The sequence below is a fragment of the Jatropha curcas genome, chromosome 8 (assembly GCF_041381405.1).
Source record: "Jatropha curcas cultivar XTBG-Jc1 chromosome 8, XTBG_Jcur_1.0, whole genome shotgun sequence".
Lineage (NCBI taxonomy): Eukaryota > Viridiplantae > Streptophyta > Magnoliopsida > Malpighiales > Euphorbiaceae > Jatropha > Jatropha curcas.
The window spans coordinates 26,319,474-26,380,421 of record NC_143158.1 but is presented as its reverse complement, the minus strand read 5'-3'; the positions used below and the strand labels follow the sequence as shown (position 1 = coordinate 26,380,421).

The 60,948-nt window shown below is 30.7% G+C and overlaps 3 protein-coding genes across 4 annotated transcripts; all 3 read right to left on the bottom strand.

The window, feature by feature from the left end:
• Positions 1–10,387: 10,387 nt before the first annotated feature.
• On the bottom strand, positions 10,388–13,742 carry LOC105628480 (putative 1-deoxy-D-xylulose-5-phosphate synthase 2, chloroplastic). The gene is made up of 9 exons (XM_012209892.4): positions 13,503–13,742; positions 13,209–13,391; positions 12,949–13,113; positions 12,433–12,855; positions 12,056–12,329; positions 11,650–11,957; positions 11,269–11,550; positions 10,906–11,190; positions 10,388–10,816 (listed from the first exon to the last, which is right to left on the bottom strand). Exons 1-9 carry the CDS (start codon positions 13,587–13,589, stop codon positions 10,664–10,666), a joined length of 2,160 nt encoding a protein of 719 aa, XP_012065282.1. The 5' UTR covers positions 13,590–13,742; the 3' UTR covers positions 10,388–10,663.
• Positions 13,743–45,127: 31,385 nt separating this feature from the next.
• Positions 45,128–52,905, bottom strand: LOC105628481 (ADP-ribosylation factor 1). 2 transcript variants are annotated; one of them, XM_012209893.4, is made up of 9 exons: positions 52,694–52,905; positions 52,329–52,548; positions 52,182–52,220; positions 51,852–51,914; positions 49,431–49,449; positions 48,693–48,804; positions 47,445–47,492; positions 47,066–47,196; positions 45,128–45,358 (listed from the first exon to the last, which is right to left on the bottom strand). In XM_012209893.4, exons 2-9 carry the CDS (start codon positions 52,429–52,431, stop codon positions 45,325–45,327), a joined length of 549 nt encoding a protein of 182 aa, XP_012065283.1. In that variant the 5' UTR covers positions 52,432–52,548; positions 52,694–52,905; the 3' UTR covers positions 45,128–45,324. The 2 variants fall into 2 exon arrangements, with proteins under 2 accessions (XP_012065283.1, XP_012065284.1); XM_012209894.4 differs by having other exon boundaries at positions 52,329–52,544; positions 52,694–52,834.
• A 1,524-nt stretch (positions 52,906–54,429) lies between these two features.
• On the bottom strand, positions 54,430–60,392 carry LOC105628483 (xylose isomerase family protein). Its single transcript, XM_012209897.3, has 21 exons — positions 60,218–60,392; positions 59,537–59,621; positions 59,277–59,384; positions 58,966–59,040; positions 58,763–58,892; positions 58,574–58,665; positions 58,359–58,409; positions 57,742–57,818; positions 57,601–57,655; positions 57,415–57,516; positions 57,210–57,261; positions 56,890–56,935; positions 56,756–56,811; positions 56,124–56,175; positions 55,945–56,024; positions 55,757–55,827; positions 55,616–55,656; positions 55,411–55,510; positions 55,239–55,310; positions 55,073–55,150; positions 54,430–54,661 (listed from the first exon to the last, which is right to left on the bottom strand). The coding sequence occupies exons 1-21, from the start codon at positions 60,337–60,339 to the stop codon at positions 54,626–54,628; spliced, it is 1,581 nt and encodes a 526-aa protein (XP_012065287.1). The 5' UTR covers positions 60,340–60,392; the 3' UTR covers positions 54,430–54,625.
• Between the last annotated feature and the right edge of the window lie 556 nt (positions 60,393–60,948).

Genomic DNA, 60,948 nt, shown 5'->3' with positions numbered 1-60,948 from the left:
TTCGTTGAATACTAACATTTTTTGTACTATATTTAAGAAAAAAAAAAAGAAAGAACTATTTTTTTTTTTTGAAAAAAAACTTATGTTATTTATTTTTTTGGCTATCAAAGAAAAATAAAATTAATTTCTCTATTAATTTATTTTTATAGTTTATCCAAATTCTTTTCCTTTATATTGCTTTCTTCTTTCCAAATAAAATAATTTTTACTTATTAATATTAGTTTAATTTTTTTTTTCCTCGTGACATTATCTGAAAATATAAAACAACTTATCTTTTTACAGTTACTGTTATTACAACTTATTTTCTTACAGTTATACTAAATAAATGCTCTCTTTACACTTGGTAATTCTGAGAGTCATTTAAAATAGACTTCTTTACTTTTATATGTTATATAAATATGAAATAAATGACACTTAGGGTAAAATTGAAAAAAAAAAAATTAGTATGCACTTAATTATTGAAATAAGGTGAAATGTCCGCTTGTTGAGAGTAATTATTGTCACTTCTGCCGTTATATACTTTGGGCTTTATAATTCGATTTATAACTGCTTGATAATGAAATGTTATTTTAAAAAAGTTTTGTTTGTCTTTTTTTGATTGAATGTTTCAGGATATTAATTGCATTAATTAATTGCCACACCAAAACCAGGAATAAAATAAAAAAACCAAAAAAAAAAAAAAATCAAAGGATAATAGTCGGTGGCCGGTGGTTTTCGCCTTGGGGAATCCAACTGAACAAAGCGAAGGATATTTTATCGTGTTTTCGTATATAATTTAAAGAAATTAAAAAAAAAGTAATATTTTAGTCTGTGGATTTATTAATTTATATAAAAAATAAAAATTTAAAATTTGCAATTGAAATAAGATATTTTAAGAGCTGAACCATGTTAATTAGTACTACGATATTCTTTACTGACTTTTTGCAGAAGTCTTGCGATGAATTTTTTTTTTTTTTTTTTTTAGTATCGGAAGGGAAATAAAATTTGAATTTATTATCAAGTTATAAATATATTTAACATTACGATATATCTTGGTGTATGGAATTGTTTTATTAATAGAATAATATTTTAGAAATATATTACTAGTAATTTTGGCAAAAAAAAAAAAAGAAAGGAACTTTTTGAAAAATATATTTCGCACTTTTTAGTGTTTGACACATTCGGAAAAATAAGTTAAAAAATTATTTTTTAATTAAAAGAAAAATAAGCTGTTAAATAAAATGACTTCTTTTTTTTTTTATAAAGAGAAAATTATTTGTCACATTATTTTTATTAAATACTAGAAAAGGAAATTTATATTTAGATCTATAATCAAGTCGTACATGCACTTATAAATATGCTATGTCTTCGTGTGCTATTTTTCACGATCTTAGTAAACTCATTATAATGGAGAAATTATTACTGTCATCATTGTTACTAGGGTTGTAAATAAACTAAACGACTCATAAATTGCCTGAGATTTAATAAAAAATTTGTTAGATAAATTTAATAAATTGATTTTAAGCATACTCATACAGAGAAGTCATTTAATAAATAGTTCAAACTCATACTAAATAACCTTATAAATAAATTAATTAATTACAATATTTTCTTTTTATTTTCTGGAAGCTTAGCTCATTTAATTTTGCCTCTTAATGTTGTCCACTATAAATTATAATTAATTACTCTCTCTGTCCCAAAATATAAGTCATGTAAAATTTTCGCACAATAATTAAGGAAACAATTGATTCTCCTAGATTAAAATAAACTCAAGGGTAGTTTGGCCAAATTATCCTTTATTTAAAGCAAATAGTTTCTTGTAAAGTATTTATTGTATTCAGTGTAAATAAATGTAATATTAAAAAAACATCATTTATTACTTTTTGAAATACACAAAACGATTTATATTTTGAGACAAAATAACAAACAAAAAATGACTTATATTTTGGGATAAAGGGAGTACTAACAACCTCTCCATCTACTCATGTCGTCCAAATTATATTTTTTTGTGTTATTATTCTCATATTTAGCAATAAATTAAATAAAATATTAGGTTATTATAAGTTAAATATTTTCACATTCTATATGATAAAATTTTTTAACATTTTTAACAAATTTTTTTAATATTTCCATTGAACAAAAAAAAGGTTACACTAGAAAATATATTTCAGAGATAGGTTAATTTCCTAAAAATAAAAATAAAAAAATACTATTATTATCAAATGAAGGTTCTAACTACCTTTTTTGAGTTTAAAAAATAATTTGTAATTACTTTTTAAAAAATTTTAATTACTACATATAATTAATTGTATGCAAAAAAAAAAGAGATTATTTTGGAATTGATATATTTTTGACATTTTTATTGTACACAATGAATGGAAAATCTAATTGAAGGTTGGAGATTTAATTAATTAGCTCCAAGTTTATTATGCAACAAATTACATGACAAGAAAGATTTGATTTTCAATGATTAATCTTTTTGCAATCATGGATAAGACACGTTTCAAACAAGACATATGCACCTTCAAAATAAAATAAAATAAAATAAAAATAAATAGTCGTAATCCAAAATTTAGCATTATTAATTTAATAATTTCAAGGGATAAACCCGAGTGAGAAAGCCATGGGCCCATCACCCGAATTATCCGAAAACAAAAGTTCAAGTTTACGAATAGTCGAAAAGGGCCCAGTTGATGGCATTGGCGTCACGGCATCTGGAAGGGCAATTTCATCTTTTGAAATTTTTTTGTGTTTTTAGTATTTGATGGGGCTAAATATTTTTGGATTCCTAAATTATGACCAAATTAACACTTAGGTCCCTTAATATTTAAGTGATTATTTTAAAGGACCTAAATTAAGCTGTTTTTATATTATGAGGCCTTCCATCCAAAGCGCTGCCTTTTTTCCGTTTATATGGGTTAAAAAGCCAATTTTAACCTTGACTAAAAGTTAGGGGTTCAGGGATTCAATGGAGGGAAAACGAAAAATTTTTTGAGTTGGGTTGCAACGCTTTTCCTTTAAAAGCCTTTGTTCTGAATGTCGACTTCTCCTCTACAAACGCATCTTTGATCCTTCTTCTATTTGGTTATCAATCGCAAAATTTAAGGAAAGGTGCACTACTACTTATACTATTGTAGTACTCTCACTCACATGAAGAAGAAGGTAAGTTTTTCCTTATATGAAGCAAGCTTGAAATATATTACCTTTGACATTTGATACAGTGTTAATGGTATGAAAAAGTTAGAAATAGACTTCGTTTCATTTTTTTCAGTTCGAAAGTGCTTAAAGTAACAAAATTTTGGATTTTTCTCATAAAATCAGGTTCGAAAATGGGATTCATTGTTTTAAATGAAATTTCTTTTCATTACAGGATGACTTGTCCACTATATTACAAACTACGATTGAAGTATGGCGAGGAGGAGCGTAGCATTGACAATGTTGATCCAGTTAAGTTTTCTCACATGCGTCTGTTGCAGGATGTGTATGTTTGTGGAAATTATTGCTACGTTAATATAACAATTAAGAAGGATGATGATATTTTATCCATGTTTGATATGTTTAAGGATAGTGGAATTGTACCGATATGTGTGAATGCTATTAATGCAGCTATATAAAGCCTGCCTCTTGAGAATGTTGAGGATGAAATAGTGAATGAGCCAGTTATTGTGAATGAAACAGTAGATAGAAGTGTTAATATGAATGAAACAAGGATTGAGGGTAGTGTTAATGTGAATGAAACAATAGCTAAGGGTGGTGTTAATGTCAGTGAAACAATAGCTAAGGGTGGTGTCAATGTGAGTGAAACACTAGCTAGGGAGGCTGTGAATTTGAATGAAATTGGTACTTGAGGGCGTAAATGAGGCTGCACACGGCAGAGGCAATAGAAGGCAGTCCTTCATTTATGGGTCAAGAATCTGGAATGAATATTTAGGTGAAAATGAGGGAAGGGGCAGAGGTATATTTGGCTTAAATGCAAGGAGAGGGAGACCATGTAGTTAGGGAAGGAATGCATTCAGTGTTCGTATGAGGGGAAGGGGAATTAGTTTTGGGCCAAGTAACAAAGGTGGAATTAGGCCTAATTGTGATAAGCCTAGTAAAAATGGTGATGATATTGATCCAAACACAATAAGGCAGTCTTTATAATACTAGCCCAAGGATAGATTTAGAGAAAATTTAGGCAATTTGCAATATAGGTACATCCTCAGGCGCATAACTCCAAACAAAGAAGCTGCAAATGTTTTCGTTTTTTATTCATAAGGTATGTTGATTTCAGGCTTTAATCTGTTGTTTATTATTGAAAATATGTCTATCAATTTTTTATGCAATCAATAACTATTGTAGAGATAAGGTAAGACTCTCGATTCTATTTGGATTGATATGATACAATATATATATATATACATTATATTTACTTAGTTTGATCAAATGTGTTAATTGATATACATACATCTATTATGTATTTAATTTATTTTACACTATTTACTGATATAGTATATATATATGTAATCAATTTTACAGTATTTACTGATACAGTAGGTATAAATACATATATACACACACGTATTTACTAATATAATATATATTATATATATATACACCATATATACTATGTATATTGTATTTACCGTTATTGTTGTTGCAATCGTCGATCATCATTAACGTGGTTAAATTGCATAAGCTGTGTAGGGATTTGCTTTACAAATTTTGTGTTTCATTGTGTTTCCTTTTTCTTGTTTTTTTTCTGTATTTCTTTTTTTTTTTTTCCGTTGTTTTCTTTTTTCACTGTTTCCTTTTTCCACTGTTTCCAACGTTTCCTTTTTTTTTACTGTTTCCTATTTCTCTTGCAAGGTTAGTTTTGATATTATTGATTTTTTTAAACCAAATTTGTTATTATCTTAATAAGTTTTTTTTTTTTTTTTATAACATTTAGTTAAAAGTGGAACCATGAATATGACGTTTGCTTAAAAGCGTCAAAAATCTTTTATGGATCGGATAATTGATTGAACTATAGTATATTTCTAGCCTTTGGTCCGGCCCATTAGACTTGCACATGATATCCCTAAGCTCAGTTTGATTTAAGGATAACTCTAGTCTATGGGTTCTAACTTTTTAACTACAATTTTGAGGCCCAAATCCTTTTCCATAGCTGGATTTGAGCTACTTTGACTCATGTCCATTTCCGACATCCATGTTGTCCTCAAACAATCTCGTGTGCTCTTTAAACATGAGACTAATCTAGATTTTTTGGTTGGAAAAAACCTTGTCTAGACTAAGTCTATGATTATCTCTTTTTATGAGTATTTTTTTTTACGGATAAAACAATTTCATTCTCTTCAATTTTCTCTCTCAGCTTCCATGCATCTTTATATTATTTTTCATATCCTTCCCTTGTGATTCTTCCTTTACCAATGCATATCCTAATTGATAGGAATTAATAAATGTACCAATTAATTAAATAGATCAAGCATTATTCAAACCAGTAACACTCAGTCAAAGAGTTGTTAAGAATCATTTAACTATGTATTTAATGTCCAATATTCTCGCTCAGCACTTATAACTGAGATTCTTCCTAGATATTTATGCTTTCAGTTACAATTGGAAACGCACTATAAATGTTTGTATTATATCCTGTTAATGGATACATTACATTCAATAGCACTTTTTGATTATTAATATCTGGCTTCTATTAATAATCAATGTTTTTTTTTATGGATTCATATCGGGATTCGTGATCGTCTCTTTCTGTAATCACAATCAGTAATTTAGTATTATTTTGTGTAAATTACAAAAGAATTTTTAGACATATATATTTTATTAAAAAATATTTAGAATGTGAAAACAAGTTAAGTTTTGTTCCTCCTCCTATTGCTGCATAAATTGCTATCTTATCATCTTTCTCTGCTTCTGCATTCAAAGACTATGGAAAGTACTGAATGTAGGATTCAGTATTTGATGCGACGTCAGTTGCTTTTCAAGAGGTTTCAATTCTCCATTCCCTCATTCAGTAGCCATTATACATTTTATACATTTAGTAGAGACCTTGATGAGCAAATTTTATACATTTAATGGGTTTTGCCATTGGTTTTAGATGACTTATTCCTCCTTGTTTGGAAAGAACTTTGTGTTAGACAGATTTTAGTTTATTAGAGTGTAGGATATCATCAAAATCTCTTATTTTCTTCCTAGTATCCCTTTTACTTAGATTATTTTGGCATTTCATTTCATACTTTCTTTTGGTATTTGAGTATCCCGAACAAAGGACTCTTCTTTATCATAAAAAAATATGTATATTTTTCGCTGGAAGAAGAAGGTATATCATGGAAAAATCACCCTTACGTAGAGCTTAAAAATTTTTTACTTTTTCGATTAGTGCATTTCTTAAGGATTAAATTTATATTTTCACTTTTATAAGAATAAAATTGAAATTGTCAAGATGGATCGTAACACAAAAGCACGGTTCGCTTAATATATAAATTAAGCGAGTTAAAGTTAAGTTTAAGAGATTTATATCATATATGGGTGATCCATATATGATACGAGTTTAAATGGATCATATTACACGATAACTCACTTGTCAAACTTGTTCAATTAAGGATAAAAAATTAATTTCCTATATAATATATATACCAAATAGGTTATATGTATTCAGTGGCAAAGCTAAAAATCGAAGTTAGTGGGGTCAAATTCATTTTTTTTAAAAAATGCATACATAACTTGTAAAAAAATTATAATTACTTTCGATAAATTTTCATAATTTGAAAGCGTTAAATAATTGCATTATTATGCATATTATCAAAGCTATGCTCTAAAAATATAAAATGAAAAGTAATTATTGATTGAGCAAGAAATCCTTTTTCTTTTTTTATTTGAAATAAAAAATTTCCTCTTCTGTGACAGAGTACTTCTTCCTCCTCGGGGTTCCCTTTCTCTTTTTTTTTTCTATTTTTTTAGCATTATATCTTCTTTAAAATTCGATAAGAAATCCAAAGAACCAAAATAATAATATCAGCTAAATAATAGGATTAGCCCTCTCTTTCGTTCACATGTGCTTTTAAGATTTTTTTTGAGAAATGACATGAAAATTAAGAAACAAAAATAATTTAATGAGTCAAATTGTTAAATTTAGCTGGGCCAAAATTGTCGATGCCTATATATAAAAGAAAAAAAAAAAAAAAAAATTCAGTGGGTCATTTTACCCATAGCTTCTAAGCGCCGCCGCCACTGTTATCGTGTTATATATGTAAGGTTTTTTACCCGTATATGGTTATAGCCATTTAAATAAACCTGTTCGAAATTCTTTTATTCTTATATGATTTATTTAATTAAATGAAAGTGTTATATTTAATTTTTATATATCGATTCTGTATTTAAATATTTAATACGATTATTAAATGTGTTATATTCATATTGAGTGTATCCATTTTAAGATTCGGATAAAACCACTTATCATCATAATCAAAATTCATTATTAAATTCATAATAAACATATAAATTTATAAAAAAGGTTTTTAATTGAAATTAAATTAAATAATTATGATTGTACAAAATATAGGCAAGAACAAGGGATATATTTCTACTATGTGGGGTGGAGAATTCGAATTTGAAGATCCCTTTACGAGCAAGAAGTGACAATCTGTCCTGTCTTTGATGTATGCCTGAGTACGATGTATTTTGATTTTAGGTTGACAATTTACAAAAACAAAAACAATAACTGTAAGGATTTAATGTGTCACATTTCCATAATCACGTTTTGCACGTTCTAACAGAGACGAATAAGGCCACAAACGTTAGACATGAAAAGGACTATGACTTGATGAATTTATTATTTCAATAAAACCGAAAATGAAACCAAATAAATGATTTCAAAATCAAAATTCAATTCTCAAAAATTAATTTGAAATTTTTAGACACTTTAATTGCAAATAATTGAAAAAATGTGGCTTTAATAAATTCAAATAAAAAATTTAGGGGATAAAAATAGATTTTATTAAAAATATATGCATTATATACAAGAGCTCACACTTTTGTGCTATAATACTAGTGATAAATATTTAAAAAATGAATATATATGTGTTAGAAAATTAAATTAAGCTGCAAAATGTGATACGGATAGTTGAATGCAAATAAAAAAAAAAACGTTGAATTTTAAACAATCCGACATCATTTATTGCTTTCATATTCATTGTCCATTTACAAGTACTAACAAAAGTTGTTTGGGAAGAGAGATGTTAGTTAGACTTTTCTTTGATGGCATTCGTGGCAACATAGTCACCTTAATCATATTTGCCTTGATCACTTAATCGGAGTATCGGATCACATCAAGTTAAATGTTACTCCCTTCAATTATTTTATATGGACAAAATATCTATTTTGAATCTCGCATTTAAATAGATAAAGTTATTTAATTTAGATTATAATCAAAGTGCAATATTTAAATTATCTTTTATTTGCTTTGTTAATAGTGGAAAAAAACTAAGAAAGTAGCGAACAAAATTCAAATGTTGCATTAAATATGATTTAGTTACTAATATATAACTGTATTATTTTTCTCTCTCAATTTTCAGTCAAATTGCATTTAGATTTAAATTTTGTAATTTATTTATTATTGCACCATCTGTATTTAAATCTTTTAATTATGACACACTTTTTTTATATGGCCACATATTTCTCATGATCATATCATCGTGTTTAATTAAAATAAAAAAATGTGTACAATTGTAATATACATCTATTAATTAAGAATGGAAAAATGTTTTTTTTTTTTGTTGATATTATAACAGTATATTTTATGACTCTCTTAACATGTTTATTATGTGATGTTCTTGTTTTTTTTTGCTCCCTTATTTGAAAAAGCAATCATGCCAGAAGAACATTATGTGTAGTCAAGCTCTTCGTCATGATTCAGTGATCGTGTGTTTTCTTCTGTATATAAATCGATCAAGTCCAAAGGATTAGTAGTCAAAATAAGTTCATTTTCTAAAGTTGTGGGCGAATCAAGAGATTGTAGTTCAAATTAAAGGGTTGTGACTTGGTTGTAGGAAGTGAACTTTTGATTTCTTTTTGCTATAGTTCATGTGCAAATTCTTAGATATGAAATTATTTTATTTATATATGGCTATTTGAAAAGAATTTTGAGCAGACAATTGATGCTATCAAAAATTTTAGGTCTGAAATTAAATTTTCGCTTACTTTCATTATGAAATGTTCATATTTTTAAAATAAAAATTAAACTTTTCAATTGATTGAATGTATTTTTGAGGTTAGACGTGAAGTCCTTTGTGTGCAGGATTGGAGGACTCTTTTCATGTTGCTGATTAGGAGTTCTGATAGTTAACGCTTAATTAGTATTTAACTCTCTGACTTAGTCGATATTGGCTGTTTTAATAAGACTTGCCCTGTTGCTTGGGCAAATGCTAAGCTGTGATTGCGTAAAGGTTCTGACTTAGGCTCGGGCAAAGCCTCTTTGTCTTATTTTGGGCTTGCCATGTTGATATGGCTAAATCTATAACCGTTTCGCAATAATTTATACTATATATAAAAAAGTGAAAATAAAGAGAAATAATGATAATTTTTATATTATTTTTATAAAATTTAAGATATTCTAAAATAGCTTTAGTTATAATCAATTAAAAATTTTTAACATATATATATAATTTTATTGGATATTTTTTAAATTTATTTTTAATAGATAAATACATATAGATAATTAAGTATTTGAAAACTTAAAATTTTATTATTATTATTTTGTTATGTCTAATTATATTTTATTTCATTATATTATTATACAAATTATTAACAATAATTTATTATTATTATTTATTATTTTTATTTACCATTATTGTAATTCTTCAACATTATATGAAACCGTAAAATAAAACATAGATGATGATTTTTATAAGTCAATTTGATACTTAAACAAAAAATAAAAGCAATTAATATGTAATAAAAACTATATGAATCAGTATGTTGAAAATAATATAAATGATATATTTCATATTTAAAGTGCAGTTTTGAAGAGGAAAAAAATATATTAATTATTTTTCAATAAGATATTACAGTGCAAGATATATAATTAAAAAAAATATTTACGGTGTATATAAAAACCACTCTAAATAAAAATTTATATTTTAATTATATAAGTAAAAAAGTAAAATGAATAGAAAAAAATATATAACGAGTACATGCAACGTGCATCGAACGTCGTAAAAAAGAACTAATCTTTAATAAAAGATTATAATTATAATTATATCTTTTATGTATTTTTTTATATTTTTTAACAAAAAGAAATAAGATAAGATGAGATCTTGAAAAAGAAAAAGAAGTACAAAAGGACGAAAAAGGCCTAAAAACATAAGGGCAATAAGGAAAAAACAAGAAATGACTGATTAAGCAATATAAGATGTGACAATTAATTAAATGAAATTGTTTAAAATTAAAAAATGGAATTCGCCAATACAAATACAAGGAAATTTTTTATACTGCTTTTCTTTTTGTTTTTCAATACTGTCGACATGCGGAGTACAACAATGTTGACTTATTTTTGCTTAGAAGACAGTTCTTACTCTTAATTCAAGATATACAAAATGATTGAAGGGGACTCATTTTGCAAATACAATTAGTCGTCACTGTAGATGGTTCAGTTTTTACACTCCAAACAAAGTGTTCTCCTCGTAACTCCATTGATTTATAGGTTAAGAAGGTGAAGACTGTCCTTTTGTCCTCCAATTAGTGACACTACTGTCCCTGCAATATGCTTTGAACTGAGCCCGGCCTCTTCAATTTGGTCTGTTTGAGATCCATGGTCTATATATCTGTCAGGAAGCATCATTGGTCTCCACTGCAAAATTTCAAAATATTTTAACATGGTATTCTTTTAAATAATTAGCAGAACAAATAAAAATTTGGATTGTTCAAGTGCTTAATTACCTTGAGATGTCCATCTAATAATCCATTTAAGGACAAGAAATTGGAGACATGAGAGCCAAATCCTCCAATGGATCCTTCTTCAACTGTAATAAGAATTTCATGTTCTTGAGCTAATTGTCTGATCAAGTTTCCGTCGAGTGGCTTGCAGAATCTGGCATCAGCAACCGTGGCTGAGATACCCATTTTTTGAAGAAGATCAGCTGCTGCTAAGCAATTTTGGACTACTGTTCCATACCCCAATATTGCCACTCTGCTTCCCTCTCTCAATATTCTTCCTTTTCCAATCTGTTCGGAAATCAATCTGTTAGAAAATTATATCTAAAAGGCCATTGATTTAATTTGTTTTTATGTGGTAAAATGTACCTCAAGTGGTGTCCCTTTGTTGTTTGGTGGGAGAACGGTGCCAATACCATTTCCTCTAGGGTACCTAAAGCAACTAGGACGGTCATCAATGGCTGCAGCGGTGGCTATCATGTGCATAAGTTCAGTCTCATCAGAAGGAGCCATAACCACCATGTTTGGTAAACAAGCCATGTAAGTAACATCAAAAGCACCACAATGGGTTGGACCATCTGCACCCACAAGACCGGCTCTATCTATTGCAAATCTAACTGGAAGCTTTTGGAGGTCTACATCATGAACCACCTGCATATCATCATCAAAGCACATTTAATAATATGTTCTAATAAAAAAGGAGGGCTAAATCAGCTGAATAACTAGGGAAAATTTTATAATTAAATTTACCTGATCATATCCTCTTTGTAAGAAAGAAGAGTAGATAGCACAGAAAGGCTTGAGGCCTTCAGTAGCTAAACCAGCAGCAAATGTAACAGCATGTTGTTCTGCAATCCCAACATCGAAACATCGATCTGGGAATTGTTTCTGAAACAAGTTAAGTCCTGTTCCCCCTCCCATTGCAGCATGAATTGCTACTACTTTATCGTCGTTCTTTGCTTCTGCAATCAAAGACTCTGCAAAGTACTGGGTGTAGGATTTAGTATTCGATTTCGACTTCAGTTGCTTTCCAGAGACAGGATCAAATTTCACAACACCTAAACAAAAAAAAGAAACAAAGAAAACATTAGCCTCAATTACTAAATGGAGTCTGTAGATGAAAAAAATTGAGCAAATTTTTAGTAAAATATCATACCATGCATTTTATCAGCAGCAATTTCAGCTGGAGAATAACCTTTCCCTTTCTCTGTAATACAATGGATAAGAACAGGTCCTGGTGCTGGTAATGACTTAACTTTCTGTAATATTGTCACAAGATCCTCTATACTGTGCCCATCAACTGGACCAATATAGTAAAGACCTAATTCTTCAAACAAACAAGCATTAGTAGCACCTCCTAATCCTCTCACATATGAATCAACTTTAGCTGCAAGTTCATGTGTTTGTCCTCCAATTTGCTTTGTGATTCCCTGAAAATGAATCAAAAGCATTAATTAATTAGTTAATCGAGCCAAATTGAGTTCGTAAAAGATTGAACTTTTATGGCTAGAAAAGGGAAACGTCAAGACCAACCTTTGCAGCTTCACGCAATTGGCGAACCTTTCTGCTAGAGTGAAGCTTTGTTAAGGCTTTACTCAGAGCACCGACGGGTGGTGCAGGACCGTCTACGGTGGCAGTAGGCAAAGAAACTTGTTTGTTGTCGTTTAATATAATAATAAGATTTGAATCAAGATATCCTGCATTATTCATTGCTTCATATGCTTGTCCAGCAGTCATAGCACCATCTCCAATAACTGCGATTACGTGATTGTTCTTTCCCACTAAATCTCTACCAACTGCCATACCTAAACCAGCTGATATGCTTGTCGAACTGTGTCCAGCTCCAAAAGCATCATGTTCACTTTCATCCCTCTTTGGGAAACCAGCAAGACCAAATGTTTGTCGAATTGTATGCATTCTTGATCTTCTTCCAGTTAAAATCTTGTGTGGGTAAGCCTGCAAATATTCAATAATAGATAAATGAGTTCAAGAAAACATTATTCTTTTTGTATTTGATACAAATGATTAAATCTTTAGTTATGTATTTACCTGATGACCAACGTCCCAAATGATTTTATCTTCAGGAGTGTTGAATACATGATGAAGTGCGACAGTTAGGTCTGCAACACCTAGACTCGAACTCAAATGCCCTCCAGTCTTGGAGACTGTATAGACTATTTCTTCTCTTATTTCATCTGCCAATGTCTCCAGCTCCTGTAAAATTTTCACAACCAGGCTGATTCAAAGATACCAAAAAAGGTTTATATATATATATATATATATATTGTGGTTGATGTATATTTATATACCTGAACGGAAAGATTGTTCATGTGAATTGGATAGTTAATGGTATCAAGAATTGGAGTAGAAGGTTTAGTTCCCGAGAAATTAAGTGATCTTCTCTGCTGTGTTTGATCCTCTCTCATAACCATAGCATTCTTATTATCATCACTTGCATTATTATCCAAAGCAGCAACAACTACTCCATTGAACTGAAGAAATTAAACATTAAAACTTTAGTATTTCTTTTCAAAAATAAAAATATTTGAAATGTAAAAAGATTTCTTTTTTTTTTTAAAAAAAAAAAGAAGAAAACTATTGACCTTTCTTTTGTTGTTGGAGACATTGGAAGTGATGGTGGGTTTGTGAGAAGGAAGAAAGCTTGATCTGAGAACTGAAGAAGCAGCCATTTTCTTGTTCTCTGGATATTGAAAAGCAAAAGCTTGTTGAAGAAGATGATAGTTAAAAGCAGTTGATGTGAGAAAAGTGGAAGTGGGTACTGTTGCAACTATAGAGATTAGAGTTGCAGGAGAAGGTTTGGATTGGAAGCTTGAGAGCAAAGGAGAAAGATGTCGTGAGGTTTTATAGGAAAAGTTTTGGAGTTTGAAAAGTCAATAAGAAACAACTTTTTCACGATTGCTAAAAAAAAATTTCACATGACGTAATAAATTATTGATTTCTTAGCCTCCACAGTCTGACTATTACTTGTAGTTTAGTGCTTTTTGTAAGGTTCTTTCCTCTTGCCTCTTTTTGTCTTCTATCTAATTTTATTTATTTAATGATTTATTTTTGAAATTCCCTCGTTTATTTCATTACATTTATTTAAGGTTTAACATCACATAGCCCACTAAAAGACTACTATTGGTAGGTATGTCCTAGTTTTTTTTATTTCTTATCTTTTTAAGGAAATATTATGATTTTATATCTGTATTTTAGCATAATATGTAAAATTGCTTCTGCATCTTTAGAAATATATTTTTCTACCAACCTTTAGCTTCTGTTACACCATTATATCCTCTGTCTATTTTTTTAATTTTTCCGTCCATAGATTACTATTTTTTTTCTATATTTTGTCAAAACTATTTTATTTTTGTGATTTGCCAAAAATTAACTGATATTTTCTTATTTTAACGAAAGAAGCGTACAAAATTAATAGAATAATATAACAATGTAAAGGAAGCAAAATATAAAAGTAAAAATATTTATTTCTAAAAAATACATGGATGAAGTCATGTATTTTGATAAATACAAAATTAAAATAATAATTTTTCATTTTATGATATTTTGACTTGTTGATATATATGAATATGCTAGCATATTTCTTGGAGCGAAAGTTAATTGAATCTAAAACCTAATAGGCCGTAAGCATCAACCTTTACCACTAGACTACCCATCATTTACATTTACAAGAAGTTATCTCCCAACTAATTTCTATCATTACGTGAAACAATAACGTAGATTGATAATAAGTCATTGAAAAATATTCTCGAATCTTAAAATTGTTTGACGCTATAAATGGACTAACACTAAATATCTTGAAATATGTAGATGCCATGTAATTTCAGGAGTGCAAATGTCAAAACGAAATTCAAATTCCAAATTATAGATTGGAATTGCTTAATATTGACCAACTTGTGGGACTGTTTTAGCAATATTAATATTATTATTATTATTGCGCAGGCATGGAGGGAGACTAGTTCTTTTCTCTGTCGTCTTTCAGTATTTTTTTTTTCCGGTCACGTTAGTAGAAATTGAAGAATAATTAGTTCACATTCCAAAAATACTGCATTCAAAGGCTTTAAAGTAGCAAGTAGACCAAAGACCGTAAGACCTTAAACCATTATTTCTGCCGCCAAAATTAACTACTTCAATGACTTATAATATATATGCCAAGCCACTTCTTTTTCCACAGTATGGGTTATGATAAGAAAATTTTAATTAAATAATAATAATAATAATAAGCATATATATGTTGACTGAAATCTTGAGAGTGAATCAGCAAGATTAGCAGTTTGCTTTTGTTTTGCTTTGTTTAGTGTTTTTTTTTTATAAATTGAGATTAGCAAATTTTGGTTTCTTTTACAAAAAAAAAAAAAAGTTAACTTATTCAACTTGTTTTATTTAAATTTAGTTTGTAAAATAGTCAAATTATTGAGGCTTATTTAAATTCTGCTAAGTTTAACGATTACTTAATATCATCGTCTTAAGCAAATATAACCGATTTATAAACAATATTCGGAAATGATGGTAAATATTTACTTATGACGAAATTAAAATTTGATGAATTTCGAAAATTTCATTAACTTAAATTCCAATGCAAAAAAATAAAAATTTGATGAAATTAAGGGGTTGGGATTTCTAATGGAATTCAAATTAATATCTAAAAAGAAATGAAAGAACAAAATCTAAGATCGAATATTCTTGCATATATGTAGTCTAATAACATCAGCTTTAGTTTAATTAGAGCTTCCACGATTGTTGCATGTTGATGCCAAATCCCATGTGTTGCGCAATTCATAACACATGGGGATTATTAAAAGCAAGACACACAAATTAGCCCCTGAACTTATAAGATTTTACCCTTTACGCCATTTATTTATGATCTTAAAACTCTTCGATTTTAATTTTCGTAAAAAGTTTGCATTTTCTTAACTTAGGGTCTATTCAGTAAAATTAATTATTTTAATGCAGTTAATTATTTTAATATTATTTACCTGTTAGCTATTTGAGTTGCTTTTTACAAAACACTAAAAGCTAAATACTAAATAAATTAACTTTTCATGAACAGTTACTTTAACTTTTAAAAATTAATTTAAACGTTATATTGCCCAATACTATAAAAAGCAGTGTTTAGCATTTTGACTAAACGCTACTTAAAAAGCTGTTACCGATCGGACATAGTCTAAGAGTTAATGGCTTTAACAGAAGTGAAAATCTTAATACTAAAGCATTCCCAATTTTTTTCTTTTTTTAAAAAAAACAAAGGTATTTGGAATATTTATCCAAAAAAAAAGCTGATTGAGTTAAAAATAATTGAAATAATTGTCATATTAAATTAAATATTTCAAATCAATTTTTCAATAATTTATTTGAAATGTTTGTGTTGTTTGTTTTTTGTGTTATTTATTTGAAATATTTAATTTAATGTGGCAATCATTCCAATTATTTTTAGACATAATTAGCTATATATAATTTTTTATTCAGCTATTTTATTTTATTAATTTTTCTTTATCAGCCAGACAGACAATTATTTTATAATTATTAAATATTCCAATTATTTTAAAAATCGAGAATGTTGGAGTTTAAAAAACTTATCAATTAAAATTTTGCAATATGTTCCTGCATTTGTATTTATTTGTTTCTTTTTCTTTTTGCTTTTATTATTCTACATGTCATAATTGAGTCTATATATTTTCGTTTGTGTCATTAGGTCTTAGTTAAAAATGCATAACTTTTGACCAAAAGTAAAATTTAAGTATTTACCTACGAGTTATGGCCACGTGGAAAGAGCTCTCGTGTTGATCCCCACTACACACACATGTAAAAAGGGATGAAGAGCATTAACTGTAATTAAACCCTGAACCGATTAAGTAAGTTAGGTTCATGAGACCAAAACATTTTTAATATTTCCTCAAGATTTAAGTAAGTTAGGCCATGATGACCAAATTTTATAAAAATTTCTTAATATTTTTCAAATCTTTAACTAAGTTAGGCTCGTCTGGACCAAAAAAGTAAATTTCTTATGTTAATGATCATTGAAGTTATTGATTTACCCTTGTTGCAATCAGTTACTAATCACCGATCAGTACCGATTACTCGTTACCACCTACCACCAGTACTAGTTATTAACAATTATCACAATTCTCTTCGTAATTTGTTTTCTCATATTAAACAATAAATTTTGAAAATATATAATTTTTATAGCTTTATAAATTAAAACTTTTGATATCATTTAACTAATTTTTAATATTGCAATCAAACAATAGAATAGTTTAGAATTTTCTAAAAATAAATTATTTTTTCAAAAAAAAAGTATATATTTATAATTTAAAACAAAATGACGTAATAGAATAGTTTAGAATTTTCTAAAAATAAATTATTTTTTCAAAAAACAAGTATATATTTATAATTTAAAACAAAATGACGTAAGTCATTTGTACCGGATTTTCTTCTTATTACAAATCATTTACTTGTATTTAATAATATCGGATTTATTCACATGTTTATGTATCTAACAGATAGTAACATGCAATTTTTTCAACGTTAAGAAGCATATCAGATTATAATTTTCCTTTTTTGGCAATTTGAAAAAAGATTACAATTTTTATTAAAATATACTCGAGATAACCTTCAAATCGAGAGAACTGATAGCCACCACAGTTGAATTTAATATTTTATCCCCATTTTTAAACTTTAAAGTGCCTTTTTTTTATTTATTTGAATCTTATAACATTTAACGTGGCAAATATATCCAATTAAGAATTAATAACTCTTTGACATCAAATTTTAATTTAATTTAATAATTTTTTTTATTCATTGTAGGGTGAATATATTGAAATAAGATTACAGTTGTGTCGTATAAGATAACTCTTCCTTTCAAATACCACTCACCTACATGATATAAATTTTAATACTAAAGAGGACTTTAGTCCGAGATCTAGACTACTCTCCAAGTCTCAATATCTACTCTTTGTACATTTAAGATGGAAAATATTAAATATTAAATTTATTTTTTAAAATAAAAACAACTGATCAATGTAAATGAATTATATGTTCAAGGCAACTTTACGTTATTAAAGTTTGAGGGCTAAAAAATATTTCAAGTGATATGGGGTGAAAATCGAAAAATTTACTATTTTAAGGGGTAAAAATAAAAAATTTTAATATTTTATAGGTATGTTTTTTTAAAAAAATTTTGTTGGGAGGTGGAGGCCGCTCTGATCCCTAGCTCTGTGTAAATAAAAAAACAAAATGAGACGGAGAGAATAATATATATATATATATATATATATATATATATATAAAAAATATATAATATACAATATTATTGATTTGGAATAGTAAAAAAGTAACATGGTGTTGGCGATGCGATTGGTGGAGCCAGCTGATAATTTATTTATTTTGTAAATTATGCAAGTCAAATCCAAGACAGCATTTGGTTGGAGTGGTGGAAGTAAAGATAGGCAGCTACGTACTAATTTTTAATTATCTCTCTCTCTTTATGATTAAGAGAAAATAACTTAAAATGGCTGCTAATATCAGAAAAAAAAGGTTAAGAAAACAAACGTCAGAGGCTGCTCTTTTGTATTATAGACGGTTTGCACGGAGATTAAGCATTCCATAGTTGACAAGATTATTATTGGTTTATTTTATTGAAGAATTAATAATTATTTACCTCCAATTTGATCTAAATTAAAGAAGCCAATTATTTAAATCTTTAATCATTTAAACCCATAAATCATTATATCTATCTATATATATAAAGGAGAATCATGTAATTTTTTTTAGTAGATAACCTGACAATATTTTCAAAGAGTGAGAGTATGTGCGATTTTAATGTTTGCTTTTAATTTGATTAAGAAAATTCTTAAATTTTCAAGAAAAAAGGTCGAAGGTTGGTTATTCCCTTCTAAAATGATGAATTTTATTAGTTTTATGAGTTATAAAACTTTAATCTTTCTTTCTCTCTTTCAATCTAATAAACTTTTCTTCTCTCTTTCATCTCTCTATCTCCGGTTTGTCTTCCAAATCTCAATTTTACTATACAGTAAAGAAAATAGTATGAGAATTTCTTGCAATGCGATGGTAAAGTTTTCATCTCTTAGCGGATCAATGGTCAAGGTTGGTCTCATACAGCTTCCAAGCAAAAACATCAGATGGTTAATAATGTTTGTTTTTTTATTTTTTCATAAGATGATCACATATTTCTATGCTTCAATTATTACTCCAAATAGATATTCTTACTAATTTTTATTCTCTGTATTTGATGTTGCATGTAGTGGTATATATGCTTCCACTATTTTAATCCGCCACACAAATACTATTAATAGTATTCTTTTTCCTTTCAAGGTTATTGTTTGAATAATTACTCATTAATTTTATATAATATATTTAAATCATACTATCATTGTGTCGTATGCACTTTAATTTTTAACAATTTACTCATACACATATCTTATACTTTAAAAAAAAATCAAATACTACATACGAAAAAGTGCAGGAGACCATCTAATTATGTCCATAAATCCTAAAAGAATATTTTTATATAGATTTCAAATAATATTATTATTACTATCCATAGATTAATTGAAACTACCGGTTTTGAACTGAAATCAATCAAAGAACTAGAATCAAAACCATTGGACTAAAATTAACCTAATTTTTTTATTCAGTTTTTTTCTTTAACTTTTTCCATATTATATATATTCTTTTTTCAATTTAAAATTGAAGAATCCTTCCTAGACGAAACCTATAAGGAAGTTGAATTAAAAAATTTATAAAAGATAAAAATCGAAGCCTTGTTACCAAGAGTTGAAGCTGGTTTGATTTACTTGTTGGTGATAATTTGTATGTAATGACTTTACTTTTTTTTTTTCGAAAAAAAAAAAAAAGAAGAAGAAAACTTCATTAACCATAAAGATAAAAGACAACAAGCACTCGATCCATACAATTAGACTAGCGTAATGGTAGGATATTCAAGCTAAATATAAGGAATTATATTTGCTTGTCTATGAATCCAATGAATTAAAATATCAGTTTGTATATCCAAGAACTGTTTTATAATCATCGATAGTTATATGAAAAGCATAATTATTTAAATGAGAATAATAGGTCAAATGTATAATTTTTAGCTAAAAGAATTTGTTGTCTTTATAATTTGCGAATGACTATATTGTGATCTTATACTTTTTTTATTTTGTATATATTGCATCCTTCACCATGCTACTATTAAATGAGTGAGTTGTATTCCCCATGAGCTGGCAAAAAGCTCTGAAACATTAGTAATTGCCATAAACACAACCGTTCTAATATTTTTTTACCCCAATAAAATAGCTTATTTGATATAGAATAATAAAAAAATTACAAATTACATAATTCAAAATAAAGAGCCCAGAGAATAAATATAACCGGTATAACTCATTTTCTACCTTCTTCTTCCTCGAATAACAACATCAAGAAACAAAAATGGCATCTAAAGAACCATTTCTATAATTCTTTCCTTCTTTACCTGGCATAGAAATTCACATATACAGACTCAAACACTCACCAGTGCAGAAACACACCCCTAAGACATTAAAAGGCTAAAAATACAAGACAGATCTAGATACTTTTTTTTAGTAATTTTGTATATTAACGCCAAATAAGACTAAAAAGAAAGACAAAATAAAAATAAAAATAAGACTCAAGTATAGAAACCCAAAATCCACGTTTTTCTCTATTGTTGCTGTTGCTCCTACTCCTTGAATTAGGTAGACTCTATCCTTCATCAGATTGATAGTGTATAGGATTTGTGTCTCTCTCTTTCTCTCCAACAATTACCATATACCTCAAAAGTCCAAGTGTCAAGATCTATTTTTATATCTTAGACATCAATTTCAAAAAAGAGAAAGAGAACTCAAAATCCAAAATATTAAAGAGAAAAACAAAACAAAAATCACAATCTCAAAAGAGAGAAAGAGAACTCAAAACCCAAAAATTAAAAGAGAAAATCAAAACAATAATGAGAACCCACAAAAAGAACAAGGTGTTCTTAGAGAGAGAGAGAGTTATTGTGTGTTAAAGAATAACGAACACAGAATAATGAAAATGAAAAGTTATTTGGATTATTATTGAAAGTTAAAATCTTTTTTCCTTTTTTTTTATGGGTTTTCTTCTCTAAATCCAAAAGCAACAAAATTTAATTAAAATTAACAAAAAGAAAAGAAAAAGGTAGAAGAATAGAAAAGTAAGCACTCACTCTCTTCTACAGTATTTTCACTTGCCAAATTCAACGTGGCAAGTGTCAAGATCATAATGGGTTATTCGCATAATATAGGGAGCCACAAGGTTTTTTAACTAAAGTACATGGAGCAAATTATGCATTCCACCGAGAATAATATAATTCATTAACCAATACCTGAGAGTCCATAAAAAATACATCCAATACCAAGCATGTTATTGCAGATAATGGGTAGCGAATAACCATAACTAAAGCTATTTAATATAGCGGGTAGTGGGTAACGGGTAGCGGACACCAAAGACCTATACTTATACAGTTCATGCATCCGTTTTGAATAATAATTCCACTATTCATACACATCTCAAATCCATTTATAACTATTTATACTTTTATTAAACGAGATACTCTTAAATACACATCCCACTTGCATAGCTACTCCTGACCATAAGTTTTAAACACAAATAATAATAATAATAAGATTTCACAATAAATGCACCTTTTTTTGTCTAACCCTCAGATAAGCTTATCTTCTCTAACATGCACACTCAAAAGTATATTCAGAATAGCTCAAACATCCTTCTATCAATTCGTTTTATATTAAACGATAAAATTGTTATGATTTAATGAAATTGTGCAAATTATTCTCAAAAAAAAAAAAAAAAAAAAAAAAATCATCAATCCAATATTTTTTGTAAGACCATATGATCCTAAATGATGTGTTTGTGTGTCTATATATATATATTATCTATAAAACTAGTAGCAATCGATACACGTGAATGCGTGTCTTAATTCTTACCCTCTGCAGTTTGAATGTTGACCAAAGTGCATCAATTTGATATCAAACTCAATTATTTCCACAGAGAAATTTATTGCGTTGAAATTTATGTGTATCACTGTGGTAGTGCATAAGTTTTTCATAGTCAATTCAAATATTTGAAATAGAATTAAGAGTAAACATCAAGAACACATATATCATGGGATGAAACTAAGATTTATAATGCAGGAGACAAACTACTGTAAAAATTTATTAAAAAGATATTATGAAGAAACGAAAGGACCCAAATGATTCACAGTGTTCGAAACAAATTAGCCAAGGTTCAAATGTCGCTGTTGTTAAGGATTTTTTTTTTTTTTTTTTTGTAAAAAGGGAGCAATTGCCTCTCTATCTAACACGTAGCCTCGAAACTGCATATATTCATATTTAGCATATTAGTGTACCTTTCACTTTGAATTTGAACATTTTCTTTCTAATACTAATAAAAACAAGCACTCACTTCAAATTAAGAAGAAGTAGTGCATAAAAAATTAATGAGGATTTTAAGAATAACTTTATTTACAAATATAATATCGACTTATAATCATCGGGGCTAGGGGTGGCTCCTGCACCCAACAATTTTTTTTTAAAATTGAAAATTTTTTTATTTTTACCCTTTAAAATAATAAATCTTTTCGATTTCACTCTCTCTAAATTCTTGAAATAATTTTTAGTCCCTCTAACTTTAATTCTTGACTCCATTATTGCTTATAATCACAATTTGAAACACGACAAAAAAAAATTTATAGGTTTATTTATTTTATGAAAGCTAAGTTAGGTTATAAAAAAGAAATAGAAATTAGTGTCAGAGACATCTATCAACGTAATTGATCAAAACTAGAGTTTTTATTATTTAATTATATTTATTTTTTGTAATAATTTATTTGTTATGTCATGATTACAAAGTTGAACTAATTAATGAATTATCTTTAAGATCATGATTTTATATATTATGAGAATGATACATTTTGGTTATTAATTATATAAAGAATGAACATAATTGGTAAATCTTATACACCAAATTGAAACGTGAACCACTCATCCATAATAAAATATCAATATACAGCGAATATTTTATTTAAATAATAAAAATAATAATAAAATAACACACTTCGCTCAATGTGCAGGCATGCAACTAATTTGTTATTAAAATTGGGAGCATGCAATAGCAACAAAGAAATAATAAGTTCAAAAATGAGAATGAGAGGTGAGTGTACTTTTAACTGGAGGAAGTGGGACACGTAAGTTACGAGGCTTAAGAGTTGATTAATTAATTAATTTGTTAATTGTGTTATGCCAGCGTGGCCACTTTTAATAATCTGAGCGTGTTTCACGTGCGCCAGATTTGCCAACTATGTGGGATGGGAACAGTATAGACTAGGACAGGTAGGATTCGCCATGTTCTGCCAACGAAACGTTGGGGTTGCATGCACGGAGGACGAGTCTTCATTGTACTAAGAAATCGCTGAACACGTTTTTCACGAAAAATTTTATTTTAATTTATTAAACATTTTAATTTATAAAATTATACCTAATTATTTAATTGAGTTTAATTGCATAAAGAATGATAATACTAATTGCATCATTTTTTTTAATATTGTTTAAAAAATTCGCAGAATTTTAGTAAGACAAGAAAAAAATTTTAAGAGTATAACAAATAAGAAGAAAAATCACAAGATATGTTAAATCATTTTTAAACTAATATTATAATATATTCGAGTTTGGATTATATTTATTGTTTCAATTTAATATGTTATATGTAAATTGTTTAAAAATTGTACTTAGAGTGCGTTTGATTCAGCTGATTCATGCAGCTGATAGCTTATTTATACCCAACAACTAAGTTGTAGGTGTTTGGTAAATTTTTTAATTAGCAAATGATAGCTGATAGAAGTCTCAATCAACTGTAATTTCTTAAATTATGTTAATCATATGTTGTTTTTATAAGCTATGTTTATGAGCTTTTTCGTATCAGCTGATAGTTTTCCGTATCAGCTGATAGTTAATTCGCATTTATATTATTTTGGACTTCCTTAACCTCATAAAAAATAATTATTAATATTTTTTAAAATTAATATTTTTTATGATAATTTTGTTTATAAATATTTAAAAATTTTTCTTAAACATTATTAAAAATTTTTATTTATGTAGTACATTAAAATAAAAAATAATATATTCACCTTAAATTAAAAAATATATACATATATATATACATCGTACATTATAATATATAAAAATAATTATGCCCTTAATACTCATTTTATATTTTAACAGCAATGACTATTAAAATTTTACCAAACACGGACATTTGTCAGCTAACTATTATCAGCCATCAGCTACCAACTATTAGTTATTAATTGGTATGAACCGTTAAATCAAACAGGCCCTTAATCATTTTATTTTCATTATGTTCAATTTGATTTTTAACTCAAAACAATTTCAATTTGGAAAATTCATAAACGATAATTATCAGTTTAATCTGAAAATTCTTTGAAAATCATCTTAAATGGTACCATGTACACCCATGGAAATATAAAACCAAGTACCATATAATATCAGTCTTACAATGGGAGGTCATTTATAAGTTAGGTAGAACTCCTAGGCCAATGAAGTTTTGGTCAAATGGCCAAAATGGGGTACCTAAAATTAAATGATTCAAATGGGTCAAAAATTTTATCAAATTGGTTTATTTATGATTTTAAAAGTCAAAACTGTCAAATTGTACTAAACCAAGATGAAATTAAATGTTTTAGTGATTAATAAAATTAAATGTATTTAACATTATACTTTAATTTCATAATTTATTTACACTTCTTTGTATAAAAAATTGGTTAATGAGCAATTTTAATAAAATTCAATTGCAAGAAATTTTGGATGATGTTGGAAAATTTGAAGAAATTGCACAAGATAATTAAATGTAATTATTTATTTTAATTGTTATTTTATATTTGATGTAAAAATTAATTAAATTTAATTTCTCCCCTTTATTTTTTGTTTGTATTAGTAAAAATTAGGGGATTAATTCAAGTACTGAGGAGAGAATTTAGAGAATTTTCAAACTCTTATCATTTATAGTATATTTAAATAATATAATATTTTATATTTAAAAATATTTAAAACATATCCAATTAAATCATAGAAAAATTGAATAAAATTCTATAAATTTAAAAAATAAAAGAATAAAATATTGAATTAAAAATAGAGCTCTTGAATTTTCTATTTATTTCATTTTTAATATAGAAGAATTAAAAATAAAATGATAGTAAATTCAAAAATTTATAGCCTATTTTTTCAAAAAAATTTCATTAAACTAAAAAAGAAAACTCTCTTTTTTGATATTAGTCAAATACTATAACTTCATACTTCTATTGTTTTTGTTAAATTTAAAAAATTTAAAAATACAATAATATGTAAATGATTCAAATAAGTGCACACCATCCTCCCCAAAAACATTAAAGAGAAATAATATATTTCAAAATTTTTATTTTAATTTCATTATAATTAATTAATATATTCTAAATAATAAAGTGTTTAATCATATGTTAAAAACTTTAGAACATAATAAATTATTAGAGTTTAAGTTTCATTTTCAATAGTTGAATTAAGATTTTCGATTTACCTCATAAAGCAATATAACATGAGAACATATAATTAAGAACATAAAAAACTATTATTTATAAAAATCATTGGACAATAATATTACAAGATCAAATAGATAATATATCTACATATACATATTTTCTCAAATTAAAATGCATAAAAAAAAAATCTAACTAAAAGATATTCAAAGTACAAATGAAATCTATTTTTTTCAATTAAAAGGTATTAAAAATAGAACTAAAAAGAATAAACTTATTTTCTCCGATTAAAATGTATAAAAAATTAATTAAAATTAACTAAGGCTACTTTGGTAAATTCCATAATTCCCTCATCTATTCCCACATGTATGTAGATTATAGATTATAGATTTATTTTATTATCTATTAAGTTAAACAAAGCAAAATATGTATATAATAAATGCATGAAGTATTTAATATGTATTTAGCTCTAACATTTAATTTAAATCTTAAATTGAATAAAATTAAAAATAAATATAGTAAACAAAAGAATTTTTAATTTTCATGTATAGCTTTATTATATAACATTAAAATAATTAAAAATAAAATATATTTATTAATATATAGTTAATCATAATTATCTATTAAGCATAATATTTGAAATAAAAATTAATTGATATGTAGTTAACGTTAATTATCTATTAAGCATAATATTTAAAATAAATTTAATTTGTCATCAATAAAGTTATTTTAGAACATTTTAAATTTCATTGAGGGCATTATCGGAAATTTCATTATTCTCTATCATTTCCACTTTTATATATAGTATAGAAATTACATTTCTAACAGCTGCAAATAAAATTTTGTCATAGTAGTTAATACTTAATAAAAATGTCTTAATCTTCTAAAAATGTTAAATAATTTTGAAATAAAAAAAAAACTTTTTGAAAGTGACATATATAAGTAAATGGGGTAACATTAACCAATTCCATAATACTATTCCTTTTTAATACCATTATTTTTTAATATTAAAATTTTGTACATAATTGTGCTGTTTGTATAGACATTAATTAATTTTTTTCTGAAAAAAAGACAAATTGGTCTGTAAATTTTAGTTAAGTTAATATATCATTGAACACTTTTACTTTTAAAAATTAACTTAATTCCTAATTTATGATTTCGCTAACTTTGATCCTTTCATAAAAAATAAGCTTCTTTTTAAATTTTATTCAATATAAAAATGTACAATTAATATTTATAATTAGAGGGGCACAATTAATTAATAGCCTACCATTCTGAAATACTCCGAATTTTTATTTTCAAAGCTTTTGAATTTTTATTAAATCAAAAATTTCGATTTTTGACTATATGGGCTTTAAACACCAAACAATCTTAAATTTGGGTCCAAAGTGTTGTGAGTTGGGCCTAAGCCCAAATATATTGTCAGAATTTTCAATTTGAGAATAGTTAAAAATTTTTGAGAAATAATGTGAAACTCCAACAATTTAATCTGTTATGAATATATATAAATTAATTATCCTAAAAATCAAATATCATAATTGTTCATATTTTATTTATATTGAGTAAATGGAGAAAATATTATGGAACCAAACTAAATAATTAAAATAAATCGAACCGGGCCTTAAAAACCAAATTGATCTTTCGAAAACCACACAAATAGCTTGAAAACCAAGTGAAAAAAAAAACATGCAAACTGAGCAAAAATCAAGGCGAATCATTAAATTAGACCAAACCGGTTCGAATTGAACCGGAATGGTCTAGAAGCCCCAAGATTTTTTTTCTTTTCCTTTTTTTCTTTTTCTCTTTTTCCCTTCTTCTTCCTTGCGCCAGCGCCATGCGCGCGACACCCCCCTCCCCCTCTCCTTTTTGGTTTTTCTTTCCCCGACCACCTGAGACCATCGCCAACCTCGTTGTCACCTCCTCACTGCAGCAGCCCTCGCCTCCCTTCCTCTCTCTCTCCTTTCGTTTCTGGCGTACACTCACAGGAGACTTGCGGGTTTGTGATTGGGAAATCGCGTCGCCTCTTTAGCTCAACTCTCCGGCGATTGATCGACTCCAGCCTCATCCCCGTCAACGGCGTAGCTCCGCTCTCTCCTTCTCCATCGTCGTTCACCTACTGGTGCAGCAAATCGCAAGCAGTTGCGATATCGTTCTTCAGCAGGGACAGTGGCATTTCTTTTCTTTCTTGCACTTTTCCGACGAGGCCCCCACCAGCCGGCGGAACCAGGTCCTCCCCCGCTGTCATCTCTATACCGCACGTCACTGTTCTTTCCTCCGGCCAAATTAGCGACGGCAGAATTAGACCTTGATCATTGGAGCTGTTTCCGGTCACTTTTGTAAAAAAATATTCAGTTTTCCCACATTTTTGCAACTGGGTAAGCAATTTCCAACCTTTCTCTTAGTAATGTAAGTTGTCTTTCGAATTTGATAGAAGGATTCAGCATAAATCAAAGTTTATGAGGGGATTTTGATTTCTAGCTTCTATTCATGCTATTTTATTAGAGAAATTTGATTCCTCATACTAAATTTAGGCTATAACTAATTTAATGAGCAATTTAGTACGATTAGGATTAATTTCTCAAGTAATGTGAATCATGGTATTGGAGGAAAATCTAGGTGTAACATCCCTTCCCGGTCCACCCGTAAACCCGAATAAACCGAGTCGAGACGTTACAAACTGGTTGACTTTATGGCCTGACATGCTGAAATCATAATGTATGTTGAATATAATAGCATGCTGATGTTGTATACAAAAATAATGTAATTTATATTTACAAAACATGATACTAGTGTCAAAATGAAATGGGCCCAACTGTGTGCCATGTACATGCCATAAAAAGGGTAGACAAAGATACATATTAAAATGAGTAGCTACCCTGAAGACTGAGTCTTCTACAGATGAACTGCAGCAGTTGTAAGCCGACTCTCTATGGTCCAATCTCAAAACCTGCGAGTTAAACAGGTAACTCGCTGAGCAAATAAAGCTCAGTGGATATCTCAACAGCTAAAGAAACAATTAAGCACATACATAGATAGAAATAAGCATGTAAATGCATTTGGATAATTAAACATATAAGCACATATAGCATGATCCTGTCATGATACCTTGATTATCTTTTGTACTGTTTATAATACTGTATAATTCATGACATGTTATGTCAAGCTATCTGTATGGCTCCATAAGGTTATAGTGAAACCGAAGTGATAAGAAAAACTGTATGAAACTGGATGAATCTTTGAACTCCCTTCACCTATAAATAAGAATTCTTATGAATTCTAAAATAATAGCACCAATTGATTCAATTATGAACTTCAAGAAGGTTTACTTACTTGGATAGAAGAAAAATTGAAGTTAAGGCTTAACTACCATTAAAATTGAAAGGAAGGTGGAAGAGGAAAGGAAGAAAATGAAGAAGATGAAGATAAAGATGAAAAATGGGAAAGTGAAGTGATAATCACGGGTAGGCCATCAAAAATCAAAGGATTTTATGTAAAACTTCCTAACTGGTACCTCAATTAGCAAAAGGCTATCACTTAATACCCAAGCTTGATCTTTTAATGCAAATAAATCCTCACCCATATGCTTTGATCTTTTCTCTCAATCAAGTAACTCCACTTATAAACCCATTCTACCCCAACCGGGTTTGGTTCAACTCGACTCAACTCGACTACTCAACTCTATGCTAAGACTCGACTCGGTAGGATGTCACAATTCTCCCCTCCTAAATAAAAAACTTCGTCCCGAAGTTTACCTGTTGTGAACAACTGTGGATACTATTGTCGCATGGTGTCTTCAGATTCCCAAGTTGCTTCTTCTGTCTTATGATTCCTCCAAAGAACTTTTACCAATGCTATCTTCTTGTTCCGCAATTCTTTAGTTTCTCTGGCTAAGATCTGAACTGGTTCTTCGTCATAAGTGAGATCCGGCTGAATTTCAATCTCTTCTGTCGATAACACGTGCGATGGGTCTGATTGATACCTCTTTAACATTGATATGTGAAAGACATTATGAATTCGATCTAAGGTTGAAGGTAACGCTAGGCGATAGGCTAATGGTCCTACACGTTCAACAATCTCGTATGGACCAATGAACCTAGGGCTAAGCTTACCCTTTCGTCCAAACCTTAGGATCTTTTTCCATGGTGAAACTTTCAGAAATACCTTATCACCGACCGAGTACTCCATATCCTTTCTCTTTAAATCAGCATAAGACTTCTGTTGATCACTTGCTTCTTTCAGCCGTTTTCTGATGATTTCCACTTTCTCTTCTGTTTCTCTAATCAAATCTGGACCCAAAATCTTCTTCTCACTCAGTTCTGTCCAACACACAGGTGTCCTACATGGTCGACCATACAATGCTTCATATGGTGCCATCTTAATGCTTGATTGGTAGCTGTTGTTGTAGGCAAACTCCATGAGAGGTACATATTTGTCCCAACTGCCTTCAAATTCTATAACACATGATCTCATCATGTCTTCTAGAATTTGAATGACTCTCTCTGATTGGCCATCTGTTTGAGGATGAAATGCAGTGTTGAAATGCAATTTCGTTCCTAATGCTTCCTGCAGTTTACCCCAAAATTTCGATGTAAACCTTGGATCACGATCAGATATAATGGATGATGGAACTCCATGTAGTCGAACTATTTCGCTAACATACATGTCTGCTAACTTGTCCAGAGAATAGTCCATCCGAACTGATAGAAAGTGTGCGGACTTAGTTAATCTGTCCACGATCACCCATACTGCATCATGCTTCCGCTGCGTCTGAGGTAATCCAGTAACAAAATCCATCGTGATCTGATCCCACTTCCATGTTGGCACTGTTATTGGATGAAGTAACCCAGCTGGCAGTTGATGTTCTGCCTTTACTTGTTGACATGTTGAACATCTTGTTACAACATTTTCGATATCTTTCTTCATGCCCGGCCACCAATAGCCTTTCTTCAAATCTTGATACATCTTGGTACTACCTGGATGCATTGTATATGGACTGTTATGAGCTTCATGCAGAATCTTTTGTCTAAGCTCCCCTATCTGTGGTACAACAACTTTGTCTTCATAAAATAAGACTCCACTGTTATCCAATCTGAATTTCCCACCATGATCTTCCTGTACTTGTTTCACCCATAGTGCTGTTTGTGCATCTTTCTTCTGTGCCTCTGCAACTTCCTGAACCCAAGATGGCTGTACTTGCATCTGTGCTAGAATAACTCCCTGCTGTTGCAACTCCATGCTAATTCTCATTGCTCTCAAAGCAAACAATGATTTGCGGCTAAGGGCATCAGCTACAACATTAGCTTTGCCCGGATGGTAATTAATGACATAATCATAATTAGCCAGAATCTGCATCCACTTCCGTTGTCTTGAATTTAAGTCCTTTTGTGTCGGTAAATACTTTAAACTCTGATGATCTGTGTAAATGTGACACTTTTCACCGTACAGATAATGCCGCCATACTTTGAATGCTAGGACAATGGCTGCCAATTCTAAATCATGGGTTGGATAATTCAATTCATGTGGCTTCAATTGTCTGGAGACATAAGCTACCACTTTTCTGTTTTGCATGAGTACACATCCTAACCCAATATGAGAGGCATCACTGTAAATCTCAAAGTCTTTACCTGACACTGGCTGAGTCAACACTTGTGCTTCAGTCAACTTTTTCTTCAAAGTGTCAAAACTCTGCTGACATCTATCATCCCATTGGAATACAACTGCTTTCTTCAATAATCTTGTTAAAGGTGATGCAATGATGGAAAATCCCTTTACGAACCTTCTGTAATAGCCGGCTAAACCCAGAAAACTTCGAACTTCTGTGACATTTCTGGGTGGTCTCCAATCAACAATAGCTTCAATCTTATGAGGATCCACTCTGATACCCTCCGATGACACCACATGTCCTAAGAAAGAAACTTCTTCCAGCCAAAACTCACACTTACTGAGCTTGGCATACAACTGTTTATCCCTCAGTGTCTGAAGTACAATCCGCAAATGTTTATCATGTTCGACCTTATCTTTGGAGTAGACCAAAATGTCATCTATAAACACCACCACAAACTGATCCAGATATGAATGAAACACGGGGTTCATGAGATCCATGAAAACCGCTGGTGTATTTGTGAGACCGAATGGCATGACTAAAAATTCATAGTGACCATATCGGGTCCTGAATGCAGTCTTAGCGATATCTTCTTCCTTTATCCGCAACTGATGGTATCCCGACCTAAGGTCGATCTTAGAAAACATACCTGCACCTTTTAACTGATCAAACAAATCATCGATTCGAGGCAATGGATACTTATTCTTGATTGTCAGTTTGTTCAGTTGTCTGTAGTCAATGCACAATCTGAGTGATCCATCTTTCTTCTTTACAAATAACACCGGTGCTCCCTAAGGTGATACACTGGGTCTGATAAAGCCTTTATCCAATAACTCCTGTAGCTGAATCTTTAACTCTTTTAGCTCTGCTGGTGCCATTCTGTAAGGTGCAATTGATACTGGTGCTGCTCCAGGATAGACATCTATGGTAAACTCCACTTCCCTCCTTGGTGGTAACCCTGGTAACTCTTCTGGAAATACATCTGGATAATCACACACTGTTGGTATATCTTGCACTTTGGACTGTTCTTTCTCTGCTTGTAATGCACATATCAAGTATGCTTCACAACCTTTCTGAATTAATCTCTTTGCTGCCATGGCTGATATCACATTACCCAGAAAATCTCGCCGCTTCCCGACTACTGTAATCTCTTCCCCTGCTGTTGTATATAATGTCACCCTTTTCTTTGCACAATCAACTATAGCCTGATGTCTGGATAGCCAATCCATACCCAGAATAACATCAAATTCTCTAAATGGCAACTCCATAAGATCTCCTGGAAACTCTTTTCCATGAATAACAATTGGACATCCTTCGACCACTGTATGAGTTTTTACTACATCTCCTAATGGATTTGTAACCAACATACCCTGACTCACATATGCAACTTCTAACCCTTTAACCCAAGGTTTAGGTACACTAATGTATGAATGAGATGAGCTAGGATCAATTAAAGCATAAACTGTATGATCACATAAGGAAAACTCACCAACTATTACATCTGGAGCTTCCTCATCTTCCCTGGTTCGCATAGCATAGACCCTGGCTGGACCTCTTGTATCAGGTCTGTCCACAGTCTCTGACTGCTGTCTCTGCCCTCCGGAGCTCTCACCTCTACCTCTGCCTGCTATGAACTGTGTAGGAACTTTTACCCTCTTCGGACAATCCTTCTTCTGATGGTCTGATGCTCCGCATATCCAACATTTACCAGTCACCAACCAACAATCTCCACCATGCCGTCAGCCACAATGCTCACAAGGTGGAAAAGTATAACCGGCTGACTCTGCACCTCTACTGGTGCCTCTTCCAGTTCCTCTGCCTGAACCTCGACTACCACCGGCAGAACTAGCCACAACTGATACCGCTGGCGCGTTAGTAACCCTAGTTGCGCCTTGGCTAAAGGAAGGTCTAGAACTAGCTGAACTACTAGCACCTCTGAATCTCTTGCTTTCTGACTGATATACACTGGGTGCACTCTGAGTTTGGTCTCTCCTCTGCTGAGACCGCTGGCGTCTGGTACGCTGACTGGCCTGAATTCGCTCTATCTCCTGAGCTGCCTCTACCAAAGCTCAGAACTCTCTGAATCTGGAAGCTACCACTCCCATTTAAATCTCATCGTTCAGGCCTTCCTGAAATTTTTTACACCTTTTGGCCTCTGTAGTCACTATCCCCTTACCATACCTGCTGAGCCTGGTGAATTCTCTTTCATATTCGGCAACTGACATTCTGTTCTGCCTCAGATATAAGAATTCTTTCCTTCTCGCATCTAGGTAAGCCTCTGTGATGAACTTTTTCTTGAATTCATCCAAGAAGAATTGCCATGTACGCTGCTCTGCTGATACCCGCTGCTGAACAGTAGTCCACCAGGTATATGCCTCATCTATGAGTAATGATGTGGCACAAACCAACTTATCCTCTAGTGTACATTGTAATTGTTCCAGAACTCTCGATGTCCCGTCTAACCAATACTCAGCTCTTTCTGAACTGTCATCCTTGTTAGCACTGAATTCTTTCGCCCCATATTTCCGAAGCTTCTCTAGTGGGGGCTTTCTTTCTCTTTCTACTACTATTGGTGCTTGAGGTATCACCCCTGCAATCTGTCGAAAAGTATCTGCAAGTTGCTTTAATAACACCTCTTGACCTGGTGCTACTGGAGCCTCACCCTCCACTGCTCTGGAGGCGTGTGACTCGCTTTCACCTTCCTGTGACATCCTCCTAAAAGAACAACAACTGCTTAGTTCATCAGGGTAGTCATGGCATGTACACTATACTGACTTATGCATGCAAGCCCGGGGAAACTAAACCTAGGGCTCTGATACCAAAATTTGTAACATCCCTTCCCGGTCCACCCGTAAACCCGAATAAACCGAGTCGAGACGTTACAAACTGGTTGACTTTATGGCCTGACATGCTGAAATCATAATGTATGTTGAATATAATAGCATGCTGATGTTGTATACAAAAATAATGTAATTTATATTTACAAAACATGATACTAGTGTCAAAATGAAATGGGCCCAACTGTGTGCCCTGTACATGCCATAAAAAGGGTAGACAAAGATACATATTAAAATGAGTAGCTACCCTGAAGACTGAGTCTTCTACAGATGAACTGCAGCAGTTGTAAGCCGACTCTCTATGGTCCAATCTCAAAACCTGCGAGTTAAACAGGTAACTCGCTGAGCAAATAAAGCTCAGTGGATATCTCAACAGCTAAAGAAACAATTAAGCACATACATAGATAGAAATAAGCATGTAAATGCATATGGATAATTAAACATATAAGCACATATAGCATGATCCTGTCATGATACCTTGATTATCTTTTGTACTGTTTATAATACTGTATAATTCATGACATGTTATGTCAAGCAATCTGTATGGCTCCATAAGGTTATAGTGAAACCGAAGTGATAAGAAAAACTGTATGAAACTGGATGAATACTGTATGCTTGGCTGCTATGGCCCATATATAATCATATCCACTCAACGGCCTGTAGCCGGAGTATCAAGCTGTATGAGGTGCAGATCTGCTATCCTATGTCGCGACATAGCCTTATCTACATGGTTTCTACCTAACCTCAATGGAGCATAATGTTGGTATGTCAATAATATCACACAACATCATATTCATAGTTCATAACTTCATAATTCATAATGTTTATTTGATTTCACACATCATTTGCATGCTTGCATGTTGTTTTGATACATGTTCTAATGTTGTATTTTGGTGTTAAAATGATTGGAGGCATATAAGTGAAGCAAAGGAATACAATTGCATTGAAAAAGAAGTCCAAAAGTGCATGAAAACACAAGTCGCGAGCGCGCCTTGCAAGGTCGCGAGCGCGTAAAGCACCAGATGAGAGACAGTGAGTTATCGGGCACAAGTCGCGAGCGCGTACTTGAAAGTCGCGAGCGCGAGAAGTGCCAAATGAGAGACAGTGAGTTCCCAGGCCAAATTCGCGAGCGCGCGATGAAGGTCGCGAGCGCTTACAGGCCAAGGGCCAAGTACGCGAGCGCGCACTTGAAAGTCGCGAGCGCGAGAAGTGCCAAATGAGAGTCAGAGAATTTTAGGTGAAAGTCGCGAGCGCGCATTTGAAAATCGCTAGCGCGAGAAGGCAACGCGAGCTTGAAATGCGATTCGCGCGCGCGCGTCGCGTCTTCCAGCCTGCACAGTCTGTACTCTTTTGATCATATCTCTCAATATACAACTCCGATTTGAATGATTCAAAAACCCATGTAAAGCTAACACATAGAGGAACAAATAACTCTTCTATAACACTTCCTAATTCCATCATTAAATGGGGTCAAAATCAAGATGAAGGTACTGGTAAACTTTCCAGCAAGCCCTGTTTCAGCATAAACTCACTATTTACTTCATTTATTCAATACCTCCCCTGTTCTCCCCTGTTTCTCGCCATTACCAGTCCTCCCACTCAACATGAAGCAATATTGTCTCATTAGCAACACACCACACAAATCTCATACAAAGAAAATGGTAAAGGAAAAGAGATATCAAACCTTTACTCCAAAAAGCTTGAGCTCTTCTTTAACTTCTTTTTTCTACAATCTTTGAACTCCCTTCACCTATAAATAAGAATTCTTATGAATTCTAAAATAATAGCACCAATTGATTCAATTATGAACTTCAAGAAGGTTTACTTACTTGGATAGAAGAAAAATTAAAGTTAAGGCTTAACTACCATTAAAATTGAAAGGAAGGTGGAAGAGGAAAGGAAGAAAATGAAGAAGATGAAGATAAAGATGAAAAATGGGAAAGTGAAGTGATAATCACGGGTAGGCCATCAAAAATCAAAGGATTTTATGTAAAACTTCCTAACTGGTACCTCAATTAGCAAAAGGCTATCACTTAATACCCAAGCTTGATCTTTTAATGCAAATAAATCCTCACCCATATGCTTTGATCTTTTCTCTCAATCAAGTAACTCCACTTATAAACCAATTCTACCCCAACCGGGTTTGGTTCAACTCGACTCAACTCGACTACTCAACTCTATGCTAAGACTCGACTCGGTAGGATGTCACACTAGGTGCTAAGCTAATGTTGAACAAAATTCTAGGAGAAGTATTTAAATTGATATGCAATTGAAGCTATGAGTGGAATCCTTATAAAGTAATGATTAGATTGTTGTTATAATTGCTCCCACATTATTCTATTACTTGATCTTTGAGAATGATGGGATGAGAATCGATGCGATAAATAAATTTCTTGCCGAATGGTGAATTTGTTAGCATGTAGGTTGTAGGTTTGATTAGAAACTTGGTTTTTGTATTGGTATGAAGAAAGAAAGACACATATAAGTTTATGTACGACTTATGAGGTATATTCATATAAGTGCGTGGGAAGAGGTTAAGCTTGAAGTCTTAAACGCCTAGGTACCAATGAAAAGGTATGGAATAAGAATTAATCGTGAAAGTTAATTATGCACATATGCTTGTATATACATACATATGTATCCAATGACTGATAAATGATGTTATTTAGAATATGAATTAAGCTCATGTAAGTTGTTATGGATGTTAAATGGCGATATTGTCATTTAAAGGCGGACAGGTATTCGATTTGATTGATTGCCCGACGGATGGGCCGGGTGTATTAATATATATATATATATATAATATTATTGTGATATTTAAACAGGTAGATAGTCCAAATTATAGGGGAGGTGCTGCCGAAATTTCGTTAGAATTTAAACTAGTTTTAATTAATAACATAATTAAAAAATTTATTTAGATTAATTCTATAACCTAATGCATAATGAATAGAGTGCTCTAATTATTTGTTTATTATCTTTATTATTCATTTAATTATTTAAGAATTTAATTATTTTCATCGTTATTGTTTATTATTGTCATTTATTTTATTGTTGTTGTTTATTGTTAATGGTATTTATTTAATTATTTAATTGCATATGAGAATGGATGTCTAATTGTGCATTGCATTACGATGTTCAACTGATCAATATGTCTGCATTTGATTGCAATGTTTGATTAATTGTGTTGTGAAAATGCTATGCTTTGTTTGTGTGGAATTGGGATGAAGTGGACCACCATGGGTTTGTGAGGACGGTCTGTGATATGGATCCTGAATACGATATGATACTTAACCGTCGGCCGGGAAAATGGGAGATCGGCGCCCCCTTGTGCACCTGATGATATAGATTATATGGGGATTTACAGGATGGCTTCTTATTGTTACGCACCTGATAATCTAGATTTGATTGTAGCCCGCAGGGTGGCCTCCTGTTGTGAGCACTTGATGATCTAGATTGGATGGAGACCACCGGGTTTCCTCCTGTTGATATGGAAAAGAAACGAGAGAGTGGAAAAACAATGAGAGGACTGGTCAGTGAGGATTAGACCAGTTGGCCGTATGGGGGATCGGCTCCCTGGTGCACATGTACGAGAGGGCGAGCCATGTGTGAGGACGGCTCGTTGGGGTTTCAGGTGGTGCCACTGACTAATTACCACTTGCTTGATTACTTGAAGGTGACATTACGTGTGAATGCTGGTATGTGCCATTTGTGTGACTGGCTGCGTGAGCATATAACTAGTCGGATGACTAGATTGAAATGTTTACATATTTGTGTGACTGCGTGTGTTGTGCAATAATTATTACTCCTTAGAAAACTCACATGTCTTGTTTGATTTTTCAGAAAGTAAGTTTTTTCTTTAATTCGAGTTAGACTATGTTTCTTCGGCGCAGTGCAATAGAGAAATTTTCCTAGTTCCACAATTATTTTACTATGTAATTAAGTGTATAAAAAGCCATGTATACTAAACAGTTAGTGACTCCGCAGTTTTAAGATTTACATATATTTAGTCGTGTATTAACATAGACAAATTAATCCTGTAAGCCCATATTAGAATATGATGTATTGTAAATTGGGCCCGAACTATGGAATGTTGTAGGAGATAAACTTGGGCCGAGAGATAATAAAATATTGAGGTTTATTTTTCATAATCATATGGGCTGAATGTTGAAATTTATACTGAGATAATAGATTCTAGTGTTTCAGGCTGACTACGGGCCTCGAGGGCTTTAAGCTTACCTGAACCCTAGTGCCGGTCCGGCCCATGGAATCGGGTCGTGACACATTCAAATAAAATAATAAAATTAATAGTAAACTTATGCATCGGGTCTGATTTTATGCTATGAAATACATTACTATAATCTAAAAAAAAAAAATCATATCTCACTATCTTTTAATCATAATTATTATTTATAATAATTTTGGATTAATGGAAGCAGTAAACACGTAAGCAATCAAAGACTACTCGTTGCCAACATAAATATGGATGACACATGTACGTAAAGGTCAGAGAAGAGCAACTCCTTGAACTTCTCAATCAAGACTTCCTATCTAATTAAAATAATATATTTTTCTATTTTTTAAATAAGAAAAATGATTATGCTAATATTTTTTTATCTTCAAAAATAGTTTTATGGCACACCTTCATTTTAATTTTTTATTATTTTACTTCAATTATATTCGGAGTATAGTCCAAGATAATGTTTTTATTACTCGTTGAAGATTATATTTAGATTTTTTTGCTTAAAAAAAGAAAAAAATTACTGAGTGTGTTAGTTACTACTTTCATCTATTTGAGCTACCGATTTAAGTGTTGACGTCCAATTTAAGACATTTCATAGCATGCATCAACTTAGAAGCATCGATGAAAGGCACTGTTCTCTTTCTCCAAGACCGTAGCGTTGTAGTCACAATCCATGACCGTAGAGCCCGGCCTATACTGCCAATAAAGTGGACTATGGCTTTTAGACAACAAAATTAATATTTAAATATTATATACAATAAAATGATGTAGCAAGAGATCCAACCTGCATCAAAGATGAATGAACGTTTTTGAAATACATGGATTTTAAAGAATACAATATAAAAGTTGACAACAAAGGCTCATGACTACATTTTTAATTATTTTTGTTTTATTTGTACATTAGTTAATGTTAAGTCAAGAAGTGTCGTCTGGTCATTTACAAAACTTCAATGCAAATTTCAGAGGTGGGCCATATGTTTTTCTGCCGATATGCTCAATGAAAAATTTATTAATCTTAGGACTGGAGTTTGTTTCTAAATATTTAATTATTTTAGTGGTGGTGATTAGTAATTGTAATAATTATTAATTATTTTATTAATGTTTAACTGTTAGCTATTAATATTTGGATCTGTTCAATAAAATTAGTTGTTTTATTAACTGTTTTAATAGTATTTTAGCTCTTAGCTGTTTTAGTAACGTTTAGCTCTTAACTGTTTTAATAGCTTTTTTATAAAAAGCTAAAAGTTAAATGTTATATGAGTTAATTTTTTATAAAACGTCACTTTAACTTCTAAAAATTACTTCAAACACAATGTTACCGAAAACTATAAAAATAATGCTTAACATTTTGACCAGTCAGAACAGTAAAAGCTATATTAAAAACTATTGCGGAACAAGACTTTTAATTAATAACTATTTATATTGCGGTTTAAATTAGAAGTGTTTAGTAAACATGACTATTTAATTATGTTTTTTAACTTAAAATGATAAAAAAAATATTAGTTGTTTAATTAGCTGAATTCAAGAAAAAAAAAAGATATGATTGTCAAAAAAATTTAATTAATCTTTGTGAGACTTTCAACGTATGAGTGTTTAATATTTCATAAAAAGCTCCTTTAATCTTTAAAAACTATTATAAAAATTATGCTACCAATAATACAATCAACAGAGATAGAATTTTTTCATTTGGTTAAAACGCTAAAAGCTGCATGAAAAATCGTTGCGGAGCAAGATCTTAATAATATTAAGTGAATCCGGATTAGTCGGCCACTAAACTTCAAGTACCAAATAATTTCCATAAAAAAATATTAAGTGAATTCGCCTATTATTTTATGAATTAAGTTTCAATTCTTCAAATCAAATGTCTTTGTTTTTTTTAAAAAAAAAAAAATTATAATTGCATCCCTGTAAAATACCAAAATTAATTATTTTTCCTCCGTTTTATAAAATATATTATATTGTCCCATTATTTTAGCTTTGTTACGCTGTATGCTTCCTTCTAACTTAATCTATTTTACAGTGCAAGTCAAAAAGAAAAGTGATATTCGACGTAGAGAGACATATTTTTATTGTCCAAAAAGACCTCGACTTATATTTGTTAAATGCCTGAGACGTTGTCGTCTTTTGGGTCTATATCTTCTTCGCCTTCACTTGCGAATTTGCCTCCTATAAGAGTTCATACGGAGGATGGTGGCGGTGGAGCTAGAGGGATTAGAGGGTTATGCAGGATTAGAAAGTGATGGGTATTGACTATTTGAGGAAATGTTTGCACAAATTAATATTGGTGGTGGTAGTGGTGTTGTTGGGTAAAAACAAGATCAGTGTTTTTATTATTAGAATTAATAATTTCTGTGAAAGAGATATGATCTTCATGTTTAATATACATACTATTTCCAATAAAACTGTGATTAAATAATTTAGATGCGATTTTATTCTCGTCATAAATTTTTTATTTATGTAATAAATTATAATTTTATATAAACTTACATTATTATGTTGTGTTTTCTTACTAAGTTTATAACAGAAAATAAACTCATTAAATTTATTGATTAAGAAAAATATATTCGACCTGATTTAATTTAATTGGTTATATTAATATCTCTTAATCAGTGGCTGAACTTAGATCATATTTTGGATGGGGAGAAGAAAAAATAAATGCGGGAGCGATAGCCAATAAACACAAAAGCCAATGTAGATCCAACATATATACATATATGTATGTGCAGGTGCATGTGTGGAGGGAGACCAGCAGCCAGACATACAAGGGACAAATTTAATATTGGGGACAATAGGTACTAATAATTCTGTGTTTATTTTTGAATGTAAAATGAAGTGGTGTAATTTGAATTTAGCTAAATTGAAATACACATGACATGAATATATGTGAGAAGTAAATTATATGATGTAATTAGCCGCCTTTGTAAATTATTGTCCTTCCTATTTTTTAAAAAATTTTATTTAATTTCTTTATTTCATAATCATTTGTGTAGATATTTTTAAACTTTCTTATAATTTATGTTGGTTTTTCTAATCTTAATTATATCTAAGATTTTTTTTCATAGATATAATTAAATGCAATTCAAGCAAAACAAGTTAGGAATATATATTAGGATGAGTTATAAATTTAGTGTCTCAATTTATGTTTGATAATGCTATTGAAAGATAGATAATTAAACCGAATTAAAATAGTTAACAATACATCGGGAGAGCTTGTTAGTGATTGTAGGATTGTTTTCCCCACTTTAACAATTAAAATTGATTATCAAACTAATAAAATAAATTGAATAAAATTAAGTAAAATCAAAATTCCTAGTAACTTTTAATCTTTGATTTCTTTTCATTAAATTATTTTGCTTGATTTCTTTTTATTCTCTTTATTTTAATTTAATTTCTTAAAATAATTCTCTTTATTGTTGTTTAAATTGAATTGATTTTTATTTTTAACCAATAAATTTTTGCTTGAGTTTATAAATGTAAATATTGATATTGATTTGAAATTGAATGGGCATTGAAATTCATTGTTTTTATGAATAAAGATTGAGGAAATCTTGAGAGTTGTTATAGAGTTGTTCCAAAATAAGAACTGAAAGTGGCGGTGGTATGATATCCACGTCAACAAGAAAATCCATCTCGGCACAATATCTTTGTCCTATTTGTATTTCCAGCTTGCCATATATGTTCGAGACACCTGATTAGAAAGTTTTTTGAGATTTAAACGTCTGATTACAAACGTTTTTCATTGAGATATTAAAACAGAAAATTTTTGAAAATTGAGACGCTAAATTTATAATTAATCCTATTACAATTAATTAGTTAAAGTTAAAAATCGAACTTGAGATTGCATTAGATTTTGGAGTTGATAATTTTTTTTTATATAGTATTAGATTGCATTACTTCTTTAATTTCTCACAGATTTCTATAATGCAGACTGTAAAAAATATTCTTATAAAAAAGTGATTAAATTTCGCAATATTTTTAATTAGTGTGCCCTAATTTGTTTATTTGCATGCAACAAAAGGTAAAGAAAGCTGCCAAAATTTCCTTGGTTAGTTTTATTTTCAATCCTATAGTCAAGCAGAGAGTTTTGGAAGAATGCAATTATTTATATTTTTTGCATCATATAATATAAATAAATAATATTAGATCCAACCAAACAAATTATTATCACATGAAATGTCAAAGTAAAAGAAAACAAGAAGGAAATATTCATGCACTTAAGCTGTTGCCAACTTCTTTGTCTTTTTTTTTTTTTTTTTTTTTTTTAAAATCCAATCAATAGGTGTCATGTTTTGACCAAGCCAATCGAAGTTTGCCTTTTGGTTTTCTTTCTGCCTCATCAAAGGCGTAGGGATCAAAAGAAGAAGAAACAGAATATTTTTAGAATTGGGAGAGAATCTATAATGATAATAATAATAATAATAATAATAATAATATATAGGCGGCAACAAGTACAGATATACAAATACAAATTATAGAAAATTGTAATGCATGTGCTATATTGAATATGTCAGCATTGAGCATTTGAGAAACTAAGGGGCTTCTTTAATTAATTATAACAGGTGGGTGTAATCGTAACAAATCTTTTGAAAATTAAGATAATATTTTTTTTTGAGAAAAATAATATATTTTTGGAAATAAATGTAACTTTATATATATATATATGCGTTTAACTTTAGTTTCTTTGATTCGTCCAACAAATTCACCTAAAACATTATTTTATTCTTAAATTGCAATACAGTAAATATTAATTGTTTATTTTCTATTTTTATTGTGTTCGCAACAGCTTTTGATGGTAGTTTTATAATATTCGGTAACATAGCATTTTAACTAACTTTTAGAGATTAAGTTAGTGTTTTATAGAATGTTAATTTATGTAACTTTTAGCCTTTAGCATTTTATGAAAAGTTTCTAAAACAATTAACAGTTACCAAAATAGTTAATTTTACTTAACAAAACCTTTAAAATCACAAGTTTTAAATAATGATAATAATAATAATAATAATAATAATAATAATAATAATAATAATAATAATAATAATAATTGATGATTTCAAAAAAAACATTATTCAATTTTTAAATATATTGATCTATAATTTTTTTTAATGTTTCTTTTCTTTTTTTTATAGCAAAATTGGAATTTACATAATTTTTCATTTTTAAATAATATATATATATATATATAATAATCACTTGAAAGATAAAAATTTAAAAATAAAAATAAATTGAAATTAATATATTTAATGTGTAAATTAAAAAGAAAGAGAATAATTGATAAACTAACATTTTAAAGATAGATAAAAGATAAATGTTAGGTTGATAAGGGAAAAATTATAAAAAACAAAATGAATATGGTTGAAATTTTATTGGAGGACGAAAAAAAATTAAGGTGTTCTTAGGTAAAGGAGATATCTAAATAAATAAATGGATTTTGCATGTCTTTACATACATTATGTGGTGATATATGACTTGATGCATAATTGACTATTCACTTTGCTCGATTTTCTTTGTCGGCCATGAATTTTACAGGGATTCAATCACGATTCTGCACTTTTATATTATATTAATAACTATACCCTTTATCAAAATAAAATAATTTTGCGAGATTCAACCATACCTCTGTATCGGGTGAATATAATTAAATTGTAAAAGGGTAGGATAATGATAAATCCATAAACGTTAATTTGAAGAAAATGAGGCTCACGTTCAATGACAATACTAGGTAATAGACCTAACATGAGCCAAGCCAATTAGCTTTGCACAAATATATTTCATCACTCACTTGAAGAATATGTTGGAACTTGGAAGATGAATATTCATTTAATAATAATAATAATAATAACAATAATAATAAAATAAGTCGGCTTGGCTTACAAGGCGTACTAGTGTGAATTCATTCATTAATCATTATTGGTAATAGCATATTAAAGAATTAATTGTTTTTCTTTTTGTGAATGTTTAAACCTAAAATATATAATAGTACTAGTAACAAGGGTACAAGACAAGGACAGTCTCAGGGGCATTTTCAAATTGTAATTGTTTTCTATTGCAATTCAAATAACTACAAACACGTGAACAAATTAATAAATATAAAGTACACTGAAGCTCCATTTATTTTCATAAAATAATTTATAATAAAATATTTTTTATAATTTTCTATTATTTAAAGCATTTAAAAAAATAAACCAATGAAAATAATCTTTTTAATCAAAAGTAAAATTGAGTAACTTTTAAGGGAAATGATTTTTCATTTTTAAGAAATGAAATATTTTCCGAACATCGATAAATTTATTATAATTTTATAAATAAATATTTTTTAATTTATTAATGACCAGTAACCACTTAATCGGCAACCATTATCACTAGCTACGGCTCACCATTCGTAGTCCCGTGATTTTCATAATTTATAATTTCTTACATTTTTTCCCTCATATTTAACAATAATTTTTTTAAATATGAAATTTCTATTATTATAAATATGCTTATGGTCTTATAAATTAAAAATTCTAATATTTTTCAACTAATTTAACGTAAGTTATTTTTTTGAAACAAACAGTCTAGAATTAATGTAATTCATCTCACAGTCTAACAAAGTACCAAAACTCTTTAAATTAAATGAATACTAGAACAAAGTAAGAAATTTTAATGGTATCTTACAGTCTAACAATCAAAAGTTTTAAAAAACAAATTAAATTAGAAACAATGAGAATAATTACTTATATGACCTAAAAGAAATTAAATGACAAAGTTACTGATCAACACAAATTTGAATATCTGTTGATTATCAATGGACAAATAGACTTGGATCTATGTTGGTTTCTTTCATAAAAAGCCATCATTATTATCCTTCAAATACAGTACACAGAGGAAGGAAAACAAAATTGAAAGAGCTACACAAAGTGAATAGATGCCAGAAAAAGAATATATAAAGTATCCTTGGGGAAAAAAAAAATGAACTGATTGACCACAACTTAAAGGAAAATTTTACAACTATATTGGTGAGAAAAATCAGCAACATCAAACGCCAAATAACCGCAAACATGAATAGAATTTGTATTACCAGCCATGCCAACTTCTCACCCTCTGTAACTTTGCCTCAGGCGCACAATGGTAACCTTTCAATTATTCTCCTAAAGGTTTAGGCTCCTCCCGATTTGAGCGTATTACTTAACCTACATTTTTGCACATTGACACCAGAAAGAACAGACTTTTAATTTTGATTCAAAAGAAAATTATGTGCTTTTGCATGTGCTCACACAACAATGGTTTTTGAAATTTGTAAGATAACAAGAAGCACATTGGCTCAGTGTATTTACAATTCCTAAACATCCTAGCAAATAACTAATATAAGCAATAGAGATCTCTCCCATAGACTAGATTTAGTGCAGTGGGGTGGGGTAGTTTATGATGACTACATTGTACCTTCTAGCTTCCGGACTTTCTTACTGGCTGGATTTAATGTCCTCACTTGGGGTTTTCATGTAGCAATTGAGCTGCCATCATCCCATATCACTTAATATGTCAGTTAAAGCTGTGTCATAAACCGAGGACATCTCTCTCTATCATAGAATTAATTAATTGGTCACTCAAGAACCATGATCTTTACTAGGATCAGCTTCTACTCCGCAGAAATCCCTTACTGCAACTCAATTCTGCCTTCAGGCAGATCCCATAGCATATACGTAATTTTGATGTATAAAGTCCATAAAACTCTACTAAACTTTTGTCTCAAACTAGTTGACACTTTTCCAATCAGTTTAAGACTACAATTGTAGAAAGGTCTAACAATGCTAATTTTTTCTCAATCATTTTTTTGTTCCATGTCTGTCTCGTTCTACCTCTCTCTTTCACTCTTATAACTTGGAAATCTCCACCTCCCAATGAATAGATCTACAAGTCCCTGATAGAAATGGTCAAGTATTTAAATCCTTCCAAACTACTTTTCAATTTAATGCTCTATTTCTGCCCTCCTAAGAAAGTACTGATGTCCCATTCAGCCTCTTATATTTTCAGTCATAATTTTAGCACCCTCATCTTAGCAACATTCAGTTTACAACTGTGTTTCTTCACCTCAAACATTCATCAACCTGAGTTTAGCCAGCACATTATCTTCTACAGGTGCCCTTTCAATTCTTCATAATTGCATCACATGGCTCCATTTCAACTGAACAACATTAATCCCCTGACAAATATCCTCTTCCATTGCTTCATCCCTTTGTATAATAGAAACAAAATATTCAAAAATGTGCACTTTCGGCCACCCCCTATAATATCCATCCAAAGCCTTGTTCACTCAATTTCTCTTGCATTGTTAAAATTGAGATGATTATGTTCCAGTTTAACTAAACTAAGCACTCCATTTAACCCTAAGTGAAATCCAATTCCTAGAGATTTTAGGAGTACTTATTTTGGGAAAAAAAATATAAATATAGAAAGTAGGAATTGTAGGTTTGTGGCTGTATATTCCTAATCAAATATTGTTCTTTCTTTTGCCTTTGTCCTTTTTGGTTATACATCACCTCCCTAGGGCTAGGCTCAAGGGCAAGCTTCATTTAAGAGAGAATGGGCAGTATGTATATATTTAGTAATAAAAGAATGTCAAGCACCATAGTAATAACACAAATTAGGAAATGAGAAAGGAAAAGAAGCCTTGTTCTAATGTTCAGTTTCTAAGACCTAGACCCTATGTGATCTTGGAACTTAAGGCTTGATTCCCTATCAATTCATGATCTCTTGTTGTTAGTAACCAAACAAGGACTTGGAAGTAAATCCATAGCATGTGATACACAGTATTCGCAGAAAGGAAGTTTAAGAAGCCTGTACTCCATATCTTCAAATCAAAAGCTAAATATCTACTGCTTAACTTTTACTGAACTTACCAGTCCAGGCCCTCAAAGAGACCTTCTCCTTTAACGGCAGAAGTTTTAAAAATTGCCCATTGTCGATTCTTAATCTTGTGTAATTCCAAAGCCTCTGTAATTGCTGCGTCGTCAAGTGCTCCAGGAAGATCCTACATAATAAAAGAATAAATTCAGAACTTGATGAATAAAACTCATAAATTTGTTTAAAAAAGTTTGTATGCAAAAGGCATTTACTATGCATCGAAAAAAAAACCTAATTGAATCACAAAAAGTTATAATTTCTACTTCTTTACAAGCAATAACACTCAAATATCATACTCAGTAACGTTACTTAAGTTGCAAATACCAGTTGTATATTCTTTATAAAAAGAATAGACAACTGAGTGCGAAAACTAACCTGCTTGTTTGCAAAGAGAAGAACAACAGCGCCTCTTAACTCTTCCTCCTGCCGAAAAACTCAAATGGATAAACTGGCATCATAAGACACCTAAGGAAAAGCATGGAATATAGCCAATTTCTTTACATCAAAAGTGACTTTATTGACAGCCTAAGGACCAGTAAGTCATTTTCTTGCTAGCTAAAAAGGTGATGGGGGTTTTGTCACGTGTGAAGCCAGAAAATCCTGAAAGAGGCAGGAAGTTCTGATCGTGAAATGATAACAAGCTGATAATTTTTAATTCTCACTACCACCTTTTCATGAGCAAATTAAAATTACCTACATGCAAGAAAAAGAAAATAGGAACTTAATAAAGCTTCAAAAGTAAGCCAATAGTTTTTATTAGTCCTGATAGAAAGGTATTAGAAAGAGAAATTCCCTTCTAGTTTTTGGCATATGCTTTAAGTCCTAGTAGAGGAGGAGAGAGAGAGAGAGAGAAAAAAAAATTGATAAAGAGAATTGAGCAAAAGAGCAGGTTTACCAATATCTCATTTTTAAAATTATAGATTTGATCCCGGCTCTTTTGCTAAATATTTAAATTAGTTCATGACCACCACTTAAAATACTACCATATCCAATCAACAGAGGACATACAAGTAACGTTTTAAAATTTTCTTAATATATCTATTGAAAATTATAAACCCCAAGTAGTTGTCCACACTGAACATGGGTTCTTTCATGTGGGCATATATGCCTGTGCTTTTGAACTTGCTAATACCGATATAAAGACAGACATAAAAGACAAGTAAAGTCTGCTATCACCTCATCAAAAGAAGTCACAATTTGTATAAGGCTATAACGTAACTTTTGCAACAAATACAAATAATTAAATTCACTCTGCCAGTTCAATGTCTAAGGCCCCCAAGATTTTCATTAAATTTAAATATGTGCACAGGCTAGCCACCCTCTCAAAATTACAATCCAGTTTGACTTTGCACGAAGATTAAGAGTAAGTCATTTGAATGAAGTATTTCACATCGGTTTACCAATTTTTCCCTTACTAATAACTTTAGTGGAAGGTGGCACAAAAATCAAGGAGAAGTATTCAGAGAATATTGTTGACAAAATAACTTTTTGACTTATTTATTTTTAACCAAATGGAAAGTGAATAAATTACTTTGGAACATCCCAAGTTAGTAACATTCACAATTATTACAGAGGAGTATTAGATCACTGCTAAAATTAGACATAAAGTAGGAATAAAGGTACCTCCAGGATTGCGTGAAACTCATCTTTGGCAATCACCAGCCTGTCGGTGTCACTCGAGTCAACAACATAAATTATGGCTTGAGTGTTAGGAAAATAACATCTCCAATATGGTCTGTGCAATATAATAAAAGCAGAAGGTAAACTTTGTGGCATTGATGAAGGTTATATCAGAATCTATCAGAGAAACTAAAAGAAGTAGTGAGGACATAATGGCATGATCCTGAATTGAAGACCACAAATAAGGATATGAAAATCATCCTCAATCCTTTAAGCAAGGAATGACAAGTACCTTGTAAAATTCATAGGATATACTGCTGACAGATTGCTAAACGGTTACGAACAAAGAATGAAAAAGACAACTGTTTGACTCCCATAGGTACCCAAGCAATTGATTCATTTTGATTGATGCATAGGCCAGCACCACATATGATATCAGTTAAAACCCTGAGGCTCAAATACAATTCTTTCTATAACAAACGTTCATGGTAAAAAGAACAAATCAGCTAATGCAAATAAGTATATACAAGAGTGTCATGAAGGGAAGCCCTCTGCTAGGCTTGGGATTTAATCACAAGTCTTCTTCACATTCAAATATTAATTTTTTAAATCCAACATTGCATGGTCCTTTGAAACAAAACCAAATAATGCTATCATAAAAAGGGAATAGAGTGTTACCAATATAATGCTAATTTTATTGATAAACAATTTTAAAGGAACAGAAAAATCCAAGCAAATTACCTGATACTTGTTTGCCCACCTGTCACAAGAACATATATACATATATATCAGGACATGAAAATCACATTGATTTCTAATCATAGAAGGCTTAAAAGGTAAGCTCTTCAATAGACATATTCTGTATATATTTCCAAACAAGTAAAGGAAAATAAAGAGAAAAAAAATGATAAACTTAATGATATTTTAATTGTCTCGTATAACTCAAGCTTTGTACCATCTCAGATAACTAATAAAAGTTGGAATAAATTATGTATTCTATATATATATATATATATATATATATATATAAATTGTCAAACACTAATGGACCTTTGACACGGTTTTCTTTTTTTTTTCTTTTTTCCATTTTGAGTTAAACTGAATCACTTGCAAATGGGAGAAATGAAAACCATTGCACACAGAAACATCATACTGTTAGTGATGCCTTAAATTTAGGATAGGCCATGAAAATAAAAGGCTTTAGGCTATCACCTAAGACAAGAATGCCAAGAGTATAGGCAACCACATACCAAGAGCCAAGCAGAACTATAGGCTGTAGCCAAAAGACAAGCATTTAAGCAATCACTTATAGAGATTTTTCCATACCAAGCTATAGCCTATTTTTGAAATTTTCTTTAAGTGATGGCCTGTCCTCTCACCTATGCAATTTCAGAGGTCAAATCTCCATTCAATGAATGACAGCTCATTCCAGTTACCATTCAATGTATGCCAGGTCATAACTTTACATGACAAAGATTGGCACTCACACGAAGAAAGAAAATTGGCGCCCATGAAACAAGCAAGTTAGAGTAGCCTTCAAGCAAGCCATTGCCTTAGAGAACTTGGCAAAACACAGGGTTTGTGAGATAGACACAGAGAGCGAGAGAACAAATAAATGAGAGAGATATACCATATAGAGAGACATCCTAGAGAGGTTTTGAGAGTTCTCTCCTATTTTTTTGCTCTTAGTTTAGATCCGGTAATTTTGTTCAATAATTAATTACCATTACAATTTAAGAGAAAAAAATATTGTGAGTTTTTTAGGTATACATTTGGATTTAGGGCTTTGAGTGTTATCTCCTATTTGGACTTTGTATCTTTTCTATTTATTAGTGAATTTTGTTCTCCTTCACCCATGGATGTAGGCTTACACTGAACGTCATAAATTTTGGGTCTCCTCTTTTTCTTTTGTTGTCGCATTATATTTCTTTTACCCCAAATAGATATTTTCATGCTTCCGTCATAACAAGTGGTATCAGAGCAATTTCCAATTCACAACACATACATCTAGTCCCAATATGATAGTCGACTTTTAGAGGCAAGAAATGGAATATATACATGCATGGATAGCATACTGCTCAAAAACAATGTGGGAAAACTGCATATATTAAAAATATTCCATTTACTAGAATAAACATTGAAGAGTGATTTGGTTCTCTAGATTAAGAAAAACTAGATGTCAAGGTTGTTTTCCATACACTCACTCTCTCAATCCAGGTTACCTAATAGTTAAATTAGCACCTAAATGACAAGAAAAACAACATTGCTCCTGATTCAAGTTGTCCTAGTCTTTCCAACCATTGCTTATACAGCCATGGAAAGAAAAATACATGAGAAAACAAGGGATACTGGATGTTCCCAAGACCTGGACAAAGCATTGGCCTGGTTTTTGAGGAAATGGAAGCCATCCATATGGGCCAAACACGTATTCTAGCCTTACAAACTATTTCAAGATTATGACTACCTTGCTTATGTATAAACGCATGATTGTGTAGTTTTCATCGTAATATCTCCGCTCTTATTCAACTTCTTTTGCTTCCCAATTTTTCACTTCATTCCAAGAATACCTTTATTAAGTTTTGTTGCAGTGCCATCTAATTAGAAGGCAACCATTTGACTTTCTCGGGTAGATTTTACTGTAAATCCTTCTATTCCCATTTCAATTGCCCTTCCCTTCCCTTAATCATTCTTTTCTCTGTGGAAATAAAATTAAGGTAACACTAGGTAAGGGCCATTGCTTGGTCTACCTTTTTCCAGAATAATGAATGTTCTTAATTGCACATGACTAAAGTTTCCATTACTTCATTTAACCAGTAAGCTGACTGATAAAAGTTGGCTAGATTGTAGATTCAGTATTCAATCATGTACATTGAGTTTTGAGAGTCCAGAATACCAAATTGACCTAAAATATATATAAAGTATACAACCTCAGTTCCGACATGCAGACATTAATGTCTGTTCTCTGTTGTTTCATCAAACCAAAACAAAATAAAAGAGAAAACAAAGAAATGCTTATATGATAAAATCAAGCTTATTCTCCGTAATACAAAGAGATATCGCTTCACAAAATCTTAAGAATGATAAGTTATGTAATTGGTCTCAAATAGAACTGGAATCACAAGCCAGCAAGAGATACAGATCAAAGGGAATAAGTTAGCGTACCAAGATCCCATACTTGAAATTTGATATTATTGTACTGCACTGTCTCCACATTAAACCCAATTGCTGCGCAAAAAACAAATGGATCATTTAGCAATTCCAACAGAATATGAAAGAAATTCTAGAAACTTCAACAAAAAAAAAAAGGAGTACAAATAACTAAGTCCCTCAAACAACAACCCTGAATCTACAGATGAAGCTAATACCATTCAGTTCTCAAACAAAACAAAACAGGATAAGAAAGATTACAAATTCTCAAATTTTGATTATTTTGATTAATCAAACAAAATAACATATAACCCTAATTCAATGAAACTAAGAAAGAATACCAACTTGGAATCGTGGATACAACTTCACCCATCTGAAGCCGATCTGTATAACACAAAATCAGAAAAGGAGAATTATCAAAATTAATCAATCACCATTGCACAAAAATGCAAAACGAAGGAAGGGTATCAATCAGAAATAAAAATTACTTACAAAGAATTGTAGTTTTTCCAGCATTATCAAGGCCAAGAACCAGGATCCGGGCCTCTTTGTTGCCAAAGAGGGAAGAGAACATTTTAGTAAACAATATACCCATCTTTTTTTTTTTCTTTTGGCTTCTTCTTAAAAACCAAAAATGAGGGTTCTCTTAGTGCATGTGTAAGACAGATCGTAGAATTTGGATCTGATCTGCAAAGCAGAACCCTGTTCCTATCTTCAAAAAATCAAAAAAAAAAAAAAAAAAAAAAAAAAAAAAAACAGTGTAAGCGTGAAATTTACGAGACAAAGGTGGGCAACAGAAGCAAAGTACTATTGCAGTGTGCAAGCATCATTTGTTACGTGAGTATAACGAAACGCACCTGAAGAGAAAAGGAGAGGGTCTGCCTGCAAAAGATGTAACGGTTATGGGATCGAAATCGAATTTTGAGAAACTTTGGGGCGGATGATGTAGCAGAAATTGGAACAGAGAGAGAAGAAAGTTCGTTTTATTCGCTTTAGAAACGAAATGGAGACATGTAAAACAAGCAGCGAAGAAAACAAAAGAACAATACAACAAGTTTTAGAAATGAAAAACGCAGGTCCGCTGGTGTTTCCCTCTGTCCGGTTCTAGTTGATGCGGTAGATAAATTTTGCCACGTCATCAACTTTTTTTTTTTTTGGTAGTTTTAGGGTTTTACTGAACGGTCCATCTAGCTTTTTGAGAAACGTTTGAACTAGCATTTGGTAACAGTGGAGGAATATGTTGTGGTGATCCAAAATTCACACTTATAAATCAATATTTAAAGTTTTTAACCAAAGAGTCGAATATCATATTTTATTTAATAATAAACATCATAAAGGAGGGATCAGAGCAAAAAATTCTAAATATGAAGACAAAGTAATAAAAAAAAAGAAAAAAATATATATTCTAAGAAAAATACATTTGAATTACTGAAGTTAATAAAAAAATTAAAAGCAAAAAAATGTATTGGCAACCCCGACTAAAATAGGGGTAGAAAATTATAATTAATTGTTAAATTTGTCCACAGTTCTATTTTTCCTTTTTTTTCTCTTTTTAAATTTTATAAATTCATCAATGTTGGTCTCTTTCATTGATTGGAATTTATATTTTATATTTATATTATTTTTATTTTTATTAATTTAATATAATAATTATGCATTTATTATTTAAAATTAATATAATAGAAAAGTTATAGTAAGAAAATCATTCACAAACTATAATAATGTTTATTTCTTAATCTGTGTTAAAAAGAAAATGAACCATCTTTTTATAAGATGGAATGAGTAAAAGTTATTGTTTCAAAAATAATATTACAAAAAGTAAAGTTCATATAATGATAAGCTTAATTTTAAAATTTAAAAGTACCACAAAATTTTTTGTCAAAGTTCATGCGTTAAATTATGAATTAGGCTAATAGTTTTTTTTTTTTTTTTTTTCAAATTATCATATTTGGTAATAGATTGTATTCCATAACTTAATTTTCTTATTTTGAATACCCTTTCTATATCTTTTGTTGATTGATGGCTTTACCTTCATAGTTAGATGGTTTTGTAGAAAATTCTCCCAATTGGAGTCAACAATATTTACTGCTGAATGATTATTTGAAATTAAGAGTTACAATCAATAAAACCAATCTGAATTGGAAAAATTCAATTCTATGGATTTAAATATAACCAAACCAAATTCTACCGATGTGAAATTTTACAATCAATTCCATAACTTAAACAAACCCTCTTAACCTTCTAACATTATTATGCCAATAGTATTTTAAAAATAAAAACAAATGAATTTAAATTTTTGAATTTTATTGCAAACAGGAAGAATATTTAGAATTTAATATAAATCAACTCCATGTTTTGAATTTATTTTGATTCATTTAAAAAAAAAAAAAAGCAATCCAAACATAAATAAATTTAAAACGTGGAATTGATTTTGTTTAAATTAAATAAATTTATTTTGATTTCATCTAAAATGTAAATCAAAATTTTAAGTATATGGTTTTCTCTCACAAATAACTTAAAAAACAATGCCAAATAGAACCTTAAGAACCTATGCTCCCTCATGCAACAAAGGGACAAACAAACACAAAACAGGTAGAGAATCCAAGCAAATTCAAAACTGTTTATAATGCGTTCTACTCAACTACATCCTCGACTACATTACAAAAGGGTATGTCATCATTCATTTCTACTAGTTATTTTTCATACCACGGATTATTAAAAAGGTGGGTATCAAGGGGAGGGTGGGCAGAGCCCGGCTACTTCACAGCTATATTGTATGTTACCACAGTCTATAGTGCAGACTGGAAGATCATCTCTGCGAGTTCCTGCAATAGCACGCACGTACCCTTAGTTAGATTCTACAGACAATCTATCAATCATAAATATTAAAAATCTTAATTTAACTTGTCTTTTTGGGTATTGTTTGTTCTAATTCAAAATGATTTTACCAATAACTAATAGTAAGAGCTGAATAAGGATTTCAAAGGAAGAATTGTTGGGGAATATAATAAAATAGGTAAATTAAACATCCTAATAAGTGATTTCCCACATAATGCAAGTACATTTAATTAGTTTTCCTTTGAAACTCCTCGCAGTAAAATTATATGCCACACCACATAAAAGAAAACTGGTTGATCTTATACTTTGTTCTGACTCTTTAAGTCCATGTTCAGGTCGCTTTTAATTGGCAATGGGATGCAAGTCTTGGAATAGAAACATGTTGATTATTGCATTACCTGCTTAGCAGAAGGAACCTTTGGTTCACCCCATTCAAAGGCTTTTTTCTCAAGCGTTTCAAAATCAGCCTTGCCAGCCTGATGCAATATGCATTAGTTTGCAATTAGCTGAAAAAAAAAAAAAAAAAATTAAAACTAAGGAAAAAAGGGGTACTAAGCATATTACCTCTATTTGTGCTCCAATTTCTGTGTCAAAACTCTGATACCGCTTGCGAACAAGCTCAGCCAAGGAACCATCCTTCATTTCACAGCATGAAAACTCATTCGTATTCAGATCCGAATAAAGAGATTTTCCTTCAGAATTCATGGGGAAAAAGTTTAAAAATTGAAAAGCTCACCTCAATCAACCTTGCAGCATTTCGCAGTCCACGAGCCAATGTATCCATTCCACCAATATGAGCAATGAATAGGTCCTCAACGTCTGTACTCTCCCTCCGCCTTAAGTTTCATCAAAGCAGAAATAAATATTTGGTTCAAATATATGGAAATTAGAGATCCATAACATTCCCATGCACAAGAACGAGAAAAAAGGAGGAAACTAACAATTTTGCGTCAAAGTTGAATCCTCCCGGTGCCAACCCTCCCTATATCCGACAAAATGGAAAGCAGATAATGACATCCTATCTGAAATAGCACGGTCTTGAATTTTTCAAATCAATTTAAAGCAATATACACTTTACTTACATTTCTTATCACACTAAGCATAACCATAGTTGCCTCTGCAATGTCTGTCAAGAACTGATCTGTATCCCATCCTGCAGAGATGACAGTAAAGATATGTTACATGCATATAATCTAAAATCAACCTAGCGCTTTTCATTAATGTAGCAGAAAAATTAGAAAAAGGTCAAAGGTTTCTAGTTATCTATTACCAATCTGAGGGTCACCAGTGTTTGCATCAATATTTCCCAGTAAACCATTGATTCTGGCAGTTTCAAGCTCATGATGACAGCTGAGGAACAGAAGAGTATTACAGGTTAGAAAATTTGCATATGTAGTTTGCAATAATTTAAAATAACAATGAAGCAGTACATAAAACACATGGATGTACCTATGACCAGAAAGAGTGGCATGGTTGCATTCAATGTTCAGCTTGAATTCTCCTACAAAACGAAACAAGGGACATAAGGTTAATTACAGTTATCAAACTCACTAAATAGCAAACACTGATGAGAAAAATATTCAACCCCAAAATGGAACACTAAAAAATCCATCTTCAAAACTAATTTTAGACTGTCAAAGCTTGGAGTTCTGAACTTCCCAGCAACTACATAGAAAAGAAAGATGGTTCTTTTTTAAAATAATTGTGAACTTAAAGTTCATCAGGGTTATGCTTATACTATTTCTTAGGTTAAAAAACACACATTAATAGTGAAAACTAGCATTATACGATGAAGGGAACACATTGGATGTCAACTTAACATAAAACAACCTAAGACTTTTAAATTAACAGAGTTTTGAGCATATATCGGCAATAAATAAACTATTATTTCATTATATATAATGAATCTCAAATTTCTAGTACTTGGGCAAGGATGCCTATAGATCATTAATATAGTACCACAATTTTAACTAGCAAATGACACCACATTAGCAAAACTAGGAGTTTGTACATTATAAAACCCAAAGCACATTATAAAAATAAAGTGCGTGTGCTTGCAGGAATGAAGTTCCAATGTTCACCTATTAGGCCATATTTTCGCAAGAAATTAGCTGCTGTCGCAGCATCCCAATCATACCTGAGAACATAATAACATATTTAAACACAGAGATCTAAAAAAATAAAGAAAAATAAAGAAATAAGATATGAAGCACACTGGTGTTTGGTAGGTTCTTGGGGCTTGGGCTCAATTAGCAAGATTCCTGAAAAAGAAGAAAAGATAACAACTTAAATTCATTTTCTAGAACTTTGGAAAGTGAAAAAAAGGCCAAATGATTCAATAAAAGATCAATTAAGGAGAAAGAAAAATGAGAGTCAAGAAATGAGAAAAATGAGGGTCAAGAAACGAGTTGCTCATATGTTCTGTTCCCCAACTGAATGAAAATTCATACTCTTCCCCATTACAGATGGAAATTTTATTATGAAAAATTCACACAATGAAGTATGAGGCGCAGGTTAGGAAATGAGTACTATTACCATTAAATCCAATCTTCTTCTTGTAGGCAACAGCTGCTTCCATAAACCTTGCCTGTGAATACCAGTAGCATCTTTTAGTAAAAAGAATATATGCTTCATAATGGGAACTCTAGGACTATTCATCATAAAAGAATAGAAGATAAATTCCCATTAGATGATATTTGAAAGCATACGCCCAAACATTTTAGAAAGATGAAAATAATACCAAATGATCAAGCTCTCTTTCCATATCCGTGTTCAAGAGAGATTGGTACCCCTCACGTCCACCCCAGAAAACATAATTTTCTCCACCTAGGTAGTGTGTGACCTGTTGAAAAATGTCAATTATGACACACATTGGGATCTAGAAGGCAGTATTGTAGATGCAGGTATCATTAGATTATGCACACACCTCAATTGCTTTCTTAACTTGAGCTGCAGCATATGCATATACACCTACATCAGAACTGCAAAGAAAGGGCCCAGTTTAGAGCCAATGAACATACAATCTAACTACCATCATTAGCAAAACATTCAATGGAGAAGAGTATACCTAGTGGCAGCACCATGCATGTAACGAGGATGCATAAACAACTGAGCTGTGCCCCACAAAGGACGAATCTTGGTTCCCTGTATAGTCACATGGTTAAGGCATTTAAAAGAGAATGGGACTGTAAGACCAGAATATGCAACAAGAACAGCATTGATGTCGGTTCAAATAAGCATAAAAAAGAAGTACAAAATGGCAATCGTCCATCCGGCACTCAATGAGATGGTAGTAGTGACAAGAATAAGAAGTATATCAAGCACATTGTTCTCCAAAAGAAATCTGTAGAATATGCAGTGATGATTAATGGAATACCAATTTCAGACAACCCAGATGAGAACATAAAATCCTTTCACACAACAGTGAAGGAGGAGATGTGAAGTTTGAAGTTCTGGATATAGAATAAAGAAAAAGAATCTTAACACGCATTAAAAAAAAGATCAAATAATTCATAATAACAACAAACGATGCTAAAAATAATTAAAAACCAGAAGAAGCATGTTAAGCAATTAACAAGCAAAGTAATGGTATCTACGAGGTCCACAGAAGCAAGACATCCTACATTGAGATAATAGATCAATGTTTAGTTCTATGTAATGGGCCATTCATTCATGTAATATTACCTGCAGCTCTTTAGCAAGGGCCACAACTTCATCCAAGTTTGCATTAGTTTCCTGCATCACAGACAAAAGAAATAGAAAAAAGAAAGGAAAAAGAAGCCCAGATTAATTACTTGCGTTAGGCAGACCATCTATAATTAATGAAATGCAGATCATCCAGATAAGACCATTTTCAAAAAGAGGAACAACCTCAATTCTCAAAGACTCAGAGTACTCACCTCTAGAGTTTTGCCCTCCGGGGCTATATCCCTATCATGGAAACACCACCTGTCAACTCCAAGCTTGTCCAGGAACTCAAAGTTGGCTCTCACTGCATTATGTATGAAACAACAAATTAACTACTAAACAAGTATTTACAGCAACATTATACACCACAACTAGCAGTACTTAATATTTATGAATCTTACTTCTTCTCTTGGCCATATCCAAAGAGTTGGTACCATCCTCCCAAGGCCAATATTTGGTTGGTGCACCAAATGGGTCACCTCCTGTCCCACGGAATGTATGCCAAAATGCAACGCTGAATCTCATCCAATCCTGTTACCATAAATAAATTTCAATAATAATCAAGTAACTGATACAAAAAATATTATTAAGAATGAAAGAATACCTTCATTTTCTTCCCAAGGATCTCTTCTTCTGCGTTATACCATTTGAATGCAAGTGGATTCTTGCTAGAAGGACCCTACAAATAACAATGCAAACAAATTTTAAATTTCAACCTTTCATAAGATTCCGGCCGAAGAACAAATTGATAGAAATATATAAAATAAGTCAATATAGCAAAATCCTCAAACAGAATTTCCAGATGACAAATAACAGAGTAGAAGAGTTAAAGAAACCCAAGTTCATAAACTAAAATATCTAAGTAGAACAAATATAACTAACACGAAGAGAGAAATAAATCATAATAATCTTTACCTCGTATTTGATTTTGGGAACACCAGGGAAGAATTCACCTTTCCATTCATCTGAACCACTGCATTCGCCACCAAGATCAGCAGGGCAAGTTGGTGGACCATCAGCAATCTGAGTGCAAGACAATGAAACCAGATAAACAAGGTTAAAGTTGAGAAGAGACGACTTAAAGCAGGATATTACTAAGAAGAAAAAAATGAAAATATGATCTTTTCCCCAAATGAAATAAAATCCCTTAGAAAGCGGTCCTCTTAAAGCCTTACCACAAGAGAAGCGACTATATTTAGGCAAAAGAGAAGCAACAATATCTTCCCACCCTTCATTTTGCTCATCTTATTTAAACTGATTCTGCAGTATACAGGATAACAAGGAAAAGAAAGAACTGTAGTTATAAATACAACAAAATACATATCAACCCATAATCCAATTTTGTAAATTTTGTAGAAAAATAAAGCAATATTTTAAAGCAAGAAAAGTATATAATTCCAGCAAATAAACATATATTTGAACATGATTAACAAATAGCAATGTACTGGCAGAATTTAACACAAAAAATATAAAACCCCAAACTTCAATCAAGAGAATAGTCTATTGAAATCCCAGCAACTGTTCTAACCTACTGAACCATAAACTGCGAATTCAACTTTCATGGAGCCCAATTCTGATCAAATGCTAAAGCGTGCAAATGCAACCACCCTCATGGTGCAGGAAAAATCTCACAAAAAAAATTGCAAAATGCGTAAAAGACCAAAACTCAAACAAGAATTAATCTTGTCAACTCTCTATTCTCTTCCAATCGTTCATTAGCTCCACCAAAAATCAAAACCATATTTGATCCAATAAAACCAAAATGGCGATAGCGGAACCATAGCTAAACTGTATCTTCATCGTTGATTGTTAAATAAACATAACAAATCAATCGAATAAAAGAGAAAGAGACTTACAGATACAGAATATTGATTGAACAGGAAAAACAGTGACTATGTTCTTCAACAGATAGAGCTGAGTGCTGACACAGAGTACATGTGCATATATAGAGAAATTTTCGATTAAGGATAATTATCATATAAAATTATAATTATAGGATTTTAAATTTAAAAGATAGGATCATTTGACTGTAACGAAAATGATTTTGTTTAAGCTTTATAAGGAATCTAATTCCCCATTTTACCCTTATGAGGACAGTGAAACAAATTTTCTGCTAAATAGGGACAAATATGTCATTCTAGTTACATAACTTTTGGAAAGAGATTTCCAATAAAGGTAGAAATGCAAAAAGATATTATCCAGAAAGTCAGGATAAAATTAGGTGTAATTGGAGTAGCTAGGAAAAAAAGATATTCGCTATGAAATGTTTAAAATAATTGAAAGTTAAACTACTTTAAAATAACTTTTAATTAGTTTTTATTTTTTAATTAATTTATAAGTGAAAAAATATATTTTAAGTTAAAAGTAAAAAATAACTAGTCATTTGGAACTAATTTTTGATTGCTTAAAAAAATATTATTTGATCAAATAAAAGACTATTACTATCTTAAGAAGTTTTGAAAATAACAGTCTAATTTTATTCAAAAAGAATACCAATAATATTTAATTAACATGCCAATCAGGTGTGATCTGATTAGTCTTTTCATTTATGTATAGCCCGTAGAGTCCTTTTGACCTCAAGTGTTTG

Coding starts and splice junctions, on each gene's coding strand:
- LOC105628483 (XM_012209897.3), bottom strand. CDS start 60,339: ATGATAATTATCCTTAATCGAAAATTTCTCTATATATGCACATGTACT. Junction 56,812..56,889: donor CAAGAACCTACCAAACACCA/GTGTGCTTCATA, acceptor TTATGTTCTCAG/GTATGATTGGGATGCTGCGA. Junction 56,176..56,755: donor GCGAAAATATGGCCTAATAG/GTGAACATTGGA, acceptor TTCGTTTTGTAG/GAGAATTCAAGCTGAACATT.
- LOC105628481 (XM_012209893.4), bottom strand. CDS start 52,431: ATGGGTATATTGTTTACTAAAATGTTCTCTTCCCTCTTTGGCAACAAA. Junction 47,197..47,444: donor TTCTCTTTGCAAACAAGCAG/GTTAGTTTTCGC, acceptor TTTATTATGTAG/GATCTTCCTGGAGCACTTGA. Junction 45,359..47,065: donor CTCTTTGAGGGCCTGGACTG/GTAAGTTCAGTA, acceptor GCAAAAATGTAG/GTTAAGTAATACGCTCAAAT.
- LOC105628480 (XM_012209892.4), bottom strand. CDS start 13,589: ATGGCTGCTTCTTCAGTTCTCAGATCAAGCTTTCTTCCTTCTCACAAA. Junction 13,392..13,502: donor TCTCCAACAACAAAAGAAAG/GTCAATAGTTTT, acceptor TAATTTCTTCAG/TTCAATGGAGTAGTTGTTGC. Junction 12,856..12,948: donor TTTGGGACGTTGGTCATCAG/GTAAATACATAA, acceptor GAATATTTGCAG/GCTTACCCACACAAGATTTT.